We start from the raw sequence: 72,089 nt of genomic DNA on the forward strand, positions 1-72,089 counted from the left end.
TCGTTAGAACTGACTGATCTGCTATGTAATTACCGTTTAAAAGAAATAGTCTGTTGCGTTGAGAGTGCCCAGTAAGTCTACGTTGCTTCATAAGTGGTGGTCACGATGCAGGTGAAGATAAGGAACTCAGCTGCCTACTCAGCAAATTAACTCACGACGGAAAGAAAGGGCCACATAAAAGCAGACCAGCCTTTTTCGACCTCATTTGCCGTTTCTGGTGAAAGGGACACTGTGCGCTTGTCGTTAGAACTGACTGATCTGCTATGTAATAACCGTTTAAAAGAAATAGTCTGTTGCGTTGAGAGTGCCCAGTAAGTCTACGTTGCTTCATAAGTGGTGGTCACGTTGCAGGTGACGATAAGGAACTCAGCTGCCTACTCAGCAAATTAACTCATGACGGAAAGAAAGGGCCGCATAAAAGCAGACCAGTCTTTTTCGACCTCATTTGCCGTTTCTGGTGAAAGGGACACTGTGCACTTGTCGTTAGAACTGACTGATCTGCTATGTAATTACCGTTTAAAAGAAATAGTCTGTTGCGCTGAGAGTGCCCAGTAAGTCTACGTTGCTTCATAAGTGGTGGTCACGATGCAGGTGACAATAAGGAACTCAGCTGCCTACTCAGCAAATTAACTCAGGACGGAAAGAAAGGGCCACATAAAAGCAGACCAGCCTTTTTCGACCTCATTTGCCGTTTCTGGTGAAAGGGACACTGTGCGCTTGTCGTTAGAACTGACTGATCTGCTATGTAATTACCGTTTAAAAGAAATAGTCTGTTGCGTTGAAAGTGCCCAGTAAGTCTATGTTGCTTCATAAGTGGTGGTCACGATGCAGGTGAAGATAAGGAACTCAGCTGCCTACTCAGCAAATTAACACATAACGGAAAGAAAGGGTCACATAAAAGCAGACCAGCCTTTTTCGACCTCATTTGCCGTTTCTGGTGAAAGGGACACTGTGCGCTTGTCGTTAGAACTGACTGATCTGCTATGTAATTACCGTTTAAAAAAATAGTCTGTTGCGTTGAGAGTGCCCAGTAAGTCTACGTTGCTTCATAAGTGGTGGTCACGATGCAGGTGAAGATAAGGAACTCAGCTGCCTACTCAGCAAATTAACTCACGACGGAAAGAAAGGGCCACATAAAAGCAGACCAGCCTTTTTCGACCTCATTTGCCGTTTCTGGTGAAAGGGACACTGTGCGCTTGTCGTTAGAACTGACTGATCTGCTATGTAATTACCGTTTAAAAGAAATAGTCTGTTGCGTTGAGAGTGCCCAGTAAGTCTACGTTGCTTCATAAGTGGTGGTCACGATTCAGGTGACGATAAGGAACTCAGCTGCCTACTAAGCAAATTAACTCATGACGGAAAGAAAGGGCCACATAAAAGCAGACCAGCCTTTTTCGACCTCATTTGCCGTTTCTGGTGAAAGGGACACTGTGCGCTTGTCGTTAGAACTGACTGATCTGCTATGTAATTACCGGTTAAAACAAATAGTCTGTTGCGTTGAGAGTGCCCAGTAAGTCTACGTTGCTTCATAAGTGGTGGTCACGATGCAGGTGAAGATAAGGAACTCAGCTGCCTACTCAGCAAATTAACTCACGACGGAAAGAAAGGGCCACATAAAAGCAGACCAGCCTTTTTCGACCTCATTTGCCGTTTCTGCTGAAAGGGACACTGTGCGCTTGTCGTTAGAACTGACTGATCTGCTATGTAATTACCGTTTAAAAAAATAGTCTGATGCGTTGAGATTGCCCAGTAAGTCTACGTTGCTTCATAAGTGGTGGTCACGATGCAGGTGAAGATAAGGAACTCAGCTGCCTACTCAGCAAATTAACTCACGACGGAAAGAAAGGGCCACATAAAAGCAGACCAGCCTTTTTCGACCTCATTTGCCGTTTCTGGTGAAAGGGACACTGTGCGCTTGTCGTTAGAACTGTCTGATCTGCTATGTAATTACCGTTTAAAAGAAATAGTCTGTTGCGTTGAGAGTGCCCAGTAAGTCTACGTTGCTTCATAAGTGGTGGTCACGATGCAGGTGAAGATAAGGAACTCAGCTGACTACTCAGCAAATTAACTCACGACGGAAAGAAAGGGCCACATAAAAGCAGACCAGCCTTGTTCGACCTCATTTGCCGTTTCTGGTGAAACGGACACTGTGCGCTTGTCGTTAGAACTGACTGATCTGCTATGTAATTACCGTTTAAAAGAAATAGTCTGTTGCGTTGAAAGTGCCTAGTAAGTCTACGTTGCTTCATAAGTGGTGGTCACGATGCAGGTGAAGGTAAGGAACTCAGCTGCCTACTCAGCAAATTAACTCATGACGGAAAGAAAGGGCCACATAAAAGCAGACCAGCCTTTTTCGACCTCATTTGCCGTTTCTGGTGAAAGGGACACTGTGCGCTTGTCGTTAGAACTGTCTGATCAGCTATGTATTTACCGTTTAAAAGAAATAGTCTGTTGCGTTGAGAGTGCCCAGTAAGTCTACGTTGCTTCATAAGTGGTGGTCACGATGCAGGTGAAGATAAGGAACTCAGCTGCCTACTCAGCAAATTAACTCACGACGGAAAGAAAGGGCCACATAAAAGCAGACCAGCCTTTTTCGACCTCATTTGCCGTTTCTGGTGAAACGGACACTGTGCGCTTGTCGTTAGAACTGACTGATCTGGTATGTAATTACCGTTTAAAGAAATAGTCTGTTGCGTTGAGAGTGCCCAGTAAGTCTACGTTGCTTCATAAGTGGTGGTCACGATGCAGGTGACGAGAAGGAACTCAGCTGCCTACTCAGCAAATTAACTCATGACGGGAAGAAAGGGCCACATACAAGCAGACCAGCCTTTTTCGACCTCATTTGCCGTTTCTGGTGAAAGGGACACTGTGCGCTTGTCGTTAGAACTGACTGATCTGCTATGTAATTACCGTTTAAAAGAAATAGTCTGTTGCGTTGAAAGTGCCCAGTAAGTCTACGTTGCTTCATAAGTGGTGGTCACGATGCAGGTGAAGATAAGGAACTCAGCTGCCTACTCAGCAAATTAACTCACGACGGAAAGAAAGGGCCACATAAAAGCAGACTAGCCTTTTTCGACCTCATTTGCCGTTTCTGGTGAAAGGGACACTGTGCGCTTGTCGTTTGAACTGTCTGATCTGCTATGTATTTACCGTTTAAAAGAAATAGTCTGTTGCGTTGAGAGTGCCCAGTAAGTCTACGTTGCTTCATAAGTGGTGGTCACGATGCAGGTGAAGATAAGGAACTCAGCTGCCTACTCAGCAAATTAACTCACGACGGAAAGAAAGGGCCACATAAAAGCAGACCAGCCTTGTTCGACCTCATTTGCCGTTTCTGGTGAAAGGGACACTGTGCGCTTGTCGTTAGAACTGACTGATCTGCTATTTTTTTACCGTTTAAAAGAAATAGTCTGTTGCGTTGAGAGTGCCCAGTAAGTCTACGTTGCTTCATAAGTGGTGGTCACGATGCAGGTGAAGGTAAGGAACTCAGCTGCCTACTCAGCAAATTAACTCACGACGGAAAGAAAGGGCCACATAAAAGCAGACCAGCCTTTTTCGACCTCATTTGCCGTTTCTGGTGAAAGGGACACTGTGCGCTTGTCGTTAGAACTGTCTGATCTGCTATGTATTTACCGTTTAAAAGAAATAGTCTGTTGCGTTGAGAGTGCCTAGTAAGTCTACGTTGCTTCATAAGTGGTGGTCACGATGCAGGTGAAGATAAGGAACTCAGCTGCCTACTCAGCAAATTAACTCACGACGGAAAGAAAGGGCCACATAAAAGCAGACCAGCCTTTTTCGACCTCATTTGCCGTTTCTGGTGAAACGGACACTGTGCGCTTGTCGTTAGAACTGACTGATCTGCTATGTAATTACCGTTTAAAAGAAATAGTCTGTTGCGTTGAGAGTGCCCAGTAAGTCTACGTTGCTTCATAAGTGGTGGTCACGATGCAGGTGACGAGAAGGAACTCAGCTGCCTACTCAGCAAATTAACTCATGACGGGAAGAAAGGGCCACATACAAGCAGACCAGCCTTTTTCGACCTCATTTGCCGTTTCTGGTGAAAGGGACACTGTGCGCTTGTCGTTAGAACTGACTGATCTGCTATGTAATTACCGTTTAAAAGAAATAGTCTGTTGCGTTGAGAGTGCCCAGTAAGTCTACGTTGCTTCATAAGTGGTGGTCACGATGCAGGTGACGAGAAGGAACTCAGCTGCCTACTCAGCAAATTAACTCATGACGGGAAGAAAGGGCCACATACAAGCAGACCAGCCTTTTTCGACCTCATTTGCCGTTTCTGGTGAAAGGGACACTGTGCGCTTGTCGTTAGAACTGACTGATCTGCTATGTAATTACCGTTTAAAAGAAATAGTCTGTTGCGTTGAGAGTGCCCAGTAAGTCTACGTTGCTTCATAAGTGGTGGTCACGATGCAGGTGAAGATAAGGAACTCAGCTGCCTACTCAGCAAATTAACTCACGACGGAAAGAAAGGGCCACATAAAAGCAGACCAGCCTTTTTCGACCTCATTTGCCGTTTCTGGTGAAAGGGACACTGTGCGCTTGTCGTTAGAACTGACTGATCTGCTATGTAATTACCGTTTAAAAGAAATAGTCTGTTGCGTTGAGAGTGCCCAGTAAGTCTACGTTGCTTCATAAGTGGTGGTCACGATGCAGGTGACGAGAAGGAACTCAGCTGCCTACTCAGCAAATTAACTCATGACGGGAAGAAAGGGCCACATACAAGCAGACCAGCCTTTTTCGACCTCATTTGCCGTTTCTGGTGAAAGGGACACTGTGCGCTTGTCGTTAGAACTGACTGATCTGCTATGTCATTACCGTTTAAAAGAAATAGTCTGTTGCGTTGAAAGTGCCCAGTAAGTCTACGTTGCTTCATAAGTGGTGGTCACGATGCAGGTGAAGGTAAGGAACTCAGCTGCCTACTCAGCAAATTAACTCATGACGGAAAGAAAGGGCCACATAAAAGCAGACCAGCCTTTTTCGACCTCATTTGCCGTTTCTGGTGAAAGGGACACTGTGCGCTTGTCGTTAGAACTGTCTGATCTGCTATGTATTTACCGTTTAAAAGAAATAGTCTGTTGCGTTGAGAGTGCCCAGTAAGTCTACGTTGCTTCATAAGTGGTGGTCACGATGCAGGTGAAGATAAGGAACTCAGCTGCCTACTCAGCAAATTAACTCACGACGGAAAGAAAGGGCCACATAAAAGCAGACCAGCCTTGTTCGACCTCATTTGCCGTTTCTGGTGAAAGGGACACTGTGCGCTTGTCGTTAGAACTGACTGATCTGCTATGTAATTACCGTTTAAAAGAAATAGTCTGTTGCGTTGAGAGTGCCCAGTAAGTCTACGTTGCTTCATAAGTGGTGGTCACGATGCAGGTGACGAGAAGGAACTCAGCTGCCTACTCAGCAAATTAACTCATGACGGGAAGAAAGGGCCACATACAAGCAGACCAGCCTTTTTCGACCTCATTTGCCGTTTCTGGTGAAAGGGACACTGTGCGCTTGTCGTTAGAACTGACTGATCTGCTATGTAATTACCGTTTAAAAGAAATAGTCTGTTGCGTTGAAAGTGCCCAGTAAGTCTACGTTGCTTCATAAGTGGTGGTCACGATGCAGGTGAAGATAAGGAACTCAGCTGCCTACTCAGCAAATTAACTCACGACGGAAAGAAAGGGCCACATAAAAGCAGACCAGCCTTTTTCGACCTCATTTGCCGTTTCTGGTGAAAGGGACGCTGTGCGCTTGTCGTTAGAACTGACTGATCTGCTATGTAATTACCGTTTAAAAGAAATAGTCTGTTGCGTTGAGAGTGCCCAGTAAGTCTACGTTGCTCCATAAGTGGTGGTCACGATGCAGGTGACGATAAGGAACTCAGCTGCCTACTCAGCAAATTAACTCATAACGGAAAGAAAGGGCCGCATAAAAGCAGACCAGCCTTTTTCGACCTCATTTGCCGTTTCTGGTGAAAGGGACACTGTGCGCTTGTCGTTAGAACTGACTGATCTGCTATGTAATTACCGTTTAAAAGAAATAGTCTGTTGCGTTGAAAGTGCCCAGTAAGTCTACGTTGCTTCATAAGTGGTGGTCACGATGCAGGTGAAGATAAGGAACTCAGCTGCCTACTCAGCAAATTAACTCACGACGGAATGAAAGGGCCACATAAAAGCAGACCAGCCTTTTTCGACCTCATTTGCCGTTTCTGGTGAAAGGGACACTGTGCGCTTGTCGTTAGAACTGACTGATCTGCTATGTAATTACCGTTTAAAAGAAATAGTCTGTTGCGTTGAGAGTGCCCAGTAAGTCTACGTTGCTTCATAAGTGGTGGTCACGATTCAGGTGACGATAAGGAACTCAGCTGCCTACTCAGCAAATTAACTCATGACGGAAAGAAAGGGCCACATAAAAGCAGACCACCCTTTTTCGACCTCATTTGCCGTTTCTGGTGAAAGGGACACTGTGCGCTTGTCGTTAGAACTGACTGATCTGCTATGTAATTACCGGTTAAAACAAATAGTCTGTTGCGTTGAGAGTGCCCAGTAAGTCTACGTTGCTTCATAAGTGGTGGTCACGATGCAGGTGAAGATAAGGAACTCAGCTGCCTACTCAGCAAATTAACTCACGACGGAAAGAAAGGGCCACATAAAAGCAGACCAGCCTTTTTCGACCTCATTTGCCGTTTCTGCTGAAAGGGACACTGTGCGCTTGTCGTTAGAACTGACTGATCTGCTATGTAATTACCGTTTAAAAAAATAGTCTGTTGCGTTGAGAGTGCCCAGTAAGTCTACGTTGCTTCATAAGTGGTGGTCACGATGCAGGTGAAGATAAGGAACTCAGCTGCCTACTCAGCAAATTAACTCATGACGGAAAGAAAGGGCCACATAAAAGCAGACCAGCCTTATTCGACCTTATTTGCCGTTTCTGGTGAAAGGGACACTGTGCGCTTGTCGTTAGAACTGACTGATCTGCTATATAATTACCGTTTAAAAGAAATAGTCTGTTGCGTTGAAAGTGCCCAGTAAGTCTACGTTGCTTCATAAGTTGTGGTCACGATGCAGGTGAAGATAAGGAACTCAGCTGCCTACTCAGCAAATTAACTCACGACGGAAAGAAAGGGCCACATAAAAGCAGACCAGCCTTTTTCGACCTCATTTGCCGTTTCTGGTGAAAGGGACACTGTGCGCTTGTCGTTAGAACTGACTGATCTGCTATGTAATTACCGTTTAAAAGAAATAGTCTGTTGCGTTGAGAGTGCCCAGTAAGTCTACGTTGGTTCATAAGTGGTGGTCACGATGCAGGTGAAGATAAGGAACTCAGCTGCCTACTCAGCAAATTAACTCACGAAGGAAAGAAAGGGCCACATAAAAGGAGACCAGCCTTTTTCGACCTCATTTGCCGTTTCTGGTGAAACGGACACTGTGCGCTTGTCGTTAGAACTGACTGATCTGCTATGTAATTACCGTTTAAAAGAAATAGTCTGTTGCGTTGAAAGTGCCTAGTAAGTCTACGTTGCTTCATAAGTGGTGGTCACGATGCAGGTGAAGGTAAGGAACTCAGCTGCCTACTCAGCAAATTAACTCATGACGGAAAGAAAGGGCCACATAAAAGCAGACCAGCCTTTTTCGACCTCATTTGCCGTTTCTGGTGAAAGGGACACTGTGCGCTTGTCGTTAGAACTGACTGATCTGCTATGTAATTACCGTTTAAAAGAAATAGTCTGTTGCGTTGAGAGTGCCCAGTAAGTCTACGTTGCTTCACAAGTGGTGGTCACGATGCAGGTGACGATAAGGAACTCAGCTGCCTACTCAGCAAATTAACTCATGACGGAAAGAAAGGGCCACATAAAAGCAGACCAGCCTTTTTCGACCTTATTTGCCGTTTCTGGTGAAAGGGACACTGTGCGCTTGTCGTTAGAACTGTCTGATCTGCTATGTATTTACCGTTTAAAAGAAATACTCTGTTGCGTTGAAAGTGCCTAGTAAGTCTACTTTGCTTCATAAGTGGTGGTCACGATGCAGGTGAAGATAAGGAACTCAGCTGCCTACTCAGCAAATTAACTCATGACGGAAAGAAAGGGCCACATAAAAGCAGACCAGCCTTTTTCGACCTCATTTGCCGTTTCTGGTGAAAGGGACACTGTGCGCTTGTCGTTAGAACTGACTGATCTGCTATGTAATTACCGTTTAAAAAAATAGTCTGTTGCGTTGAGAGTGCCCAGTAAGTCTACGTTGCTTCATAAGTGGTGGTCACGATGCAGGTGAAGATAAGGAACTCAGCTGCCTACTCAGCAAATTAACTCATGACGGAAAGAAAGGGCCACATAAAAGCAGACCAGCCTTTTTCGACCTCATTTGCCGTTTCTGGTGAAAGGGACACTGTGCGCTTGTCGTTAGAACTGACTGATCTGCTATGTAATTACCGTTTAAAAGAAATAGTCTGTTGCGTTGAGAGTGCCCAGTAAGTCTACGTTGCTTCATAAGTGGTGGTCACGATGCAGGTGAAGATAAGGAACTCAGCTGCCTACTCAGCAAATTAACTCACGACGGAAAGAAAGGGCCACATAAAAGCAGACCAGCCTTTTTCGACCTCATTTGCCGTTTCTGGTGAAAGGGACGCTGTGCGCTTGTCGTTAGAACTGACTGATCTGCTATGTAATTACCGTTTAAAAGAAATAGTCTGTTGCGTTGAGAGTGCCCAGTAAGTCTACGTTGCTCCATAAGTGGTGGTCACGATGCAGGTGACGATAAGGAACTCAGCTGCCTACTCAGCAAATTAACTCATAACGGAAAGAAAGGGCCGCATAAAAGCAGACCAGCCTTTTTCGACCTCATTTGCCGTTTCTGGTGAAAGGGACACTGTGCGCTTGTCGTTAGAACTGACTGATCTGCTATGTAATTACCGTTTAAAAGAAATAGTCTGTTGCGTTGAGAGTGCCCAGTAAGTCTACGTTGCTTCATAAGTGGTGGTCACGATGCAGGTGAAGATAAGGAACTGAGCTGCCTACTCAGCAAATTAACTCACGACGGAAAGAAAGGGCCACATAAAAGCAGACCAGCCTTTTTCGACCCCATTTGCCGTTTCTGCTGAAAGGGACACTGTGCGCTTGTCGTTAGAACTGACTGATCTGCTATGTAATTACCGTTTAAAAAATTAGTCTGTTGCATTGAGAGTGCCCAGTAAGTCTACGTTGCTTCATAAGTGGTGGTCACGATGCAGGTGAAGATAAGGAACTCAGCTGCCTACTCAGCAAACTAACTCATGACGGAAAGAAAGGGCCACATAAATGCAGACCAGCCTTTTTGACCTTATTTGCCGTTTCTGGTGAAAGGGACACTGTGCGCTTGTCGTTAGAACTGACTGATCTGCTATGTTATTACCGTTTAAAAGAAATAGTCTGCTGCGTTGAAAGTGCCCAGTAAGTCTACGTTGCTTCATAAGTTGTGGTCACGATGCAGGTGAAGATAAGGAACTCAGCTGCCTACTCAGCAAATTAACTCACGACGGAAAGAAAGGGCCACATAAAAGCAGACCAGCCTTTTTCGACCTCATTTGCCGTTTCTGGTGAAAGGGACACTGTGCGCTTGTCGTTAGAACTGACTGATCTGCTATGTAATTACCGTCTAAAAGAAATAGTCTGTTGCGTTGAGAGTGCCCAGTAAGTCTACGTTGCTTCATAAGTGGTGGTCACGATGCAGGTGAAGATAAGGAACTCAGCTGCCTACTCAGCAAATTAACTCACGACGGAAAGAAAGGGCCACATAAAAGCAGACCAGCCTTGTTCGACCTCATTTGCCGTTTCTGGTGAAAGGGACACTGTGCGCTTGTCGTTAGAACTGACTGATCTGCTATGTAATTACCGTTTAAAAGAAATAGTCTGTTGCGTTGAAAGTGCCCAGTAAGTCTACGTTGCTTCATAAGTGGTGGTCACGATGCAGGTGAAGATAAGGAACTCAGCTGCCTACTCAGCAAATTAACTCATGACGGAAAGAAAGGGCCACATAAAAGCAGACCAGCCTTTTTCGACCTCATTTGCCGTTTCTGGTGAAAGGGACACTGTGCGCTCTTCGTTAGAACTGACTGATCTGCTATGTAATTACCGTTTAAAAGAAATAGTCTGTTGCGTTGAAAGTGCCCAGTAAGTCTACGTTGCTTCATAAGTGGTGGTCACGATGCAGGTGAAGATAAGGAACTCAGCTGCCTACTCAGCAAATTAACTCACGACGGAAAGAAAGGGCCACATAAAAGCAGACCAGCCTTTTTCGACCTCATTTGCCGTTTCTGGTGAAAGGGACACTGTGCGCTTGTCGTTAGAACTGACTGATCTGCTATGTAATTACCGTTTAAAAGAAATAGTCTGTTGCGTTGAGAGTGCCCAGTAAGTCTACGTTGCTTCATAAGTGGTGGTCACGATGCAGGTGACGATAAGGAACTCATCTGCCTACTCAGCAAATTAACTCATAACGGAAAGAAAGGGCCACGTAAAAGCAGACCAGCCTTTTTCGACCTCATTTGCCGTTTCTGGTGAAAGGGACACTGTGCGCTTGTCGTTAGAACTGACTGATCTGCTATGTAATTACCGTTTAAAAGAAATAGTCTGTTGCGTTGAAAGTGCCCAGTAAGTCTACGTTGCTTCATAAGTGGTGGTCACGATGCAGGTGGCGATAAGGAACTCAGCTGCCTACTCAGCAAATTAACTCACGACGGAAAGAAAGGGCCACATAAAAGCAGACCAGCCTTTTTCGACCTCATTTGCCGTTTCTGGTGAAAGGGACGCTGTGCGCTTGTCGTTAGATCTGACTGATCTGCTATGTAATTACCGTTTAAAAGAAATAGTCTGTTGCGTTGAGAGTGTCCAGTAAGTCTACGTTGCTTCATAAGTGGTGGTCACGATGCAGGTGACGATAAGGAACTCAGCTGCCTACTCAGCAAATTAACTCATAACGGAAAGAAAGGGCCGCATAAAAGCAGACCAGCCTTTTTCGACCTCATTTGCCGTTTCTGGTGAAAGGGACACTGTGCGCTTGTCGTTAGAACTGACTGATCTGCTATGTAATTACCGTTTAAAAGAAATAGTCTGTTGCGTTGAAAGTGCCCAGTAAGTCTATGTTGCTTCATAAGTGGTGGTCACGATGCAGGTGCCGATAAGGAACTCAGCTGCCTACTCAGCAAATTAACTCACGACGGAAAGAAAGGGCCACATAAAAGCAGACCAGCCTTTTTCGACCTCATTTGCCGTTTCTGGTGAAAGGGACACTGTGCGCTTGTCGTTAGAACTGACTGATCTGCTATGTAATTACCGTTTAAAAGAAATAGTCTGTTGCGTTGAAAGTGCCCAGTAAGTCTACGTTGCTTCATAAGTGGTGGTCACGATGCAGGTGAAGATAAGGAACTCAGCTGCCTACTCAGCAAATTAACCTATGACGGAAAGAAAGGGCCACATAAAAGCAGACCAGCCTTTTTCGACCTCATTTGCCGTTTCTGGTGAAAGGGACACTGTGCGCTCTTCGTTAGAACTGACTGATCTGCTATGTAATTACCGTTTAAAAGAAATAGTCTGTTGCGTTGAGAGTGCCCAGTAAGTCTACGTTGCTTCATAAGTGGTGGTCACGATGCAGGTGACGATAAGGAACTCAGCTGCCTACTCAGCAAATTAACTCATAACGGAAAGAAAGGGCCACATAAAAGCAGACCAGCCTTTTTTTACCTCATTTGCCGTTTCTGGTGAAAGGGACACTGTGCGCTTGTCGTTAGAACTGACTGATCTGCTATGTAATTACCGTTTAAAAGAAAAAGTCTGTTGCGTTGAGAGTGCCCAGTAAGTCTACGTTGCTTCATAAGTGGTGGCCACGATGCAGGTGACGATAAGGAACTCAGCTGCCTACTCAGCAAATTAACTCATGACGGAAAGAAAGGGCCACGTAAAACCAGACCAGCCTTTTTCGACCTCATTTGCCGTTTCTGGTGAAAGGGACACTGTGCGCTTGTCGTTAGAACTGACTGATCTGCTATGTAATTACCGTTTAAAAGAAATAGTCTGTTGCGTTGAGAGTGCCCAGTAAGTCTACGTTGCTTCATAAGTGGTGGTCACGATGCAGGTGAAGATAAGGAACTCAGCTGCCTACTCAGCAAATTAACTCATGACGGAAAGAAAGGGCCACATAAAAGCAGACCAGCCTTTTTCGACCTCATTTGCCGTTTCTGGTGAAAGGGACGCTGTGCGCTTGTCGTTAGAACTGACTGATCTGCTATGTAATTACCGTTTAAAAGAAATAGTCTGTTGCGTTGAGAGTGCCCAGTAAGTCTACGTTGCTTCATAAGTGGTGGTCACGATGCAGGTGAAGATAAGGAACTCAGCTGCCTACTCAGCAAATTAACCTATGACGGAAAGAAAGGGCCACATAAAAGCAGACCAGCCTTTTTCGACCTCATTTGCCGTTTCTGGTGAAAGGGACACTGTGCGCTCTTCGTTAGAACTGACTGATCTGCTATGTAATTACAGTTTAAATGAAATAGTCTGTTGCGTTGAAAGTGCCCAGTAAGTCTACGTTGCTTCATAAGTGGTGGTCACGATGCAGGTGAAGATAAGGAACTCAGCTGCCTACTCAGCAAATTAACTCACGACGGAAAGAAAGGGCCACATAAAAGCAGACCAGCCTTTTTCGACCTCATTTGCCGTTTCTGGTGAAAGGGACACTGTGCGCTTGTCGTTAGAACTGACTGATCTGCTATGTAATTACCGTTTAAAAGAAATAGTCTGTTGCGTTGAGAGTGCCCAGTAAGTCTACGTTGCTTCATAAGTGGTGGTCACGATGCAGGTGACGATAAGGAACTCAGCTGCCTACTCAGCAAATTATCTCATAACGGAAAGAAAGGGCCACATAAAAGCAGACCAGCCTTTTTCGACCTCATTTGCCGTTTCTGGTGAAAGGGACACTGTGCGCTTGTCGTTAGAACTGACTGATCTGCTATGTAATTACCGTTTAAAAGAAATAGTCTGTTGCGTTGAAAGTGCCCAGTAAGTCTACGTTGCTTCATAAGTGGTGGTCACGATGCAGGTGGCGATAAGGAACTCAGCTGCCTACTCAGCAAATTAACTCACGACGGAAAGAAAGGGCCACATAAAAGCAGACCAGCCTTTTTCGACCTCATTTGCCGTTTCTGGTGAAAGGGACGCTGTGCGCTTGTCGTTAGATCTGACTGATCTGCTATGTAATTACCGTTTAAAAGAAATAGTCTGTTGCGTTGAGAGTGTCCAGTAAGTCTACGTTGCTTCATAAGTGGTGGTCACGATGCAGGTGACGATAAGGAACTCAGCTGCCTACTCAGCAAATTAACTCATAACGGAAAGAAAGGGCCGCATAAAAGCAGACCAGCCTTTTTCGACCTCATTTGCCGTTTCTGGTGAAAGGGACACTGTGCGCTTGTCGTTAGAACTGACTGATCTGCTATGTAATTACCGTTTAAAAGAAATAGTCTGTTGCGTTGAAAGTGCCCAGTAAGTCTATGTTGCTTCATAAGTGGTGGTCACGATGCAGGTGAAGATAAGGAACTCAGCTGCCTACTCAGCAAATTAACTCACGATGGAAAGAAAGGGCCACATAAAAGCAGACCAGCCTTTTTCGACCTCATTTGCCGTTTCTGGTGAAAGGGACACTGTGCGCTTGTCGTTAGAACTGACTGATCTGCTATGTAATTACCGTTTAAAAGAAATAGTCTGTTGCGTTGAGAGTGCCCAGTAAGTCTACGTTGCTTCATAAGTGGTGGTCACGATGCAGGTGACGATAAGGAACTCAGCTGCCTACTCAGCAAATTAACTCACGACGGAAAGAAAGGGCCACATAAAAGCAGACCAGCCTTTTTCGACCTCATTTGCCGTTTCTGGTGAAAGGGACACTGTGCGCTTGTCGTTAGAACTGACTGATCTGCTATGTAATTACCGTTTAAAAGAAATAGTCTGTTGCGTTGAGAGTGCCCAGTAAGTCTACGTTGCTTCATAAGTGGTGGTCACGATGCAGGTGACGATAAGGAACTCAGCTGCCTACTCAGCAAATTAACTCACGACGGAAAGAAAGGGCCACATAAAAGCAGACCAGCCTTTTTCGACCTCATTTGCCGTTTCTGGTGAAAGGGACGCTGTGCGCTTGTCGTTAGATCTGACTGATCTGCTATGTAATTACCGTTTAAAAGAAATAGTCTGTTGCGTTGAGAGTGTCCAGTAAGTCTACGTTGCTTCATAAGTGGTGGTCACGATGCAGGTGACGATAAGGAACTCAGCTGCCTACTCAGCAAATTAACTCATAACGGAAAGAAAGGGCCGCATAAAAGCAGACCAGCCTTTTTCGACCTCATTTGCCGTTTCTGGTGAAAGGGACACTGTGCGCTTGTCGTTAGAACTGACTGATCTGCTATGTAATTACCGTTTAAAAGAAATAGTCTGTTGCGTTGAAAGTGCCCAGTAAGTCTACGTTGCTTCATAAGTGGTGGTCACGATGCAGGTGACGATAAGGAACTCAGCTGCCTACTCAGCAAATTAACTCATAACGGAAAGAAAGGGCCACATAAAAGCAGACCAGCCTTTTTTTACCTCATTTGCCGTTTCTGGTGAAAGGGACACTGTGCGCTTGTCGTTAGAACTGACTGATCTGCTATGTAATTACCGTTTAAAAGAAAAAGTCTGTTGCGTTGAGAGTGCCCAGTAAGTCTACGTTGCTTCATAAGTGGTGGTCACGATGCAGGTGACGATAAGGAACTCAGCTGCCTACTCAGCAAATTAACTCATAACGGAAAGAAAGGGCCACATAAAAGCAGACCAGCCTTTTTTTACCTCATTTGCCGTTTCTGGTGAAAGGGACACTGTGCGCTTGTCGTTAGAACTGACTGATCTGCTATGTAATTACCGTTTAAAAGAAAAAGTCTGTTGCGTTGAGAGTGCCCAGTAAGTCTACGTTGCTTCATAAGTGGTGGCCACGATGCAGGTGACGATAAGGAACTCAGTGCCTACTCAGCAAATTAACTCATGACGGAAAGAAAGGGCCACGTAAAAGCAGACCAGCCTTTTTCGACCTCATTTGCCGTTTCTGGTGAAAGGGACACTGTGCGCTTGTCGTTAGAACTGACTGATCTGCTATGTAATTACCGTTTAAAAGAAATAGTCTGTTGCGTTGAGAGTGCCCAGTAAGTCTACGTTGCTTCATAAGTGGTGGTCACGATGCAGGTGAAGATAAGGAACTCAGCTGCCTACTCAGCAAATTAACTCATGACGGAAAGAAAGGGCCACATAAAAGCAGACCAGCCTTTTTCGACCTCATTTGCCGTTTCTGGTGAAAGGGACGCTGTGCGCTTGTCGTTAGAACTGACTGATCTGCTATGTAATTACCGTTTAAAAGAAATAGTCTGTTGCGTTGAGAGTGCCCAGTAAGTCTACGTTGCTTCATAAGTGGTGGTCACGATGCAGGTGAAGATAAGGAACTCAGCTGCCTACTCAGCAAATTAACCTATGACGGAAAGAAAGGGCCACATAAAAGCAGACCAGCCTTTTTCGACCTCATTTGCCGTTTCTGGTGAAAGGGACACTGTGCGCTTGTCGTTAGAACTGACTGATCTGCTATGTAATTACCGGTTAAAAGGAATAGTCTGTTGCGTTGAGAGTGCCCAGTAAGTCTACGTTGCTTCATAAGTGGTGGTCACGATGCAGGTGACGATAAGGAACTCAGCTGCCTCCTCAGCAAATTAACTCACGACGGAAAGAAAGGGCCACATAAAAGCAGACCAGCCTTTTTCGACCTCATTTGCCGTTTCTGGTGAAAGGGACACTGTGCGCTTGTCGTTAGAACTGACTGATCTGCTATGTAATTACCGTTTAAAAGAAATAGCCTGTTGCGTTGAAAGTGCCCAGTAAGTCTACGTTGCTTCATAAGTGGTGGTCACGATGCAGGTGAAGATAAGGAACTCAGCTCCCTACTCAGCAAATTAACTCACGACGGAAAGAAAGGGCCACATAAAAGCAGACCAGCCTTTTTCGACCTCATTTGCCGTTTCTGGTGAAAGGGACACTGTGCGCTTGTCGTTAGAACTGACTGATCTGCTATGTAATTACCGTTTAAAAGAAATAGTCTGTTGCGTTGAGAGTGCCCAGTAAGTCTACGTTGCTTCATAAGTGGTGGTCACGATGCAGGTGACGATAAGGAACTCAGCTGCCTACTCAGCAAATTAACTCACGACGGAAAGAAAGGGCCACATAAAAGGAGACCAGCCTTTTTCGACCTCATTTGCCGTTTCTGGTGAAAGGGACACTGTGCGCTTGTCGTTAGAACTGACTGATCTGCTATGTAATTACCGTTTAAAAGAAATAGTCTGTTGCGTTGAGAGTGCCCAGTAAGTCTACGTTGCTTCATAAGTGGTGGTCACGATGCAGGTGACGATAAGGAACTCAGCAAATTAACTCATGACGGAAAGAAAGGGCCACATAAAAGCAGACCAGCACTAGCAAATATGGCATTCCTGGTCAATAGATGTCTGCTAGTGTCAGAAATCGGCCTCAAGTTAGTGAAGAAATTTCTCAGAATGTACGTTTTGGTCATAGCATTGTATGGTAGCGAAACATAGATTGTGGGAAAACCAGAGCAGAAGAGAATCGAAGCATTTGGGATGTGGTACTAGAGAAGAATGTTGAAATTTAGGTGGAGGATAAGGTAAGGAATGAGGAGATTCTTTGCAGATTCGACGAGGAAAGGATTGTATTGAAATCACTGACAAGAAGAAGGGGCAGGACGATAGAACATCTGTTAAGACATCATGGAATAAGCTCCGTGACACAAGAGGCAGCTGTAGACGGTAAAACCTGTAGAAGAAGAGAGAGATGGGAATAAATCCAGCAGATACTTGAGGACATAGGTTGCATGTGCTACTGTGAGAATGAAAGGTTGGCACAGGAAAGGAATTTGAGACGAGTCGCATCAAACCAGTCAGATGACTGAGGAGTAAACAAACGTTTCGTTCATGGATGAGGCGTCATTCAGCCACATGTGTGGGACCAACGCTCACAGTTGTCATAACTGGGCGGACGAGAACACCCACGCCACACACGAACAAGCTCATCAAGAACAGATTACCATAAATTTATGGGCTGATGTGGTATACAATTACTTGATTGGCCCATACGTGTTTCGTCCTTGACTCACTGCAAGGTTCCTTCGAGACGTGCTGCCGTAATTAATGTCGGAGGTGCCATCTGCAGTCAACGTATGAGGTGCCTGAGACATGGAGCATTAACATACTTCAGTCTTGATGAAGATGGGACAGATGTTTGGGGATTGCTGGATTGGTTAAGGTGGTCCTGTAATTTGGCTACCTTGGTCGCCTGACCACAACCCGCTGGACTTTTTGTTGTTGGATCATCAGAAGAATGTGGTGCGTGAAACTAGTGCTGTCAGCGGAGGATGTAGTTGCAAGGACACATGCAGCGTGTGGAGATGTTCGCACCATGCGTGATATCTTTGAGAGAGTGCGCAGTTACCTGTTCGCAGAAGCCATGCATTCTGCAATACTGAAGGCAGGAATTTTGGGCTCATAATTTTACTGAATTTCTTATGACAGTAGAATAAATCGTGATGATCACTGCTTGAAACGTGTTCCCTGTCCCTGTCCCAGTGACTACTCTCATGTCTCTCCTCCTATGTGGCCGAGCGGTTCTAGGCGCTGCAGCCCGGAACCGCGCTGCTGCTACGGTCGCAGGTTCGAATTCTGCCTCGGGCATGGATGTGTGTGCTATCCTTAGGTTAGTTAGGATTAAGTAGTTCTAAGTCCAGGGGACTGATGACCTCAGATGTTAAGCCCCAAAGTGCTCAGAGCCATTTTTTGAACCTCTGAAAGACCTTCCACATCTCCATAATGAGACTGTAAATGTGACAAAACACTTGTATGTGAAAGAATATTTGATTATGAAACTAAATAAGTAACGATACGCGGGAATCTGAATGCGACAGTCTGTGAAATTTTCTATGTCCGTATGCCGACAGTTTGTACCACATAGTAGAAGTAATGCCATGGACTAGGGCCTCCCGTAGGCTAAACCGTTCGCCTGGTGCAAGTCTTTTGAGTTGACGCCACTTCGGCGACTTGTGTGTCGATGGGAATGAAATGATGACGATAAGGACAGCGCGTCACCCAGTCTCTGAGCAGAGAAAATTCCGACCCAGCCGGGAATAGAACCCGGGCCGTTAGGTATGACATTCCGTCGCGCTGACCACTCAGCTACCAGTGGCGGACTGTACCACATAAAAATCATATTACGTCTTTAGCTTGACAAATAATTAAATGATTATGAAAATTCTTTTGTTTGTGATCCATTTTGGAGGTAAATATGACTTATGAAACGAAGTCATATTCAGTGCGGCTGCATTGTCATTTAAATGCTGTGTGTTCGCTGTTCCCCCTCCTCCTCCTCACACGCTGTGTAGCGTGGAGGATGTGTGGGTGAGTTGTGGGGGGGGGGGGGGGGGTTGTGAAGCCAGGAGAGAGAGGTATGACAAGCGAGCTACAGCCCAGCTCGTGTGCCAAATTCTGGCCATCTCTGAACTAGAACATTATCATAAACTGCGAAAAGTGACGGTGTTAATCGCTTTCCTGTGCGATTCTAGAAACCACCTTTACATACGACGATTTCGTACCATTATGAGCAATGTGTTGATTCTGTCTCCAAGCATGTAGCGTAGCTACCTCACACTATGCTGCAATTTTTTTTTCAAATGTTAATATGAAGATCATTTTGCTATCGATGCCAGGACCTATGCATAGCATACAAAATAACTCCTACATTGTAGTTTTTGTACACGAAGTATCAATATTAGCACCCCAGTATTGAGAATTAATTAGGACTACTTGAAGGAATAACAGCACCATAACCTTATGACATTACGACTAGACTTTAGGTTCAATTCGCTGCCGAATAAACACCTTCCGTACCTCATGTTTTAAAGCCAACCTGTTACAGACTGAATATCCCGGCTCGACTGAAAAAGAGCACAGGTCACTGCTCTTAACACAAAAAATAAGATGCAAAGAATATTATAATCACCACTGACACCAGTACGTTGCACGATTCTGGAGCTTATCTTGAGCTCAAATATTAAGACGTCTCTGGAGAAAATTAAGTTTCCCTCAAGAATCTGCATGCATTTCGGGAAAAACCACTCGCATTTGAAACAGCGATCTTTATATTTATACATGACGCCTTACGATAAATGGAGGTAGCTCGTCAATTGGTTTCCGTGTTCCTAGAAAGGCGTTCGATATACACTGAAGCACCAAAGAAATTGGTATAGACACGTGCAAGCTTCCGGGCTCTGTCAATTGCAACCATAAGTTTAATAAAATGGCAAAGGTAATGTTAATCAGATCACTGGGAGGAGTTGTGGACTATTTAGTTTAACATTACCTTTGCCATTTTATTAAACTTATGGTTGCAATTGACAGAGCCCGGAAGCTTGCACATGTCTATACCAATTTCTTTGGTGCTTCAGTGTATATCAATCGATTTATTCTTTCTTAACACTACATGACAAACGATGGCTAAAGAAACCCCACACAAACATTTTATCTGTAAATCGCTTTCAATAATATGCGGTCTATAGTTAACAAAGTGATCAGCTGGGAATCAACGCATCCCACTAACCAGAACTAATCGTTTTATCTGACTTCAAAAATGTTAATCTGTGGTATGGCCCAAAAACTGCGCTAGTATCAAGCATCTATACTCTACTATTGCGCAAAGAAACATATGGTTCCAAAGAACAGGGTGTTGAGAAGCACATATTGAAGCCCTACGCCGTAGAACAGCGAATACTTGACCCTTCTGCAGTTGAGGGCGGCACAGCACGACTTGCTCGCCGAGTGCGGTCGCGGACAGAGGCAATCTGTTATTAACAGCGCGCGCCCGGAAATACGGCTGATATGGAATGCAGATACTTCCCTACGAGCCTCTGAAACGCCGGTGGATTCCAGTGTCCAGATGGACCCATTTCATGGTGTGACAAACCAATATGACTCTGTGACACGGCTATGCATGACGGAGTATGACAAACGTTTAGACGGCCAAGTAAAAACAAATAAGTACGCCCATGAATTACTCGTTGTGTGCGTGATGCAAGAATCAGTACCTCTGACGGTTCAGGTGGTGACTGGCACAGGCTCTAAGTGGCACTCTAGCTAGGTGAAGACCTGCCGTTCTTTACCAGTGAAGCGCTGGTACAAGACTGATCTTCTCTTTCTCTACAGCTTTCCTCCGCAGCTCGGTAGCATAGCATATTTGCATGGTTAGACTACACCTTCCGCCCCCTGCTCTGCGTACACAGATTTGACCATCCAGTGACTTTAAAAATTAATTAGGAGAAAAATAAAAGAGGTTCAGCTTCACTCCCTCTTTTCCACGCATTTGCCCCATGTCTTTGCTATTAGCATTACTTAGATGGAACCACAGCCCTCTATAAAAAAAAAAAGTAGTTATCTTCCGTGTTCCATTTATTTCGAACTTTCTAAACAACGGCCATAAACTCGCTAAAAGCCTCGTGTCTCCACAAATATGTTTTCTGGCAGAGTCTGGACGCCTGGGCGCCACTACCGTGTCCTACAGAATTCACAAAACCTATCAGTCTCATCCACTTTCTGCCTAACATACTCTGCTTTATTGCCGGCCATCAAGTCATACTATGCATCGATCAAACCTGCAGCTACTCCTTGGCCCTAGTCAGCCTACCTGGTAGCGGCCGCCGACCGACCGGCGCCACCCAATATGTTTGAACAATGAGACCGGGAGACTTGGCTGTCAGCAAACGTTCTCACCCAGGTCCGGCAGAAAAAAGCTCCTCTCAGCTGTCATGCGCTTTTACTGCTGTCAATTAACTCGGCACCCTCTTCTTTCAGACACAGGTAAAGCATACGGCTATGCCTTCACTAGAGCACATAAGCAAGGGCGTTACCTGCTGTCAACCATTTCATCATATGAATGAAGTCAGATCGTATCAAATGTAGCAACTAAGTAATAGAGATCACCTTCCTTATTAACATTAAGCAGCATGACACCGTGTCAAAAGAGAGAGTGCCCTGCAATCTCTCTCATGCGTATTCAAATTCAGAGATACATAAGAGGCAAATACGGCACTGCGGTCGGCAACAACTAATAAGGCGACGAGTATCTGGTACAGTTGTCAGATCGGTTACTGCTGTAACAACGGCAGGTTACAACATTTAAGTGAGTCTGAACGTGGTGTTATGGTCGGCGCAGCATCTCCAAGGTAACAATGAAGTGAGGATTTTCCTGTACGACTATTTCACGAGATACCGTGAATATCAGCAAACTGATGAAACATAAAATCTCCTACACTGCTGTTGCCGGAAAAAGATCCTGCAAGAACAGGACCGACGACGGCTGAAGAGAATCATTCAATGTAACATAAGAGCAACCCTTTCGCAAACTGCTGCAGATTTCAGTGCTGGGCCATCAACAAGTGTCAGTGGGCGAACCGTTCAACGAGACACCCTCGATATGGACTTTGAGAGTCGAAGGCCCACACGTGTACCGTTGATAACTGCACGGCTCCGTCAGCACCGACATTGGACTGTTGATGACTGGAAAATGTTGTCTGATCGAACGAGTCTCGTTTCACATTGTATCGAGCGGACTTGTACGGCTATAGAGACAACCTCATGAATCCATGGACCCTGCATGTCAGCAGGGGACTTTTCAAGCTGGTGGAGGCTCTGTAATGGTGTGGTACATGTGCAGCTGGAGTGAGATGGGACCCCTGATACGTCGAGAAACAATCCTGACAGTTGACACGAAAGTAAGGATCCTCCCTGATCACCTGCATCCATTCATGCCTATTGTGCATTCCAACGGACATGGTCAATTCCAGATGGACAATGTGATACCCTACACACCGGTTAAAATGAATCAGTTTAATTCGGATTTAATTAAATTCAGCACAACATGTATATAAAGACAGATAAACTGACAGCATGGCAATTTGAGTTCGCAGCGGTTAGTAGTAACTACACACAATTTAGATCGTAACATTATCATTCTTTATCAATCTACTTATTGTTTCATTTTAATTTTATATAATTTTGCTCATAGTTTGAATTCTATTAAATACACGTTAATTACAATTACAGCAATAAAAAGGGAGACAAAATCTGATGAAATGATTTACCGTTAGTAATTGTAAAATAAATAACGTGGAAGGCAAGAGCATAAACAGTTTTTGTGTCGACAGCTCAGACTGTGAATAATTGACACCCAAACTATGGTACCTAGAAATTAGTATAATGTGTTTTTTTTTTAATCAGAAGTTAAGCGCGCAGCTAATGGCGCGCACAAATTCCATTTAATTTACGTTAAGTTGTATACTTTTGCAGCTGATTATATGGGACACCTATGTGACGTTATTGGATGTATCTTTAATAGGTGGGAGGCGCTGAGAGTTGGAGAAGGAGTTAGTTTTTGGAAGGGATGGCCGAGGCTATAAGCAGCGGCCATCACACTTCTTTGCTCAAGAGCCAGTACCGACAATGTGGGTCGACACCTCAGGCCACATGTGTTCCGATCTTATTGTTAATTCGCAACTTACATATATCAGTACGTTATGACGCCCCCAACTGGCAGCTTCATTTAGTGCACGGTAAGTTGGCCTCTGACCTCCAAGTACAGATGGCTAAACGTCGGCATTATTCGGAACACGCGGCGTCGAATTTCACTGTTCCAGATTTCTGTCACCCTCGGTGACCCAAAAGTTCTTAAACTCTAATTTCCTGAAGAAGTATTGTTGTGTTCTCGGTGTGAGTGGATGATTAACTAATTAATGACACTAACTGTACTCATATATTGACGGAAAAAATCGCGAAACCAAAAAATAATTAGTTTAGGATAATGAAATTTCGGGAATGAATTCGTCTAGGTAACATATTTCAGTAACTAACGATGCAAGATCAGAAGTTAATGTACGCGTGTCATAATCCATTCCAGATACGAAATGCTAGTACGTTAACAACCGGTGTAACCGCCCAGAATGTTGAATGCAAGCATGAAAACTCTCACGCGTCCCGTTGTACATGTGCCGAATATCAGTTTGTGGGATGGGGTTCAACGTCTGTTGCACTTGGTCCATGAATACAGGGACGGTTAATTCTGGTTGTGGATGAGACTGGAGATGTCCCACACGTGCTCGATTGGAGACAGATTAGCGAGCAGCCCAACGCAACATGGTGACACCCTGTAGAACATGTTGGGTTACAAGGGCGGTATGTGTACCAGCGCTATCCTGTTGGAAAACACTCCCGGAATGCTGTTCATGAATGGTCGAATCACCAGACTGACGTACAATTTTGCTCTCAGGGTGTGTGGGAGGAACAGCACAGTGCTCCTACTACGCTGTTTGAAACTATTTCGCGTTCTGTGTGAGGTCTTACGAATTTTGTACAATTTCCGACTTAGTTTCTGGCACCGTCGTAGACTTATTTGAGCTTGGTTAGGACTATGTTAATTATTGAGTGTGCCACAGCATTTAGTGGAAACGCCATTTGAATTCCATGTCTATCGACCTACAGGACAGTTAAGCGTTGTGTCGATTTGAGTAACGATACTTTACCGTAATTTGTAGCTGTGAACACTGGTGTTGTTACAGCTAGTTCATTAACTCATTAAATTTGTGGCGTATTATTATCCACCACTGGGGACTCGAGTCATATCACTTATGGGTGCATCGCGGGATTAGCCGAGCGGTCTGAGGCGCTGCAGTCATGGACTGTGCGGCCGGTCCCGGCGGAGGTTCGAGTCCTCCCTCGGGGATGGGTGTGTGTGTTTGTCCTTGGAATAATTTAGGTTAACTAGTGTGTAAGCTTAGGGATTGATGGCAACGGCCTTGCCGCAGTGGATACACAGGTTCCCGTGAGATCACCGAAGTTAAGCGCTGTCGTTCTTGGTCGGCACTTGGATTGGTGACCATCCAGCCGCCATGCGCTGTTGCCGTTTTTCGGGGTGCACTCAGCCTCCTGATGCCAATTCAGGAGCTACTCGACCGAATAGTAGCGGCTCCGGTCAAAGAAAACCATCATAACGACCGGGAGAGCGGTGTGCTGACCACACGCCCCTCCTATCCACATTCTCAACTGAGGATGATACGGCGGTCGGATGGTCCCGATGGGCCACGTGTGGCCTGAAGACGGAGTGCTTTTAGGGACTAATGACCTTAGCAGTTAAGTCCCATAAGATTTCACACACATTTGAACATTTTGAACTTGTTGTTGTTGTTGTTGTTGTTGTGGTCTTCAGTCCAGAGACTGGTTTGATGCAGCTCTCCGTGCTACTCTATCCTGTGCAAGCTGCTTCACCTCCCAGTACGTACTGCAGACTACATCCTTCTGAATCTACTTAGTGTATTCATCTCTTGGTCTCCCTCTACGATTTTTACCCTCCACCCTGTCCTCCAATACTAAATTGGTGATCCCTTGATGCCTCTGAATATGTCCTACCAACCGATCCCTTCTTCTAGTCAAGTTGTGCCACAAACGCCTATTCTCCCCAATCCTATTCAGTACCTCTTCATTAGTCATGTGATCTACCCATCTAACCTTAAGCATTCTTCTGTAGCACCGCATTTCGAAAGCTTCTATTCTCTTCTTGTCCAAACTATTTATCGTCCACGTGTCACTTTCACACATGGCTACACTCCATAAAAATTCTCCCAGAAACGACTTCCTGACACTTAAATCTGTACTCGATGTTAACAAATTTCTCTTCTTCAGAAACGCTTTCCTTGCCATTGCCATTGCCATTGTGTAGTAAGATCATCCGAAGACCAGTATCAGTTGCAAAGCGATTTAGAAAAGATTGATGTATGGTGTGGCAGGTGGCAGTTGACGCTAAATAACGAAAAGTGTGAGGTGATCCACATGAGTTCCAAAAGAAATCCGTTGGAATTCGATTACTCGATAAAAAGCACAATTCTCAAGGCTGTCAATTCAACTAACGCTCTATTTGCGACTGAAAAGGAACGAAAATGACTAGGGGTGGTACCACATTCCGCCCGCCACTCACCGTACGCTGGTTTGCGGAGTATGTCGGTAGGTAATAGATGTAGATTACAGCATTAAAGATGAACTTCTTGAGCATGCCAGGCATCACAAGTATTCAGTGGTAATAGAAAGCAACAGACAGCTACGGAATTTACTTACGCATTTCTAGGGTTGCAACACTCCGATATAGCCCATTCGAAAACCTAGAAGAAAATATCGAGGAACATAAATATTGATATTTGGCTTAAAGAAAACAGTAGTTACCGCGAAACACTTTCCGATAGACTTGGAGAAATTTCGAAGGATGCTATGTGCCGATTGCGTCTCAACTGTCGTATATCTCGCATAGGAGTGGCGACAGTAAAATGAGCGATTAGATCACACAGAAAGACATACATAAGGGACTATCAAAACAGAACGAGACAGAGGGAAGAAAATGTTTATTATTTCAAAAGTAACTGTTACAATTCTTAAAACGGCGGGCGTTGAATAAGTAATGCAACACTTTTATCTTGGCCAATTTCGGTTGAACAAACGCAGAATTTGTTGTGAGACATAGCGGAAGATTTCCGTTTCAGCTCCTTTATTTTTATGGATTTCCGACAGGTGGCGGAGCTATACATAGACTTCAAAATGGTGCCTGTAAAGTAGGTGTGTTCCAAGAACAGAGCTGTCATGGAGTTTGTTTCGCCAGAAAATCAGAGCATCACAGTTGTTAATAGGCACTTGAGGAATGTCTACGGAGACCTGGCAGTCAACAGATGCACGACGAGTCGTTGGGCGAGGCGTTGTCATCATGGTAAGCAATTCCCGCACATTTGTACGATGAGCAGAGCGCTGGCCTGCCGCACACCGCTGTGGCTCCTGCAATGTTCGAACGTGTGGACAGTCTCATTCGAGGTGATTGCAAATACCTCACTGCACAGCCGGAGGTCTCTGCTTTTAGAGCTGGCACATTCGTCTACCAGTTGGGGTACCCAAAGGTGTGTGTCTGATAGGTTCCTCGCCGCCTAACGGAAGTCCCATTATTTTTGTAATCGTATGTCTATGGCCCCCCGTCGAGCAGGCCGTTCGTCGGGTGCCGGTCTTTCAATGTGACGCCACTTCGGCGACCTGCAGTCGATGAGGATGATAGGATGATGATGAGGACAGCACAACTCCCAGTCCCTGGCATGAAAATTCCCCAAACCAGCCGGGAATCGAACCCGGGCCCAGACGATTGACAATCCGTCACGCTGACCATTCAGCTACCGGGGGCGGACAACGGAAGTCCATAAAGACCAGCGAAGAACTATATGTGCGGAATTTCTCGCACATTACGAGGCCGATCGTGATAATTGTTGGTTGAACGTCGTCACAGGCGATGAAACATGGGTTCATCTCCTCGAATCGAAAACAAAACGGGAATCGAAGGAGTGTCACCACTCCATCTCCCCTCTGAAGAAAACTCTCAAAGCCGCACCCTGAGCCGGTAAAGTCATGGCGACGGTCTTTCGTGATTCCGAAGCGGTTGTTCTGCTTGAAACTCTCGCTCCTGGTGCAGTGATTAAGTCTAAAGTGTACTCTGTTACCATCAGGAAATAGCGTGTTCATCGACACAGAAATGCAAACGAACTTCTCCTTCTCCATGACAACGCAACTTCTGACACAACTCTGGGCACCCGAGAGGAGCTCACAAAACTTGATTGGACTGCTCTTCTTCATCCATCCAACAACACGGATCTCCCACTCTCCGACTTCCACCTATTTGGCCTAATGAAATATGCACTTTGAGGGAAGCATTCCGTGAATAATCGAGGAGACGGGGGTTATTGATGCAGCAAGACGTTGTCTCTGACATCCACAAGTAGAGTGATACCATGCGGCCAAACAGGATCTCCCAGTTAGTTGCCGTAAGGCCGTGTAGGTAAACGGAAATTACGCTGAAAAAAGAAATTGGTCGATACAGTTCCCCACAGTCGTTTAATGAACATAGTAGGAGCATACGGACTATCAGACCAATTGTGTGATTGGATTGAAAAGTACCTAGATAACAGATCGCAGCATGTCACTCTCAATTGAGAGAAGTGTTCCGAAGTAAGAGTGATTTCAGGTGTGCCGCAGGGAAGTGTCGTAGGACCGTTGCTATTCACAATATACATAAATGACCTTGTGGATAACATCAGAAGTTCACTGAGGCTTTTTGCGGATGATGCTGTAGTATATCGTGAGGTTGTAACAATGGAAAATTGTACTGAAATGCAGGAGGATCTGCAACGATTGACGCATTGTGCAGGGAATGGCAATTGAATCTCAATGTAGACAAGTGTAATGTGCTGCGAATACATAGAAAGAAAGATCTTTTATCATTTAACTACAATATAGCAGGTCAGCAACTGGAAGCAGTAAATTCTAGAAATTATCTGGTAGTAGGCATTAGGAGTGATTTAAAATAGAATGATCATATAAAGCTGATCGTCGGTAAAGCAGATGCCAGACTGAGATTCGTTGGAAGAATCCTAAGGAAACGCAATCCGAAAACAAAGGAAGTAGGTAACAGTACATTTGTTCGCCCACTGCTTGAATACTGCTCACCAGTGTGGGATCCGTACCAGATAGGGATGATAGAAGAGGTAGGAAAGCTCCAACGGAGATCAGCGCACTTCCTTACAGTATCATTTAGTAATCGCGAAAGCGTTACGGAGATGACAGATAAACTCCAGTGGAAGACTCAGCAGAAGAGACGCTCAGTAGCTCGGTACGGGCTTTTGTTGAATTTTCGAGAACATAACTTCACCGAGGAGTCAAGCATTATATTGCTCCCTCCTACATATATGTATATGAGACCATGAGGATAAAATCAGAGAGATTAGGGCCCACACAGAGGCATACCGACAATCTTTCTTTCCACGAACAATACGAGACTGGAATAGAAGGGAGAAGCGATGGAGGTACTCAAAGTACCCTCCGCCACACACCGTCAGGTGGCTTGCGGAGTATGTATGTAGATGTACACGTAGAGTGGGCAATAATATGGCGTACTGGAATCCTGAATAAAACAAAACTGCTTTCAGAAGAAAAGAACGTGTTGCATCAGTTACTGAAACGTTTCTCCCACTTTTGTTCAAATGTGACAGAAGGCGGCCAGTGCCTTCATGGAAAAATGTTTCCAGTTGACTACGGAATCATAATTGTACACAGGTATGCACATCTTTATCCGAAGCATATCAACAGCCGCGAATGTCTTTCTACAGGGCTAAAAGAAATTGGAAATCGCATGGGAAGAGATCGGGACTGTATGGATGATATGGAAGCGCTTCCCTTCTAAACGTCCACGGCGTTGTCCAAATACCGTTAGCAACGTGTGGGCAGGTTTTACACTGCAAAAGAATCATATCGTTCGCCTACATTCATGTGTGTTTGCCGCTCGAGATTAGCTGAGCGGTCTAAGGCGCGGCAGTCATTTACTGTCAGGCTGGTCCCGGCGGAGGTTCGAGCCCTCCCTCGGGCATGGGTGTGTGTGTTTGTCCTTAGGATAATTTAGGTTAAGTAGTGTGTAAGCTTAGGGACTGATGACCTTAGCAGTTAGGTCCCATAAGATTTCACATACACTCCTGGAAATGGAAAAAAAACACATTGACACCGGTGTGTCAGACCCACCATACTTGCTCCGGACACTGCGAGAGGGCTGTACAAGCTATGATCTCACGCACTGCACAGCGGACACACCAGGAACCGCGGTGTTGGCCGTCGAATGGCGCTAGCTGCGCAGCATTTGTGCACCGCCGCCGTCACTGTCAGCCAGTTTGCCGTGGCATACGGAGCTCCATCGCAGTCTTTAACACTGGTAGCATGCCGCGACAGCGGGGACGTGAACCGTATGTGCAGTTGACGGACTTTGAGCGAGGGCGTATAGTGGGCATGCGGGAGGCCGGGTGGACGTACCGCCGAATTGTTCAACACGTGGGGCGTGAGGTCTCCACAGTACATCGATGTTGTCGCCAGTGGTCGGCGGAAGGTGCACGTGCCCGTCGACCTGGGACCGGACCGCAGCGACGCACGGATGCACGCCAAGACCGTAGGATCCTACGCAGTGCCGTAGGGGACCGCACCGCCACTTCCCAGCAAATTAGGGACACTGTTGCTCCTGGGGTATCGGCGAGGACCATTCGCAACCGTCTCCATGAAGCTGGGCTACGGTCCCGCACACCGTTAGGCCGTCTTCCGCTCACGCCCCAACATCGTGCAGCCCGCCTCCAGTGGTGTCGCGACAGGCGTGAATGGAGGGACGAATGGAGACGTGTCGTCTTCAGCGATGAGAGTCGCTTCTGCCTTGGTGCCAATGACGGTCGTATGCGTGTTTGGCGCCGTGCAGGTGAGCGCCACAATCAGGACTGCATACGACCGAGGCACACAGGGCCGACACCCGGCATCATGGTGTGGGGAGCGATCTCCTACACTGGCCGTACACCACTGGTGATCGTCGAGGGGACACTGAATAGTGCACGGTACATCCAAACCGTCATCGAACCCATCGTTCTACCATTCCTAGACCGGCAAGGGAACTTGCTGTTCCAACAGGACAATGCACGTCCGCATGTATCCCGTGCCACCCAACGTGCTCTAGAAGGTGTAAGTCAACTACCCTGGCCAGCAAGATCTCCGGATCTGTCCCCCATTGAGCATGTTTGGGACTGGATGAAGCGTCGTCTCACGCGGTCTGCACGTCCAGCACGAACGCTGGTCCAACTGAGGCGCCAGGTGGAAATGGCATGGCAAGCCGTTCCACAGGACTACATCCAGCATCTCTACGATCGTCTCCATGGGAGAATAGCAGCCTGCATTGCTGCGAAAGGTGGATATACACTGTACTAGTGCCGACATTGTGCATGCTCTGTTGCCTGTGTCTATGTGCCTGTGGTTCTGTCAGTGTGATCATGTGATGTATCTGACCCCAGGAATGTGTCAATAAAGTTTCCCCTTCCTGGGACAATGAATTCACGATGTTCTTATTTCAGTTTCCAGGAGTGTACATTTGAACATTTTGAACATGGGTGTTTCGACTTTATGACATCCTTCAATGTTTGCAAAGTGTCCACGTACCACTGCGCGTTAAAGTCGGATTCGTGTTCCGTCAGTGAGCAGCGGCCTGACGTCGTCGTCATTCCGTTGCCCGTCCACATGTGCAGACATTTCGCTGGGAAGCCCACACACATCCTCCATGCTCTCCCACTCTCTCGACAACGACGTCCACATTTTTGAACCTCAAAGAGAGACATTCCTGGACCTCGATTTGCTTCGGAGGAAGAGGAGCACGCCTGGGTTAAATCATGATTCCGTAGCAACTGCTAAGATTTTGCCATGAATGCACTAACCATCTTGTCTCACACTGCGATAAATGTATTTACACTTATGGCGTACACTTTTGAAATAACAAACAGTGTATATACTTTTTTCCCGCATGCCTTGTTTGCATAGATAGTCATTTCTCAATCCCCCAATATGCGAATTGAATACAGCAGAGTATCAGTAACATTGGCACGATTCACGCTCCGATACGTTCTGTAGGGTGGCTTGATGAATACGAAAGTAGAAATTGCAGATAATGTTTTATATATTATATGTAGCTTACCGACCGCTGCTTCGCTCAGATAGACTGTATGGTCTGCAAAGGTCTTACTTTTGTTTTTATTTAACCGAATTTTTATATGTTGTTCATAAATTTGCGACATCCTCTGAAGTTTTCATGCTACTTGAAGCCGTAGAAGCACTGTCTTTGCCGAATGTACTTCTGACCAAAGGCAGTACTGGTAGCAGCAGACGGTGGTCTCTATTAATGCTGCCTTTTGAGTTCCTGTTGTGACTTCTCCATAAAAACTTTCATCCCATAACACGTATATCTCTATGTCTAAACAAGAAGTGAAATTACAATTTTCATAGAGCTAGCTTTCAAAATGCTTTCATAATGAAATAATTTTTTAAAGCTTTTTATCCAGTATCTATCACTCCCTAAGGGGGCTGACTTCCCAAGAACAGTGAAATACTTACTTTTTAATTTCTAACGAAGAAGTCAAAAACAAATTTCTAGAGATGTAGCTTTAAAAATGTTGTAGTTGTTCTTTAATAATGATTTACTACAAAAAAAATTTCACTCACTATTTCATCCACACAGGTTCTAAATTTGCTAAAATTTAGAACAATGCTTTTTTTTCTGACCGTGAAACCTAATACCAATTGTCGTCATTGTAGCTTTGATAACCGACAAATTTTCAAAACAACTTTTACTCTCCTACTTCATCCGCTTAGGGATGAAAATTCGAACAATCCGTTACTGAACGATGTCTATAGTATAAGATGAACGCTCTGCCCTAATTTCAACTTTCTATCCTTAGCGGATTTGGCTGGATCAATCATCAGAACATTTACTTCTAAGCGTTTAGAGATATCGACTGAAGCAGCCTAATATATATATTGCTGTGAAACGCTGAGGTCACAGCTCTCTTTTTTTCACATTTTTCGTGTACTGCTCTCGAGCTTTTAAGAATACTCTCGACCGTTACAGAATGTATTCGAATATTCGACAATATCCTCGAATGTTCCAGAATACGACATGGAGACGACAAACATCGCAGTGATCCACACTCCAGGCAAAATGGTCGTAAACGATGAATTGTTCAATTCAGCAAGGCAGAGGAACAACTCATCGAGAAAGCGTATCCGCTTACAAAGCGAAACTACGTAGGCAAAGAATGATTGCATGAGCAAACAGTTGTGTCAGCAAGAAACGTATGTCAACAAACAAAGCTAATCAAAAAATATGATACCAGGGGTAAAAAAAAAATATTTAAATAGGTTAGTATAAAGACGAATCAAAATGAACGCGTACACTTCGCAATGGAATTCTTAAGCACGGTCAGTTTTTCCGGCATTCGGTCACAAGGAAGCTTCTTAGCAACATCATAGAATTGAAAATATTAACCGGAAAAGAATACATGGAAATCAGTAGTTACACCATGACTTTCACTCATTTCTTCTTACTGTCCAGTGGTATTCGAAACCCTCAGTTACCGCTAATCGTAGCGTAAAATACCACACCCAATTAAAGAACAAGGGGAAAAATTCCTATGAAACATTAAATTTAAACCATTCGTGTTTCTCGCACAGACAACCATACGTAGCGGTTGAATACCCACAAAATTCATTCGTCTTTGCACCTGAAAGCGAAACACTAAAATAGTTTTGTGGGAATATACTTTAAATACCTTAGATGCCATAAAAGTAAGATGATTAGTAGCAGATTTCTTCCACTTAAGGAATCAAACTGGACGAGATAGACTAAGCGAAGCTGGTCGTTTTCAGCTGGAGAAAATAATCATTCACTGCTTAAGACACGTTACAAAAGCACCCTATCAGATAAGTGTCAGGACCGTGCTCAGAACCGTAAGGTTACTCGCAGCTGAAAATAATTTGACTCTCATATAAAGCACAAGTTGAACGTGCGTGCATGGAACTTGAAATACAATTTACTCTTTAGCCATTTTTGCAAATGTTACTGAGCTTGAATCGAGGTGTGCAGTGAACAAATAACAGTAGATTAAAGTCAGATATAATTTCGGCAAATTATTAGTTCTCTCGGGAAACAGCGTATAATGTTTACAACCTATTTTGACCGAGATTGTAAGCCGACAGCCTATTGTAACTGTGAGGCACTGTACTGAATCACAAACACGCGGACGTACAGGCATCGGCTACGATCAAGCCACATTGGTGACAGCTGAAATCAGCTTAAAAGGAACACGTAGAGGGCCAGTTTCACACTATGCTCCATGGATAAGGTTGTCTCTGGACTTCCGCCAGCCTCTAAGGTGACCGCATGACCAAGAAAACCCTTGCCTTGGACAGCACAATGGCTGCTCTTTTCCCGTGATCGCTTTTCCCGTCCAGCGCAAAATTACAGCTTAGTCCCATATCAATAAATAGTGAACCATATTTGTCACTGAAGAGCCAGTAGGCTCATTAGAAGCGGTAAAGATGGAAGATTACGCGTGTAAACACGCGCCTTCGATATCCGCATTAGTTTATAAGTTATTTTAAGTTAAATGTTATACGTAATTCCTGATTGCAACAAACGATGTGTCTACAGATACATCTCGCAGAACTGTATCGGGCTGTGATGGTAGATGAACTGAAATTATTCGCATTTTTAAATGAGAGGCCGAAAAGTGGATTACGCAAATTAAAAACAGCTTTTCTTACTAAATAAATAGAGACAGATTTAAAGCAGTGGCTTTAGTGTAAACTTTAGGTATATAGGATATTATTTAATTCATAATTTGAATTTTTCGTTAATATTTAATCATAAATTAAAATTTACTCATAAATAGAAATAAACTATGGTAGATGAAAGAAAACTAATAATAGCAAATTATTTCTTGGAAAATTTCCGTTTTATTTGATGTATGACATGTGTATAAAAGGTTAAAATTAAGAACATCAGCAGTTTTCGTTTTAATAGTTTAACTGACTTCAGTCGTGCTTGACCGAGGTTTCCTGGGTGAACAGCGGCAATTTGGAGGGGAGTCTAGGCTGACAGCCTCCAACGGCTTCCGAACGTGTTACTGTGTTTTAGCAGAAATTTTTATCTGATGAGCGGTGAGGTTGCAGCTAGTTCCTACTATGGGACACAGATATTTTTCGGCATCTGATGAACTTGTTACTTTTCGGGTTGCGAGCGATGCAAGCCGCATTTATAAGGTTCGCGCATAGTCATTGTGGAATTCGTAGTTTGCTATGCTGTGGAACTTTAATTAATCGTGGTTTATTCAACCGCCTCCAAGATCTTAAGCTCGGTCAGGCACTGAAATTAATTTATTGTGAACTGTGACTTTCAATTTTTTATGTTGTTATTGGAAATAAATACGAAACTTTAAAAAATGCTTGACTGCGTACGTGATTTCTGCATAGGAAGCCGTGCCTGCATTTACAATAAATACTTTTGAAGAACAGTGGCTACATTGCGACGAATGTGAGTTGGCACCCATAGACGAAACGTAGACTAACCTGTAAGTCCAACCATATTTAGGGGGACCTTTAAGGTTTTTGAGCTGTGCAGGGTGTGGGTAAATCTTATCTTGCAGTAGCACATGGGGGCTCCCAGCTGATACAGAACGTGTGAACAGCCTAGAACTTTGATTTTCAGGGAACTGATGAGAGAGGTTGTATTTTCTTTCGTCGTCTATACCACATGCACATTCCCATACAACCGTACGGTCGCAAGATGTTCTTAGGCCCGCTAATCTCTGTACTACAGCCACTTCACATAGCAATACGAACATATGCCTTCCATTGCCAGTTTATATTTCACATTCACGAGCTGTCACACACAGGTATACATCAGAGTAGCCTGGCTTGAATGAGTGATTAAAAATTTTAATCATAGGATAAAGCGTTTACTCTTTTTGCGCAGTGCAAAAACTAATATTTGTGTAACATGTGAAGCAAGTAGCCAATTTTTGCAGTACATTAGAATGTTGTGGAGATCCGACAAGTTACGTGTGCAGGTTTTTAAGCAAACAAAATTTTAGTGTAGTTTATTCTATCATCTGCAAAAATTCTGAGGTTGCCATTGGTACTGACTACCAGACCATTAATACATAATAGCAGAGTAAGGGCTACAACGAACTCACTGAGCCAGCCATTGAGTTACTTATACCCATGACCCTCCACCCAAGATCGGATCAACCAGTCTTAGTACCAAAAACTTATCAGAAGTGACACATATTGTTTTACACCCGACATGATAGTACATTAATTAATAAGGTCGGGTTGACAATAATTTGAATAGAACTTGTCAACCTCGTTACCGTCACCTTTCGAAATACCAAATCTAGAGAAAGGTTCAAAAATGAATTATCAGAACCTTTTGAGATTTATACTGGCCTTCGACAAGGCGATGGAATGTCTCCATTATTGTTCAATTGCGTGCTGGAGAAAATTATGCGTGAATGGAACAAGATTTGCCCACCACCTGTTAAGACTGGAAGAAAGATACGACTTCACTGCATTGCATTTGCAGATGATTTGGCGCTGTTAGCAAACAATACTGATGAAACAAGGGTTCAGATAGAACAACTAGAACGATTAGCGGGAAAGGTTGCAAATTTCGTTTGAGTAAACAGATATTATGCCCAGCTTCCCAGTTGAAACATCCAATAACATACTTCATAATGATCAAAAAATTAAATTGGTAAAAAAGTTTAAATATCTTGGTGAGATTATTACCTGGAATGCTAATGAAAGAGCTTCAGTAGGCAGTAGAACATAAAACTACAGCGAGCGCAGAGAACCACATGGCCAACCTACAAAAAGCGATGTCTCTCAATAAATGCTAAGTTTTGACATTACTCCTCCGTCGTTAAACCGGAAACAACATATGCAAGTGAAACACTATTCAAACTAAATACTCAAGCAACAACTGACAAATTGCAGAAAGCTGATAGAAGAATACTCCGAACAATTATAGTAAAAAACATCAAGTTAATGGGCAGTGGAGACTTTTGCCTAATTCAGTAGTGTATAAAGAAAGTGAATCCATTATTGATACAATGAGGAAAAGAAGGATTGCATTTTTCGGCCTCATATCTCGCCCACCAAATACTAGAATCCTGAAGCAACTTTTTGACCACTTCTGGAACAGTAAAACCAAAAACATGTGGCTTAAAGAAGTACAAAGTGATTTGGATGAACTGAGCATCACCACACACCAAATTCAACGCAGAGAAGAAAAACTGCTTCTGAAGATCAAATACATATGGCTGACATTCAAACCATCAGAAAGGAAGAACTCTGTCATATCTGCAGGAGAACGAGCAGCCAGATCACAGCGAATGAAGAAATTTAGGAAAACGAAGAACTTGCTGACTGCTAAGACCTAAACTTAATCATCGGAGACTCTGTTGTATTATGTTTGATTTTAGTACTCCAATGTGGGCGTAAAATAAGTAAATAAATAAATATATATATTGGAATAGTTTTATAAAGTCAAGAAGTATTGTCACCATCCGACGGCCTTGATCCCTGGCTTTCTGAATGACATGTGGGCAAATCGTATGTTGTATAACAATGACAGCATGAGTTTCTAATTGGACTGAAGTGTGATATATCGTTCGGTTTAGGCTGGAAGCTTATTCAATGTACAGAGAAACGCATTACAGCAGAGGAAATTGTTGTCTCTCACTGAGGGCTGGTTCTGTCTCCATGCAACTAACTTTTGTAAGATTTTGAATGAACCGTATTCATTGCGTTATAAAATTACTACAGTATTATCTAGATGCGTGATTCGAAAAATGTTGACCTCATGCTTATATTGAAATACACTCCTGGAAATTGAAATAAGAACACCGTGAATTCATTGTCCCAGGAAGGGGAAACTTTATTGACACATTCCTGGGGTCAGATACATCACATGATCACACTGACAGAACCACAGGCACATAGACACAGGCAACAGAGCATGCACAATGTCGGCACTAGTACAGTGTATATCCACCTTTGGCAGCAATGCAGGCTGCTATTCTCCCATGGAGACGATCGTAGAGATGCTGGATGTAGTCCTGTGGAACGGCTTGCCATGCCATTTCCACCTGGCGCCTCAGTTGGACCAGCGTTTGTGCTGGACGTGCAGACCGCGTGAGACGACGCTTCATCCAGTCCCAAACATGCTCAATGGGGGACAGATCCGGAGATCTTGCTGGCCAGGGTAGTTGACTTACACCTTCTAGAGCACGTTGGGTGGCACGGGATACATGCGGACGTGCATTGTCCTGTTGGAACAGCAAGTTCCCTTGCCTGTCTAGGAATGGTAGAACGATGGGTTCGATGACGGTTTGGATGTACCGTGCACTATTCAGTGTCCCCTCGACGATCACCAGTGGTGTACGGCCAGTGTAGGAGATCGCTCCCCACACCATGGTGCCGGGTGTTGGCCCTGTGTGCCTCGGTCGTATGCAGTCCTGATTGTGGCGCTCACCTGCACGGCGCCAAACACGCATACGACCATCATTGGCACCAAGGCAGAAGCGACTCTCATCGCTGAAGACGACACGTCTCCATTCGTCCCTCCATTCACGCCTGTCGCGACACCACTGGAGGCGGGCTGCACGATGTTGGGGCGTGAGCGGAAGACGGCCTAACGGTGTGCGGGACCGTAGCCCAGCTTCATGGAGACGGTTGCGAATGGTCCTCGCCGATACCCCAGGAGCAACAGTGTCCCTAATTTGCTGGGAAGTGGCGGTGCGGTCCCCTACGGCACTGCGTAGGATCCTACGGTCTTGGCGTGCATCCGTGCGTCGCTGCGGTCCGGTCCCAGGTGGACGGGCACGTGCACCTTCCGCCGACCACTGGCGACAACATCGATGTACTGTGGAGACCTCACGCCCCACGTGTTGAGCAATTCGGCGGTACGTCCACCCGGCCTCCTGCATGCCCACTATACGCCCTCGCTCAAAGTCCGTCAACTGCACATACGGTTCACGTCCACGCTGTCGCGGCATGCTACCAGTGTTAAAGACTGCGATGGAGCTCCGTATGCCACGGCAAACTGGCTGACAGTGACGGCGGCGGTGCACAAATGCTGCGCAGCTAGCGCCATTCGACGGCCAACACCGCGGTTCCTGGTGTGTCCGCTGTGCCGTGAATATGATCATTGCTTGTACAGCCCTCTCGCAGCGTCCGGAGCAAGTATGGTGGGTCTGACACACCGGTGTCAATGTGTTCTTTTTTCCATTTCCAGGAGTGTAGATATTTCTACAAGTGTCTACAACTAGGTGGTACAGTGGTAATGAATGACACCAGGCTTGATCCGATGGGCTTGAGAGTCACACTCCAATATATCGAAATATGAGACTGCAAATAAAAGACGGGTCTAAAAACAAACATCAGCAACGTTAGTCATAAATTGTAAGAAGGAATCCAAAACACTAAATGGTGAATGATTTTTTGACTGTGGGTAAAGAAATTTGAAAGTGAGTGGTAAGAAAAGCAGCAGGAAATTTGAACCAACAGTATGTTGTAGTCGGAAGTATGTCAGGTCACATGTCACCCACTTCGAAATGCGTGAAAATTAGGTTGGATAACCAAAGAGTTTTTAGTCACAGACAGTTGATCAGATATGCGTGCTCGTTATCTATACCTGATAAGAGAAAGAAATTCACAAAAATTATATCCTAGTGTACTTACTGAAATTTCTACATTCTGCACTGCATCAATATATATTGTTCAAAACGAGACGAATATCTTCGTGCGACTGGTACTTGGCAGTTATCTGTATAACAAAAAGGCAAGAAGGGAAGGCAGCCGAAGTGGCGGCAGAACTGAACGTAAGGGATAAGTAGGTTTTTCTTGTACTCTGCTGCATTTCGAAATGGATGTTGACGTGGCCATAACCCCTACCCCCTTCCCTCCCTCTCACTGTGATGAAAAGAATTTTCACTAACAGCAATAGCAGCACTCCGGACTACGCAGCTGGAGGAAAAAAAATTCAATTTAGATCCGCCCAGAGACCAACGAAACTCTACTGAGAAAAGGCCAAAGAGTAGGAAGCCGTAATACGGCTGACGCAATTAAAAGTTTAAATTACAAACTTCCCTATCGAGGATGCATCTGAGACCGGAGCGGGGGAATGCCCTGAATTTGGGTTTTAGTCGAGACAGAAGACACAGAGATAAAAGTGTACCGAGGCTAGGTGTGCGGGGGCAGCGTAATCAAGTTCTGGCGCCATTGGGAGGTACCACAGTGCCACGGAAAACGGGAAACGGCCCTTATGAGAGGCACCTAAACTAGGCTGGCCGTAGCATTACGTTAAGCTGCTTGCCTCATTTCATGCCCACTCGCACACCTAAACTCCGTCATTCCTTTTTTCATTTGGTTTTAATTTTATCGCTGAGTTTTTAACACGAATCATTTTGTCCATATTTTTGAAGCTCACAGCTGTGTCGTTGGACACGCTAAGCAGTGCCCTGGTGCTGCTAACAAGCTGTAAGAAATTGACAGGTGCCTGTTTGTTGGTTCTTTCATTCCCCCCAACACCTAAGGTATCTTTTCCAGGGACTTTAATATTTATTTTCCAACGCTCTCTCAGATACTGAGATAAAGAGCTCCAATAAATATCGATTCAGATAATATCGCTAACTTTTCGCTCTACCACTGAATGGTATGTTGTCTTCAGTGGGCTGGCGGACCATCAGCCAGTACCGTGCTTTGGCGGTTGAAAATGCCCAATCCTTCCTGGTTCGAAGGAGGTCAGCTATTACATTTGTTGAACAGTGCGCTGAAATGTCAAAATGTGTATTGATCTGTTTGTGAGGAGGCGTTCAGTTCTGACGAGGTTATTTTTGTTTGACAGAGTGCCATGATTTCGTTATTTTGCATGATATTTATTTATTTATTGCCTAATTATAGACTTGTTACCTGATGTTTTAAAACAGGCCGTATGTCTTACAGTTTTCGTTTTTTGTCTTTTTGCAGTTTTCTTTTCCTTTGTACAGCATTTGATGATTTCTTGGTTACATCGCCAGCATCTTATGCTTATTTACTGTCACATCTCGGCTTCCTCCCCCTGTTCGTCCTAATAGTCACTGTTTTCGGTGTCACTGTGGGTATCGCTGTCCACCCTCTGGAGATTGTTGTTACGCTGCACACAGCCATGTCTGTTATGTCGTGCCCGCATGTACTCTTCATGTGTTGTTTTTGAAATACTGTTTGTCAATACATTTAATTGTGCCCACTGTTCTTCGTCTCTTATTGCTGTGTACAAATCTATGTCTGTATCTGTGTAGCCAAAGTGTAGTGTATGTCTATTGTTCGCGTATTGCTCCCAGAAAAAGACCTGGGGAACCTTCTTCCCCGCATGTGCATGTAGGTGTCTGCCTCAGACTCACACAGTTAAGTGCGTGGGATAAGATCCGTGTCAGGTTAAGAAATGTACCATACCGCGGCTGGGATCTATATGTTTCATTCTCAACCGCTCCCTTATGTCAGGGAGGATGTCGTGCAATCTACGTCACTTCTCACTTACATCTCACTCACCTTGCTATGTATCCAAACGCCAGCTTTAAAGGTGACGTATCGTCTCTATCGGCACACGAGTTATTGTGTGTGTCTTATCTAGTCTCCCCATCTTTAATCAGAACCTAGCAGCTCGGTATTTGGTATCTATGTGGCATATTCCAGCATCACACACAGTGCATCCGCAGGGGTGTTGCCGAAGGCTCCAGTTAGCCTAAGTAGGAAACTTCTCTGTCGTCGTCTCACCGATGCCTTGTTGGTGACCAGGTTCAGTCTGCTGTGCCCACATGCTAACTGCGAAGCTCAGTACTGATACGAAGAGCGCACAGTGATATGTTCGTATGGCTGGTAGAGGTAATCTGTACTGTTTTGAATTTAGCCTCATCAGTTAGTGTAGAATTTTTCTGCTTTGTCTATTGTTTGCCTTATGTGTTCGTGGAAAGTCAATTTTTCATCTATGTTGTTTTGTTTTCAGCTATCCTGAGTTTATTGTCGTGACACCACAGTGTAATTGTTTGTAGTATTCCACTGGCTTTCTCTTCTAACTGGACTCTCTTGTTTGCAGTGACTACAACTAACAGGTAACCTTCGTAGGCGAAATTCCGTCTTACCTGTCATCTCCATCCAGAAGTTGTAGGAGGGATTCGTTTGTTCTGTCCCAGAAGATGGGGCCGGAGATCGACCCCTCATGCCGCCTTTGGTAATTCTTTCAATTACTTTGCGGCTGTCCATCTGCCATTCGACTACTCGGTCTTTGCAGTAGTCTAGGAAACTGTTGTACAGTGACTGCGGTACCTCCAGATGTCTTAACCTCTGAAAAAGTGCGGGCCATCAGAGATTATCGAATGCACCGGCAATGTCAGTCATTATTGCCACTGCGTATTTCTGTGTTATAGTAATAACTATGTGTTGGGCCTGTTTGATGTCAGCATCTATTGATCTGCCAGTTCTGAAGCTGAACTGGTGTTGGCTCATGTCCCAGAGAGCTCTGTGTGTTTGCTGGCGCTTACGCAATAGCTTCTCCTGAATCCAGTAGCTTCTGAATCTTTGCTAGAGTGTTTATTCGGCATATTGGTCTGTAAGTCTTTGGATCTGAAGGATCTCTGTCCGCTGATTTCTTAATAATGACTGCTTTGGAGGTTTTCCATACTACAGTTACCCTGCCCAGCTGTATGACATCGTTCAGTAGCGTTGTCATTAACGGGGTGTTCTGCGGGGCTAGTTTCTTTCAGTGTTTCCGAGTGGATACCATCTGGAGCTCTGAGATTACTAACGCAACCTCTTCTTGCGCAAAAGGACAGGTGACAGATGCAGTGTTGTATGGGGTGTGTAGGTTGTCTCTTAGTGTCGTACGATATTGTGTGTCTGTATCGATAACGTTGTCAGGGAGTAGTTTATACACCAGAAACTCCGCTATATTCCTCCATCCCCTCGTCATCGTGCGGTAATCGTGCTTTAGCGTTCCAGGAACTCTGCCAGTATTTTTTATGGTTCCTTCCGTATATTTTGTTCTTTTTGTGTTGTTACAAATAGTTCCCATTGTTGTCTCGCGTGTTCTATAGAGTCTCTCTGTATAAGTCTTGTGCGTGCCTATATGTTTCAAGTCTTATGCTTCTGTCCCTATCTGCTGTTGCCCTTTGATATAATTTTCCTTTGAGTCTGCCATCTTGTTTGAGTCTCGTGAGTTCGTTGGTCCACGGTACTGGTGAGCGTTTTGTGTTCTTTGCTGACGGTACTGATGTGTTCTGTGCATGTTATATTACCTGTTTTAACTTGCGAGCTCTACAATCGATACCTCTATTGATGTTTTCTGGATCGTGTTGTTGGATAATTTCCGTTGATTTGTTCCAGTCTGCTTTGTGCAACAATAAGTCTCTGGTGTGTGATTTGGTCATTGTGTTCTGAGTGTGAGTTAGTGTGTATGTTATGACATTATGATCACTACTGGTTATGTTATCGTGTACAGTCCAGTTTGTTACGTATGCCATTGCTGCATTATTTGCTAGCGTAAAGTCGATATTACTGCTCGTATCATCGAACCCTGCATATGTTGGTATAGGTCCTTCCGTGTTCATTACATTTAATTGTGTTTCTTGTATTAAGGTCGGTTATTATGCGCCCTCTGTCATCTGTTCTGTCTGAGTACCAGAGGGTCGACCAGGAATTAATGTCAGCATCTATCACAAATTTTTTGCATCTGGCATACATTACTAGGTCTCTGATGTAGTTTGCGTACGGCTGTATTTGATGGCTGTATTGGGCGTACATGGATGCAATAACCCATATGACATTTCCATTAGTTATCTCTAAGGTAACTAAGTGTTAATTGCGTGACTGTGTTACCTTAATAATGTTTTAAGTTCTATATAAAATTACTATTGCAGCCTTACTGTCATTGCTGCCTGTTATTGTGGTAGCACGTTTTGGTAGACATACCAGTAGCCCATTTCTATTACAAGGTGCTTGTAAGCACATGATGTCTGCCTGCAAGTCTTGTGATATTTTAGGGATTTCCGCGCTGACTGTCGTACTATTTTTTGTATTATGTTGTAAGATATTCATTTTTTGTCTATGTGTTCTGGTTGTTTTACGTGTACAGAACATTTATTGCCTGTCTGTGAGTAATCGAAATATTTCCGTCTGTGTGTTCTTACTTGATTATATAATCTCCCTTTGGATCGCACAATCTAAGGAGCAACCTCCGCGCTGTCCGCAGTATCTCCTTTTTTCTCTAGCCTACTTAAAAGTAAGTTAAATTCTAATTAGGTGTAATAAGGCGTAGCTGACTTGGTGTTAGTCCTGGTTTCTGTTGCGGTTTCTGAGGTGGTACTAGGCTGATTGTGGCTCGGTGTCGGCCGCTGATTGGGACACATTTTAAGACCTCTTTGGGATGTCACACGGTTACATTCAATTTTGTCACACGCTTCTTCAACGCTTTTTGCCTTCACACGTTTTTCACTGAAGTTGGTGGTGCTTGCTGGTGTGGTGTCGGCGATGGTGGTGATTTGTGTGGGACTGACTGAATGTGTTGCGTTGTATTTGTTGAGGTTTGGAGTGGAGGTTGTTTCTAGACGCACTTTGACATAACTGCAAATGTCGCATGTGTCTCCCTCAGATTTGTCCTCATCTAATTTGCCTACTTTGGTAAGTCTGGGGCCGGTAGTTCTGAGTTTTGTATTGGCTTGTTGCCTGATTGTTTCGGTGTGCATTGACTCAGGGTCTACGTATCTGTCTGTTCCTTGTTCCATTTCCCCGGGCTGAATAATGCCTCCCGAGACTAATTTGACTGGTTTGATGTACTGTTCACATTTACGTGTGTCGTAGGGATAAACATGTGATGATGATTCTGGTTTGTGTTCATCTTGTGTATGTGTGATGTGATGTACTTCAGTGAATGGGCATGTCGATTTTGTTTGTACATTTTCTTGTCCACAGTATACGTAAGCTCATCTTCCAACTCATCTATCCTCTGTGTTAATGTTATTTGGAAGTTTATCCAGTGGTGTAATTGTCTTTTAATTTGCTTTGTGTAGTGTAACGACGCAAGTTTGTATAAATGACTTTTCTTTTGACATATGACCATGAGCAGACTTCGTCACCTACGTCAGTTACAACACACTTCAAAATTATTTAAATTCATTTTAAAATTTGTCTCTGAATGGTTCTTGAACGAAACTGTAAAACATCGTCATTTGAGTCGTATGTCGTATGCGCAGAATTACGTCACTCAGTACAATTGGTTTGCGTAAACTTTTCAATTTAGATGTCGTTTGTTTCTTCTCAGAAATTATATTAATGCAAGTGATCTGCTTTAATAAATATTAGAACCACATTGAATAAACTTTCGAGATTGAAACTCGCGATGAACGTTGTCAAAAATTAATAATCTTGTCAAATAAATTACTTAACATAATTCTTCATAAATGAATTCTCGGAACACGTATTTAAACTTTAGTAGCATCCACTAGTTTATTATCTTCCTACATATAGACGTGAACATGAGCCTTGACAAGATAGAACTGAACATTTACAACATGATTAAACTTTCTATGACATCATTGTTGTAGAAACATTACAAATTCTTAATTTTCAATTTTTAGAAGCACGACGCAACAACTCGGTTTCAGGATCTTCTGTTGCTCTTTGGCTGTCGACCCGCGACGTATAGTGGCCAGCAATTTTCTCTCTGGTCCCGGCAGTGAAGATGCTGTCTCCGCTCGTTGCGCCGCCCTCTCCGTACATGAAACATAAAAAATAAATACAAACTTTAGGCAATTCACAACCATTACAAATATTACAAAAAATACATAAACAAAACTAACTTAAACTTATATTCACCTGCAAACTGGGCTGACACTGGTGGATGGGTGACGCTTCAGTGTCACGTCCCACTACATTTGCCACCTCATAGTGGATGGAGCCACCAATTCTCATGTCAACTATATATTCTATCGTATTAATGCAGCTATCCTGTAACGTCGTTGAGTGTGTTAGGGGCGGGATGGATTCATTATCGTCGTAATTCTCCGGCAGAAGATTCATTTATCTTCTCCAGGATATTGCTTTTTGGTAGCTTCTCTCTAATGTTGACGGTGATTTGTATTTTTGTGTTTTGGGTGATTGGCTTTGGGTTGGTTCAAATGGTTCAAATGGCTCTGAGCACTATGGGACTTAACATCTATGGTCATCAGTCCCCTAGAACTTAGAACTACTTAAACCTAACTAACCTAAGGACATCACACAACACCCAGTCATCACGATGCAGAGAAAATCCCTGACCCCGCCGGGAATCTAACCCGGCAGCCCGGGCGTGGGAAGCGAGAACGCTACCGCACGACCACGAGCTGCGGACGATTGGCTTTGGGCGTTCGTGTTTCTTGTGTATGCTGATTTTAGCTGCCGTAGTCTATACTGTCCAGGAGCCGGCCATGCAACTGTTTACATAAGTCTGACAATCGCCTCCTTTTGTTTTATTGCAGACGCGGCCTCTGTATTTGCAGGGTATGCAGACGCAAACCGCGGACGTGCACTCACTGCGCTTGTGTACTTGGTTGCCGCACTTGGCACACGTAACGTTGGCCTTTGTGCGGGTTTTAGTCGTGTGTCCTTGGTCACAACATTAAATCACTGGTTTACTACCGTATAGTCTTTCACAGAGAGTGATTCGAAGTCTATGTAGACTGTCTTCGTGTTACGACTTTGTATAGGTGTGCGCTGATCTCCAGTCTCTGATGACTGAAAGCGGTTCCTTAGTTCCTGTTTTAAACCTTCTTTTGGCTTCTCTGTCGAAGTCTTCTTTAGTGGTGTCACCGCTCAGATTCTGCTCGTAAAGGCTTTCTAGAAAATCCATCGTCGGTAAGTGTATCTGGCACGTGATATACTGCCACGAGTGGCTAACGTTTTCGCGGTCTTCCACAGACAATGGTGTGCAATTCTTTAGTCTTTTTTATTATTTTTCGACAGTCCTCCTGTGTTTTCGTTTCTACTTTAACTGCAGTCTGGGTGGTTCCGATTGACTTGATACGTATATTCTCTTTCCTGGGATCTATGTTCTTGGTGATTGTCTGTCGAACAGCTTTGGCGTCTTGATTTGCTGTCGATTTGATATGTAGGGTTGTAGCCTGTTTTATTTTAGCCTGTTCTATTCTTCGAGCCTCTTTGGTTTTTGACTCTACTGTTAAGGCGGCAGCATATGTCAGTGTCTGTGCTTGTGTTTGCACTTGTGTGACTTTATTAGTTATTTCTCTAATTTGTTGTTGCAAGTCTTTATTCTTTGCACTGAGTTCCCTGTTTGCGTCCTCTAATTTCTCAGCCTTCTCTTGTAAAGTTTGTATTTGTAAGTCTTTGACTGTATTCCATGCTCTCCGTAGTTCAAGTTTTAGTCACCTATTTTCATTGTTTGGGCAGAAGGAATTTAGCTTCAAGGCTAGTTATTTGGAAAGCTGAGGGAAACACTTTGTCTCTAATGACGGTTAACAGAGCAGATGAAACATGCTTAGCTCTTAACTCTACTCCTGTTTCGCTCAGTATTTTGTCTATGGCTGCTATCTTTTGAGTGGGGGGCATAGGCACAAGTTGTTCCTCCGTGCGTTCCTTTCCAGGTGTAACGTTGATGGCTCGAGCTAGCGTCTTACCCCATGCTTTCCTTCTTCTTCCGTTGGCTTCTGGTGTGGTGGTGTCGCTGCTTCGTCAGCTGAAATCCATGGCCGAGCGTAGTTTTTTTTTCTTTATTGTCATTTTCAAACCTCATACAGGTAGGCCAGCAGCGGTATACTGCGCCGCTCTTCGGCCACAGAGATGACTAATGATACAAAAGGAGGCAATCGTATAACAGACATGATGGATATACAAACGTAGACATAGAAAATTAAAAAACACAGAGCCGATCACGGGCGCAGTGTCCAAAATAAAAACGTTCAGAAACGTGGACACGCACAGAAATGACGGACACGAGACACGCGAACGATGGAGCACAAACGATGAAACACTGGAACCCGAACACGACGGTACACACAAACACTAGGCGATGATCTCCGGCGCACGGAAATTCACTATACGTCTACAAGTCAGTGGACCTGCCAAAAATGGGAAAAGGTGGGGGAGGAGGAAGAAAGGAGGGTGCAGATGCCAGTGGCAGAGGAGATGGGAGGGGGAGGAAAGAAGGTAGGGCTAAGGGAATCCCTGGGGGAGGAGGGAGGGAGGAAGGGAGGAGAGAGAGAAGGGAAAAAGGGTGCCCTGGGGAAAAACACAGGGTGTGGTAGAGGAGGATCAAAGGAGGGGTGGATGGAGGGGATGAGGGCATCATCAGGGAAAGGGAGTTGGTGGAACCCGCCTTGGGCGAGGGTATGGAGAGTGGAGAGATGGAGAGCAGGTGGGATGTGGGAATGCAGATGCGGCAGCGGACGGGGGTCAGAGAGGATGGGAGAGACAAGCGGGTGAGGGGGATCAAGTTTGCGGGAGGTGTAGAGCATCCATATCAGTCGAGGAAAAGGAGGAGGTGCGGGAATGGGATGAGGTATATAGGATCCATGTGGGGGATGGGAGGCGGATGCGATAGGCGAGGCGGAGCTGATGGTGTTCTAGGATTTGAAGGGCATTGTACAAGGTAGGAGGGGTGGAGATTCAGGTGGGATGAGCGTAGCAGAGGGTAGGGTGGATAAGGGATTTATAGGTGTGGAGGATGGTGGAGGGGTCCAGACCCCATGTGCGGCCAGAAAGGAGCTTGAGGAAACGGAGTCGGGAGCGTGCCTTGGCTTGAATAGTCCCGAGATGGAGGTGGTGGGTCCAAGAGAGGCGACGGTCAAGGTTGACGCCAAGATACTTGAGGGTGGGAGTGAGGGTGATTTTTTTTCTTTCTTGGTCATCAGTCTACTGACTGGTTTGATGCGGCCCGCCACGAATTCCTTTCCTGTGCTAACCTCTTCATCTCAGAGTAGCACTTGCAACCTACGTCCTCAATTATTTGCTTGAAGTATTCCAATCTGTCTTCCTCTACAGTTTTTGCCCTCTACAGCTCCCTCTAGTACCATGGAAGTCATTCCCTCATGTCTTAGCAGATGTCCTATCATCCTGTCCCTTCTCCTTATCAGTGTTTTCCACATATTCCTCTCCTCTCCGATTCTGCGTAGAACCTCCTCATTCCTTACCTTATCAGTCCACCTAATTTTCAACATTCGTCTATAGCACCACATCTCAAATGCTTCGATTCTCTTCTGTTCCGGTTTCCCCACAGTCCATGTTTCACTACCATACAATGCTGTACTCCAGACGTACATCCTTAGAAATTTGTTCCTCAAATTAAGGCCGGTATTTGATAGTAGTAGACTTCTCTTGGCCAGAAATGCCTTTTTTGCCATAGCGAGTCTGCTTTTGATGTCCTCTTTGCTCCGTCCGTCATTGGTTATTTTACTGCCTAAGTAAATTCATTGACTTCATGACCATCAATCCTGATGTTAAGTTTCTCGCTGTTCTCATTTCTACTACTTCTCATATCCTTCGTCTTTCTCCGATTTATCTCAAACCATACTGTGTGCTCATTAGACTGTTCATTCCGTTCAGCAGATCATTTAATTCTTCTTCACTTTCACTCAGGATAGCAATGTCATCAGCGAATCGTATCATTGTTATTCTTTCACCTTGTATTTTAATTCCACTCCTGAACCTTTCTTTTATTTCCATCATTGCTTCCTCGATGTACAGATTGAAGAGTAGGGGCGAAAGGCTACCGCCTTGTCTTACACCCTTCTTAATACGAGCACTTCGTTCCTGATCGTCCACTCTTATTATTCCCTCTTGGTTGTTGTACATATTGTATATCACCCGTCTCTCCCTATAGCTTACCCCTACTTTTTTCAGAATCTCGAACAGCTTGCACCATTTTATATTGTCGAACGCTTTTTCCAGGTCGACAAATCCTATGAAAGTGTCTTGATTTTTCTTTAGCCTTGCTTCCATTATTAGCCGTAACGTCAGAATTGCCTCTCTCATCCCTTTACTTTTCCTAAAGCCAAACTGATCGTCACCTAGCGCATTCTCAATTTTCTTTTCCATTCTTCTGTATATTATTCTTGTAAGCAGTTTCGATGCATGAGCTGTTAAGCTGATTGTGCGATAATTCTCGCACTTGTCAGCTCTTGCCGTCTTCGGAATTGTGTGGATGATGCTTTTCTGAAAGTCAGATGGTATATCGCCAGACTCATATAATCTACACACCAACGTGAATAGTCGTTTTGTTGCCACTTCCCCCAATGATTTTAGAAATTCTGATGGAATGTTATCTATCCCTTCTGCCTTACTAGACCGTAAGTCTTCCAAAGCTCTTTCAAATTCCGATTCTAATACTGGATCCCCTATCTCTTCTAAATCGACTCCTGTTTCTTCTTCTATCACATCAGACAAATCTTCACCCTCACAGAGGCCTTCAATGTATTCTTTCCACCTATCTGCTCTCTCCTCTGCATTTAACAGTGGAATTCCCGTTGCACTCTTAATGTTACCACCGTTGCTTTTAATGTCACCAAAGGTTGTTTTGACTTTCCTGTATGCTGAGTCTGTCCTTCCGACAGTCATGTCTTTTTCGATGTCTTCACATTTTTCCTGCAGCCATTTCTTCTTAGCTTCCCTGCACTTCCTATTTATTTCATTCCTCAGCGACTTGTACCTCTGTATTCCTGATTTTCCCGGAACATGTTTGTGCTTCCTCCTTTCATCAATCAACTGAAGTATTTCATCTGTTACCCATGGTTTCTTCGCAGCTACCTTCTTTGTACCTATGTTTTCCTTCCCAACTTCTGTGATAGCCCTTTTTAGAGATGTCCATTCCTCTTCAACTGTACTGCCTACTGCGCTATTCCTTATTGCTGTATCTATAGCGTTAGAGGACTTCAAACGTATCTCGTCATTCCTTAGTACTTCCGTATCTCACTTCTTTGCGTATTGATTCTTCCTGACTAATGTCTTGAACTTCAGCCTACTCTTCATCACTACCATATTGTGATCTGAGTCTATATCTGCTCCTGGGTGCGCCTTACAATCCAGTATCTGATTTCGGAATCTCTGTCTGACCATGATGCAATCTAATTGAGATCTTCCCGTATCTCCCGGCCTTTTCCAAGTATACCTCCTCCTCTTGTGATTCTTGAACAGGGTATTCGCTATTACTAGCTGAAACTTGTTACAGAACTCAATTAGTCTTTCTCCTCTTTCATTCCTTGTCCCAAGCCCATATTCTCCTGTAACCCTTTCTTCTACTCCTTCCCCTACAACTGCATTCCAGTCGCCCATGACTATTAGATTTTCGTCCCCCTTTACATACTGCGTTACCCTTTCAATATCCTCATACACTTTCTCTATCTGTTCATCTTCAGCTTGCGACGTCGGCATGTATACCTGAACTATCGTTGTCGGTGTTGGTCTGATATCGATTCTGATTAGAACAACCCGGTCACTGAGCTGTTCACAGTAACACACCCTCTGCCCTACCTTCCTATTCATAACGAATCCTACACCCGTTATACCATTTTCTGCTGCTGTTGATATTACCTGATACTCATCTGACCAGAAATCCTTGTCTTCCTTCCACTTCACTTCACTGACCCCTAGTATATCTAGATTGAGCCTTTGCATTTCCCTTTTCAGATTTTATAGTTTCCCTACCACGTTCAAGCTTCTGACATTCCACGCCCCGACTCGTAGAACGTTATCCTTTCGTTGATTATTCAACCTTTTTCTCGTGGTAACCTCCCCCTTGGCAGTCCCCTCCCAGAGATCCGAATGGGGGACTATTCCGGAATCTTTTGCCAATGGAGAGATCATCATGACACTTCTTCAATTACAGGCCACATGTCCTGTGGATACACGTTACGTGTCTTTAATGCAGTGGTTTCCATTGCCTTCTGCATCCTCATGTCGTTGATCATTGCTGATGCTTCCGCCTTTAGGGGCAATTTCCCACCCCTAGGACAAGAGAGTGCCCTTAACCTCTATCCGCTCCTCCGCCCTCTTTGACAAGGCCGTTGGCAGAATGAGGCTGACTTCTTATGCGGGAAGTCTTCGGCCGCCAATGCTGATTATTTATCACAATTTAGGAAGTGGCGGGGATCGAACCCGGGACCGAAGACGTTTTGATTATGAATCAAAGACACTACCCCTAGACAACGGGTGAGGGTGATAGGATGGCAATAAATGGTGATATAGAAGACGAGGAGATGGAAGGAAGGAGTGGTCTTACCTACAATGATCGCCTGGGTCTTGGAACGATTGACCGTGAGCTACTACTGGTTACACCAAGTGGTGAACCCGTCAAGATGGGATTGGAGAAGGGGTTGGGAGCGTTGGTGGTTGGGGGCGAGGGCAAGGAAGGTGGTGTAATAGGCGTACAGGAGAAGGTGGACCGGGGGTGAAGGCGGCGGCATGTCCGCCATATACAAAAGGTATAGAAGAGGGGAGAGGACGGAACCTTGGGGCTCGCCAGCGGAGGGGAAGAAGGTGTAGGAATCCGTGTTATGGATGGCGACATAGGAAGGACGTTGGGAAAGAAAGGACCCGATCAGACGGACGTAGTTGATAGGAAGGGCGAAGGTTTGGAGCTTGAAGGGGAGACCGAAATGCCATACAAGGTCGTAAGCGCGTTCAAGGTCGAGGGAGAGGAAGATGCCGGAGCGATGAAAGTTGAGCTGTTCCGAGAGGAGATGAATGAGGTGAAGTGAAGGTGAAGGTCATCGGTAGAGAAGGATGGCCGAAAGCCACACTAGGTAACGGGAAGGAGGTGGTGCTGGCAGAGATGCTGGTGGATGCGTCGGGTAAGAATGGATACCAGGACCTTGCTGAAGTCCGAGGTAAGACTGATGGGACGGTAGGAGGAGACAGCAAACGGCGGTTTATCGGGTTTGAGGAACATCAGGATCCGGGAGGTTTTCCACAGGTGGGGGTAGAAGCCGGTGGACAAGACCACATTATATAGCCCGGCCAGGGTGGAGAGGAAGGAGGCGGGAGCTTCACGCAGATGGCGATAGGTAACAAGATCGTGACCGGGAGCGGTCTTGCGTTTCGTGCGGATCATAACGATGATATCCTGAGTTGTGATGGGAGCATGGAATTCGTCGTGTGTGATGTTGTCCAAGTACTGAAAGCCAGGAGCTAGTGGAGGGAAAGAGGTGTCAGTTCGATCGCGGACACCAGGGAAGAGGGAGTAGTCGAAGTGGGGATCGTCAGGGAGGGTGGAAATATCGGAGAGGTAGGAGGCAAAGTGATTGGCCTTATTGAGGTTGTCAGGGAAGGGGTGGTCATCAGGAAGGAGAGGGTAGTAGCGGGTGGGGGGTTAGATCCGGTAAGGCGCCGAGCGTAGGCAGGCGGTTGTTTATCAACAGCAGGCAGCACAGCTGGTGGCCGCTAATGCTGACTTCGACGGCGGGGCGCGGGACAGGTGATGGCCGCTGCCGACGTCTCGGATTCAGCTGCGACTAGTGAGGTGAGCAGCACGCGGCGAGGAGTGCTGGCAAACGAGAAGCGACGCGGCTGACTGGCGAAACCGACACCCCAGTGACCGGCCGACACGCGCTCGGCCATCGGGAGGCGACGGCCTCTCCGTTGACGCGTTGCACGCGACGAACGCCATAGAAATACTTTAATCACTATTTTTTTTAAATTTAGAGTACCTAATGAATACACGAGAATGAACAACGTAAGGTAACACTCCCGCTACCCCAGAATTAAATATCACTGTCCACAATCTAATTTTTACCGAGAAAAACTGCATCTGAATGCGGAGCCACATCACACTGCAACCGACTCGGCGGTCATGCTGATGCTTACAGTTAGGACATCGTCATCGACAGGTGTCGGCACTTTCTCGTTGCGCGTAAACAAACGGCTGGCGACTGTGGTGTACTGAAAGCGCGATCTGCCTTCCGTATCCACTTCGACCGGTGGTTGAACAAGATATGCAAAATTTTCGGTAAGATCATACCTTCATACCTTCAATCTGTATATTGAGCAAGCAGTAAAGGAAACAAAAGAAAAATTCGGAGTAGGTATTAAAATTCATGGAGAAGAAGTAAAAACTTTGAGGTTCGCCGATGACATTGTAATTCTGTCAGAGACAGCAAAGGACTTGGAAGAGCAGTTGAACGGAATGGACAGTGTCTTGAAAGGAGGATATAAGATGAACATCAACAAAAGCAAAACGAGGATAATGGAATGTAGTCTAATTAAATCGGGTGACGCTGAGGGGATTAGATTAGGAAGTGAGACACTTAAAGTAGTAAAGGAGTTTTGCTATTTAGGGCGTAAAATAACTGATGATGGTCGAAGTAGAGAGGATATAAAATGTAGACTGGCAATGGCAAGGAAATCGTTTCTGAAGAAGAGAAATTTGTTAACATCGAGTATAATTTAAGTGTCAGGAAGTCGTTTCTGAAAGTATTTGTATGGAGTGTAGCCATGTATGGAAGTGAAACATGGACGATAAATAGTTTGGACAAGAAGAGAATAGAAGCTTTCGAAATGTGGTGCTACAGAAGAATGCTGAAGATAAGGTGGGTAGATCACGTAACTAATGAGGAGGTATTGAATAGGATTGGGGAGAAGAGAAGTTTGTGGCACAACTTGACTAGAAGAAGGGATCGGTTGATAGGACATGTTCTGAGGCATCAAGGGATCACAAATTTAGCATTGGAGGGCAGCGTGGAGGGTAAAAATCGTAGAGGGAGACCAAGAGATGAATACACTAAGCAGATTCAGAAGGATGTAGGTTGCAGTAGGTACTGGGAGATGAAGAAGCTTGCACAGGATAGAGTAGCATGGAGAGCTGCATCAAACCAGTCTCAGGACTGAAGACCACAACAACAACAACATACCTTACTTACAGTCATGGCTGAAACATGTTCTACGGTTTGAGTTTCCGCCTATTCACATTCGGTGGAGTATGGTTCAAATGGCTCTGAGCACTATGGGACTTAACTTCTGAAGTCATCAGTCCCCTACACTTAGAACTACTTAAACCTAACTAACCTAAGGACATCACACACACCATGCCCGAGGCAGAATTCGAACCTGCGACCGTAGCGGTCAGGCGGTTCCAGACTGTAGCGCCTAGAACCGCTTGGCCACACCGGACGGCTCGGTGGAGTAAACCCGAAGATTTAACGCGTTATTAAGTACCTGGAGACTGGATAGATCACCATTTTAACTTCGTTTCAGCCTATCGTATTTTAAATTCTTCCAAGTTAAAGAAACAAAAAGTGCAAGGTACGCATTGTGTGGATGACACTGCATTACTTTTGCTAAGACAGAAACTATATTTTATAATCGGTAATTTCAGCAGGATTCTAATCACGTGATTGTAATTTGTGTCCATGCTGTTAAGAAATAACGGGTTTATGATCAACAACACGCGCTGCATAGTGATTTACCATAAAAGGAAATAATTCCTTTTATTCATGTTTTACTTAAATGTTCTTTAACTGGATTGCCACCGTCTCGTTGTCGTGGTCTTAGGCAAACTGCTGGCCGAGGTGAAAGTAATTGTGATGATTGAGTTTGCACAAAATGGACTATAGCTCAAGGCTAACTATAAAATTAAGTACAATCTATATTATCAGGAAATGAATTAGATGTTGCTACTGTATCGCTGCTCGCTTGCATGTTACATGTGGTAACATATAGTCTCTGAATTATTTTAATTTCACATGTGAGGAGTATTGGAGCAGTATTAAATGGTTTTTCAGACAGTGAACTATGGCATTTATTCTGAATTGATGAGTACACGACTGGGGAAGCTAAATCATTCCACAGAAGATCACACAATAAGCAAGAAGTCAACACATGTTGGGACAAGTTCTTGCTTCCGTGGAGCTTTTTTCTTACATACTCCATTTTATTTTGAGATATGCAGGTCCTCTTCATCCTGCTGTGCTAATTTACATGAAACTGTGCACCTTGCGGCGCCTATCGAGATGTTGTCAGAGAGGATTTAATTGTAAGCCGGACACATGGAAATTCTAGACAACAGAAAATAACTTCCCCTGTAAGATGAATGCAAACAGTCCCAGAGTTCTCCACGTCGATTGACGATTATGAAGGTAGTGGTATATTTCGACCTACTGCCTGTACAAGAGCAGACGTGTGTGCATCGTTAAAATTAATTATTTAGAGTATTGGGGCTGCGTCCTCGCAGCTGTGTTTACTGACAGCAAACCGAACAGCAGCTATGTCGCAGATTGTTTCAGAGTGCATTAATCACCATGGTAATAAATGGCCAACATGTAACCAATCAACGCTGTCGAGAATTTGATCATTGCTCCATGACGAATGGACTACTCTGCTAGTAACTGAAATCAGCATTATGCGCGCTGTCATATATCTGCGAGAATTTTATTTCCTGCAACATATGGTCGTATATCATCTCCATGATTGAATGAGAGGTGACACTACAAAACACATACACACACAACGCACGAAGACGATAGTTTCATCAGAACGTCTGGCTACTTATGCTGATACCAGGGAATACCCCTGACAGAAATAGCTACACTGATCAGAGTGACGCTTAATGAGATCTCTTCAGAATGACTTCACCTAGTTCTTGTATTATGTCGAAAATTATTATTTGTATATCATTATATGGCTTCTCCCCGCAGTTTGATGGCGTCTGTCTGATGTCTTCGTTCGAAGTTAAGATATCATCCCATTGCTGTTCTGAAGTACAAGGAACCACATTTATAACCTGCTCCAAGATCGTGCATCACCTAATTATGTAGTTCACAATATTTCATAGCTGCTACATACCCTATTTCACTATGGCAGAACAGCAGAATAAGCTTCATGTAAGGTGCTGACAGAATGTGGTCGCCCATGATATAAGATACAAGGTCCTTGCTAACAGACAATAGATTTTCAGCAGGAGATGGTACGCAAAGGGTCAAGTGCTATTTTTAAGTTGACGAGATACTGAAGGGCCATTGTACTATCAACAGGCTGTAATCATGAAATGGCCATAAATTTTGCGGAAGACTGCTGAATCGGAACCATTTAACAGCGTTCTTTATTGATTCACGTCTGGTGTTGAAGGAGACTGGCTGTAACTACTCCTTCCTATAAATCTGAATATCTCTAAATGCACCATCGGTGTAGGGGTATGGAGGAAAAATTAAAAATCTTGATTGTTCCTTGTATAATCGTCCTCACTCAGTAACGAAATTTTTCGGTACAGCTTTGATGCTACGCCCTTCCCTACCCCCCGCACCCCCCCCCCGGCCACCCTCCCGCAATGGGCGCTTTTTCTCAAGCATTAAATCCCCTACTACAAGATCCTTAACACCTGTATGTTCAATATTCTCGCAGTGATTTTTAATTAGGCTTAAATATCTACCATTTTCCATGTTAGACTGAGTTTCCATTGTTACCCGTTTCATTTTCCGTTTCTCTCGAACATTTAGCGAATCTCTTTGTTTTCCTAGCTAACAGGTTAAGTGTAATGGCCGGCCACTTATTCTTCAGTTGTTCTAGTTGTCCGTACTATCGGTATAAAATTACTATGTAATTGCTGCTGTCAAACGACCTAGTACAGTGCATAACCAGTAGATAAAATGTAAATAGTAACAAATGAATAAATAAGCAGCCAGAAGAAACTGAAAAGTTTTCATAGAAACATAATGGTTGCCTCTGTCATCATATAAACATATTCTTCTTAATATAATGTGAAGAGGTAGGCCAATGATCTACTTCGCTTGATCGAGACGTCTCGGCGAATATTTGTACTTCAGAAATGAAGGAAAAAATGATGTCACAACATTGCTGTGAGTTAACCCACTAATGATACTGATGATAAATAAACATGTGACCCTTCAAAGGCGGTACAATGACCGTTTTCATTATTATATCTACACCTTAACATTTAGTAAGCCTATTTCACAGAGTTCATATCTGAGTAACTTATTTCCTGTCAAATGTGAATTGTCATGGAAGTGTCAGATTCTTTGCTTCTAATCAGTATATCGGTATTTAAATAACTGCATGAATTTATTAAGATACATGTAAATAAAAACATATTTGCCTTTTATGTACTTCTTTATTTATTTTATGTATTTTTGTTTGCTTATTGCCATTAATTTTCGGACTGCTGCGTAGATACCACAGACAGAACGCTCTTCTTCTATTATGACATTTTGAATTGATTATTTCTGTCCAACAAGATACTATGCTAAGTTAATGTGTTGGTAAATTATAGCTACATCCTTGTGTGTTAGCATATTATACAGTATTTTAGAATCACGATATAAGGTAAACCTATGTTTATATCTCGTAACATAAGATCTGTTGTAGTTGTTTAGCGGTCGTGGTAGCCAGTGTTTAGTGATGGGAGTGAAATGTTTCATTTGTTCAAATCATTCAGACCAAGTATCTCACTTATCTTACATTTCCCCAGAGTGAAAGTTTAGCAAGGATGAGGTTTTCTTGACTATGTTTTGTTTGTGCTTTTTCTTGCCGGCTTTGATGGAATAAACTAATTTGTCGTTTAAAAGTTAATACGCAGTTTTACCTGATCTAACATAGGAGTAGGTACCTGCTTGATACGGTTAACTATTCAGGCACTTTAACAGCATCCAGGCCTGCTTGGTGCTATTGATCGTTTCGGTTTCTGTCATCGGCATAAACCATTGTTATTTCTCAACCTGATGTGTGGAAGTGAAAGAAGCCTGTGATGTTTGAAGTACGAGTGAGAGCTACATTTTCAGCCATGTAGCATCCCGGCAAAGATCATTACTTAAGACAAGCCTACTACAGTGAATGAGATTCCAGGACAAAGAAGTGTCTGGAGACGCTCCGTACAGCGGCTGGATATCAACCGTACTGTCACACGCCACACGGACAGACAAGCTGGACTGATGGTTGACAGCTGCGGAACACTTACAGCACAGCGGTACGTCGTCTATATTCTACGCCCCATTTTGTTGCCCTTCATGGTGAGCCGTCCTGGGCTTACTTTTCAGAACAATAATCTCCTCCTGCACACCTGAAGAGTTTCTGCTACCTCTCTTAGTGCCTGCAAACGCTACCTCGACCAGCAACGTCGCTGGATATCCCCTCGATTGAGAATGTTTGGAGCCTTATGGGTAGGGCCCTCCAACCATCTCGGAATTTTGACTATCTAACGCACCAGGTAGACAAATTTGGCACCATAACCCTGCGGAGGACTTTCATCAACTCTGTGAATCAGTGCCAATCCCAATAACTCCGTGCATAAGGACCAGAATTGGACAAATGCGTTATTGACATCCTCAGTTCGTGAATCTCTTTCTCTTGAATAAAAAATGGTTTAGATGGCTCTAAGCACTATGGGACTTAACATCTGAGGTCATCAGTCCCCTCGAACTAATTAAACATAACTAACCTTAGGATGTCACACACATCCATGCCCGAGGCTGGATTCGAACCACCGACCGTAGCAGCCGCGTGGTTCCGGACTGAAGAGCCTAGAACTGCTCGACCGCAATGGCCGACCTCTCTTGAATAAATCATCCAATTTGTCTGATATTGTAATCATTTGTTTGTCTGTACATTTTTTTGTCTTAGGTTTGTCTTACAGTGTATATCTAAACCTTTCTCCCCACATTATGCGCAGTGTTGAATTTAAATGCCTATTTCGTTTTAAGTGGTAGTGCTTTCTTATGGTTGCCTTCAGTGAATTCTTGGCTGCTACTATATTTCTGTGAAGGCGGCTGTCGGAAACATGGAATTTATTTAAGTGTGGACTATTTTAAGCCGGCCGAAGTGGCCGTGCGGTTAAAGGCGCTGCAGTCTGGAACCGCAGGACCGCTACGGTCGCAGGTTCGAATCCTGCCTCGGGCATGGATGTTTGTGATGTCCGTAGGTTAGTTAGGTTTAACTAGTTCTAAGTTCTAGGGGACTAATAACCTCAGCAGTTGAGTCCCATAGTGCTCAGAGCCATTTGAACCATTTGACTATTTTAATGGTAACCTTTTTCATTGTTTGTTGTAACCACAGTCCACTTCCTTGGTTTCCTAATCATTATTCAACCTCTGGGAAGCAGAGACGATTTCGATATCCTTACGTGGTTAAGACTGAGACCTGAAATCTTAATTAATTTCTCAAAGACAAGACGCAAGGTAGAGGCACTCCCTTCCGCCATTGAAACTCGCTGACTTTGAATCCAGCACAGCTATAATCGCTTACATAGAAATCTCACTCATAAATTTCGGTCGTCCTCATTAGAGTGGCGTTCAGTCCCTCGCCGCAGCGTACCAACTTGCCACTTGCCACAGACCTACCTACGCACTCGCTCCTGGTATTAGGCCATTATGTGATTTGCCTCACAAAGTCTGAGCCCTCCAGACTAAGCAACGAAGCATGTGACACCTCACACAAACTTGCAATGATGTGCCAGGACACGTGGTGCTGATCTGTTCCGTACTGCGCACGGGAAGGCTTTGGTCGATAACATGGCCACATTTCATCTCCTAAGCTCCCCGTCGTAACTAGCGTAAGACTTATAAATGTGTACCCGAGCGGATTTCGGACGTTATGTATCACACGTGTATTGGACGGCGTCACACTGTCCACAGAAGACTTCAGGTTCAGCGGCGGTCCGACCTCACGGGTGGCGCTGACACCGTTAACACGTGTTACCCTAGCGCTACGCGCTAACGTAATGCACGGCTGTTCACAGGGAGAGAGCCAAAGCCGCTCGCGACACGGGCAAGGACACGATGTACGCGCACCGTTAACTGCAGCACTTACAACGAGCCTCCACAGCGCCCAGCCACCCTGTCACTTTGACCGTACAGCCGCGCGGGTCAGAACTCCCAGTTCCCTGTTGTCGATCGGTCAGAATAATGTGTCCGTGTTACTGCAGCAAGAGCTGCAGCTCAATGCACCGACGCACTGCTTCGGGTATTTCACTGCGACGAGCTTCAGACCTTGCTTTCGAATAGAAAATGATAAAACGGTCGCCCCTAAACGTGACACACTCAGTTCAATATTTCGTCTCCGTTTCAGTTACTGAGTAACACAGAAATCATAGAAGCCCTTCCTGAAGTGCGCAGTGCAGACCTTTTTATTCGCCAATTATGAGGGCTAGCTGTCAGTAGTCACTATGGCGCGGTTCACCCTCCATTATTGCAGAACCTCAGAGTAATATTTAGAATATTAAACGGAGGTCAAATTTCAGGATTAACGAATAAGAAAAATGTATTTACATTCGGTAATGTTCACGATTATATGACTGTACTCTATGGGTGATTTATGAATGAATGAAATGCAAAAACTGTACTACATTGAAGTGACAAGTCATGAACCTTCTTTTACCCGGCGTAGAGCAGCAACTTGATGTGGCATGGACTAAACATGTTGTTGGAAGTTCGCTGCCGAAATATTGAGCCATGATGCCTGTATAGCCGTCCATAGTTGCGAAAGTGTTACCGGTGCAGGATTATGTGCACGGACTGATAAAATGTTTGTTGGAATAAAGAATTCCCCAACTATTGTTGAAATGAAATGTCCGTTGCGTCTAGTTCCAAATACTACACCGCATTCACAGTCTGTTAATTCACGTCGTGCAGCCTTCATCACGTCGGAAACCATTTCACTTGAATCATCAGAATGCAAGTGATAGCTCCGCCAATGCACTGCCCTTTTACACCTTGTGTACGTGATATGACCACCATCTGTGTACGTGCATCTCATGACTTTTGTCATCTCAGTGTATTACGGGGAGTAGTAGCGTTCGTAAGGCGGTTGTTTTTGGTTTGTAATGTTTGGGGTGGGAAATAGATAGCCGGTAACACTGCCGTGATATGTGGAGCACGGAACAATGGTAGGATCATAGCTGGTAGCAGGTTGAGATTGCTGTAAGGAGGTTGGGAGCAGGAAGCAACAGCTTGCTTAATGCCTCTCAGTCTCCAAGATCCGGGCAATCACGGAGGGAAGGATTGCTGATAGTTCACCACCGGCAACGGAGGGTGAAGCTTTGACAATGCCAGGCACTCGTGCTGGCGAAACGCCAGTAAACATGAACGTCGGCCGAAGAACCCGAGACAGAAGCCAATAGGCAGTTTGTAATTTGTGAGCTCCTATGTTAGGGGCATTATGGGGCCCATTAGGGACATGGCTGCCAAGGAGGGGAAGAAAGCCAGTGTGCACTCTGTGTGTATACTGGATACTGTCATTAGAGACGAGGAATTGGTCCTTCCGGATGCCATGAACAGCACAGGGTGCAGACAGCAGCTGGTGGTGGCTCACGTCGGTACCAACGACGTTTGTCGCTTTGGATCTGAAGAGAGTCTCTCTGGTTCTAAGCGGCTACCAGAAGTGGTAAAGGCTTCCAGTCACGCTTGTGAGGTGAAAGCAGAGGTCTCCATTGGCAGCATAGCCGGAAGGACCGACTGCAGACCTGTGGTACAGAGCCGAGTGGAGGGTCTGAATCAGACGCTCAGACGATTCTGTGACCGTGTAGGCTACAGGTTCCTCGACTTGCGCCACATGGTGGTTGGGTTTCGAGTCCCGCTGAATAGGTAAGGAGTCCATTACGCGCAGGAGGTGGCTACACGGGTAGCAGGAGGTGTGTGGCGTGGACTGGTTTTTTTTTTTTTTTTTTAAGGTTAGAGAGTCTCGGCAAAATACAAAAATGGCTTCGGTCTCAAAGGGTGCTGGTCGAACACAGGAGGAAAGTAGGTACAGGAAACATCTATATAAGAGTTGTAAATTGTCGTAGCTGTGTTGGTAACGTACCAGAGCTCATAGCGCTAACAGAAAGCGTAAAACGTACACGTAAACTCCGTCCACAGGCTCTGGCGAACCCAGCGGTACCGACCGGGCGTCGTGTCATCCACAACCCACAGGCGTCAGTGGATGCGGATATGGAGGGGTATGTGGTCAGCTCACCGCTCTCCCAGCCGTATGTCAATTTCCGAGACCGGAGCCGCAACTTCTCAATCAAGTAGCACCTCTGTTTGCCTCACAATGACTGCACCCCGCTTGCCAACAGCGCTCGGCAGACCGGATGGTCACCCATCCAACTGCTAGCCCAGCCCGACAGCGCTTAATTTCGGTGATCTGACGGGAACCGGTGTTACCACTGCTACAAGGACGCTGGCCCGCTGATAGAAAGCACTGATGCTCAAAACGTTATATCCACTGAAAGCTGGCTAAAACTGGAGATACGTTCAGCCGAAATATTTGCGAATTACTTGCCGGTGTTCAGAAAGGGTAGGTTAAACACATTTGGCGGTGGCGTGTGTGTGTTGCTGTTAGATGCAGTTTATCTTGTATCAAAATTGAAGCAGATAGTTCCTGTAAGTTAGTGTGGGCAAGGGTCAGTCTTGGCAATTGGAATAAACTAATAGTTGGATCCTTTCACCGACCTCCCAACAGATTATACAATTGCTGGAAGGTTCAAAGAAAACTTGAGTTTAATTTCGAACACGTTTCCGACTCATACAATTACAGATGGTGGTGTCTTTACTTTACCCTCTGTATGTTGGCTAAGATACATTTTTAAATCCGGAGGTACGCATAAAACACGATCCGAAATTGTGCTAAACCCATTGTCTGAAAATTATTTACAGCAGTTAGTTCATGAGACCAAGCGAATAGCAAACGGTTATGAAAACACACTTGACCTCTGGCCAATAAATAGTTGTGAGCTAATAGCGAGCATCAAAACAGATACAGAGATTAGTGAACACAGGGTTGTTGTAGCGAGATTGAATGCAGTAACCCCAAAATCCTTCAAAAATTAACTAAAAATATACATATTCAAAAAGCAGATAAAAATCACTTGAAACCTTCCTGAGAGACGATCTCCACTCCTTCCAAATTAACAATATAAGTGTAGAACAGATGTTGCCTGAATTCGGTGAAATAGTATCTACAGCAGCTGACTTACACCAAACAAATCAACAAACGACGGAGCTGGTCCCCCTTGGTACACAAAAGTGGCAGAGCACTGTTGCAGGAACAACGAAAGAAGCGTACCAAATTTAAACAACGTAAAATCTCCAAGATTGGCGATTTCTTACCGACGCTTGAAATTTAGAGCGGACTTCAAAGCGAGATGCTTATAATATGTAGGATGACGAAACTTAGTCTCGAAACCTGGTAGAAAATCCAAAGAGTTTCTGGTCGTATGTAAAGTATGCTAGTGGCAAGACACAACAGATGCCTTCTCTGCGCTATAGCAATGGAAATACTACGACCACAGTGCTGCTAAAGCAGATTTACTTAACACAGCTTTCCGAAATTCCTTCATCAAAGAAGACGAAGTAAATGTCCATAATTCGAATCAAGAACAGCTTCCACCAAAAGGAGTAACCCGTTAAATTACAGAGCTATATAATTAACGTAAATATACAACAGGATTTCGGAACATATATTGTTCGAATATTATGAATTAACTCGAGGAGAACGGTCTATTGACACACACTCAACACGGATTTAGAAAACAGCGTTCTTCTGAAACACAAGTAGCTCTTTACTCACACGAAGTGTTGAGTGCTATTGACTTGGGACTTCAAGTAGATTCCGTATTTCTAGATTTCCAGGACGCTTTTGACACTCTACCACACAAGCGGCTTGTAGTGAAATAGCGTACTTGTGGAATATTATACCAGTTATGTGACAGGATTCGTTATTTCCTGTCAGAGCTGTCACAGTTCTTAGAAACAGACGAAAAGTCATCGAGTAAAACGGAAGTGATTTCTGGCGTTCCCCGAGGTAGATTTATATGCCTTCCGCTATTCCGTATCTAGGTGAACAATTTGGGAGACAATCTGAGCAGCCGTCTTAGGTTGTTTTGCAAACTATGCTCCCGATTATCGTCTGGTAAAGGAAAATCAAAAGAGATAGCAAAAAAAAAAAATCTCGAAAAGATATGTGCATAGTGCAGAAGTTGGCAATTGACCCTAAATAATGAAAGTGTGAGGTCATCCACATGAGTGCTGAAAGGAATCCGTGAAACGTCGTTTACACGATAAATCAGTGAAATCCTTAGGTCGTAAATGCAACTAAATACCTAGGAATTACTTTTACAAACAACTGAAATTGGAAAGAACACAGAAAATGCACTTAGAAGATGCAGCAGATCTACTGAAGAGGATGCTTACACTTAGCTGGTCCGTCCTCTTTTGGAGTACTGTTGCGTGGTTTGGGATCCTTACCAGATAGGATTAACGGAGTACATCGAGTAAGTTCAAAGAAGGGAAGCACGTTTTGTGTTATCCCGAAATAGGGGAGACTGTGTCAAGGACATGATACAGGATTGCGGATGGACATAGTTAAAACAAAGGCGCTTTTCGTTGCGACGAAACCTTCTCATGAAATTTCGGTCACGAGCTTTCGCTTCCGTTTGTGAAATTATTTTGTTGACGCCTAGATTCGTACGTAGAAATAATCGTCATAATCATATGAGGGAAGTCCGAGCTCTCGTGGAAAGATGTAAGTGTTCGTTTTTTCCGCGCGCTGTTCGAGATTGGAATAAGAGGAAATTGTTGTGAAGGTTCGATGAAACTTTTGCCAGGAATATAAGTGTGATTTGCAGATTTTCCATGAAGATGGAGATGTAAGGTCCTCTGGAACAGGACGTCGAGAATGAAAGAGTACAGGACGTACGAGTTGGTAAATAATAAAGTTGCGGCAGCAGTTCAAGTTGGCTGGAGCGAACGACAGTGCTGATCATTATTTGTCGTCATAGCATATTAGGAGGTGTTTTCGGAATTTGAAGATTGTTGTTGTTGTTGTCTTCAGTCGTGAGACTGGTTTGATGCAGCTCTCCATGCTACTCTATCCTGTGCAAGCTTCTTCATCTCCCAGTACCTACTGCAACCTACATCCTTCTGAATCTGCTTAGTGTATTGATCTCTTGGTCTCCCTCTACGATTTTTACCCTACAAGCTGCCCTCCAATACTAAATTGGTGATCCCTTTATGCCTCAGAACATGTCCTACTAACCGATCCCTTCTTCTAGTCAAGTTGTGCCACAAACTTCTCTTCTCCCCAATCCTATTCAGTACTTCCTCATTAGTTATGTGATCTACCCATCTAATCCTCTGCATTCTCCAGTAGCGCCACATTTGGAAAGCTTCAATTTCTTCTTGTCCAAACTATTTATCGTCCATGTTTCACTTTCATTCATGGCTACACTCCATACAAATACTATCAAAAACGACTTCCTGACCCTTAAATCTATACTCGATGTTAACAAATTTCTCTTTTTCGGAAACGATTTCCTTGCCATTTCTAGTCTACATTTTATATCCTCTCTACTTCAACCATCGTCAGTTATTTTCCTACCCAAACAGCAAAACTCCTATACTACTTTAAGTGTCTCATTTCCTAATCTAATTCCCTCAGCATCACCCGACTTAATTAGACTACATTCCATTAACCTCGTTTTGCTTTTGTTGATGTTCATCTTATGTCCTTCTTTGAAGACACTGTCCATTCCGTTCAACTACTCTTCCAAGTCCTTTGCTGTCTCTGACAGAATTACAATGTCATCGGCGAACCTCAAAGTTTTTATTTCTTCTCCATGGATTTTAATACCTACTCCGAATTTTTCTTTTGTTACCTTCACTGCTTGCTCAATATACAGATTGAATAACATTGGGGAGAGGCCACAACCCTATCTCACTCCCTTCCCAACCACTGCTTCCCTTTCATGTCCCTCGACCCTTATAACTGCCATCTGGTTTCTGTACAAATTGTGAATAACCTTTCGCTCCCTGTATTTTACTCCTGCCACCTTCAGAATTTGAAAGAGAGTATTCCAGTCAACACTGTCAAAAGCTTTCTCTAAGTCTACAAATGCTAGAAACGTAGGTTTGCCTTTCCTTAATCTAGCTTCTAAGATAAGTCGTAGGATCAGTATTGCTTCACGTGTTCCGATATTTCTACGGAATCCAAACTGATTTTCCCCGAGGTCGTCTGTAAAGAATTCGCATTAGTACTTTGCAGCTGTGACTTATTAAACTGATAGTTCGGTAATTTTCACATCTGTCAACACCTGCTTTCCTTGGTATTGGAATTATTATATTATTCTTGAAGTCTGAGGGTATTTCGCCTGTCTCTTACATCTCGCTCACCCGATGGTAGAGTTTTGTCAGGACTGTCTCTCCGAAGGCTGTCAGTAGTTCTAATGGAATGTTGTCTACTCCTGGGTCTTTCAGTGCTCTGTCAAACTCTTCACGCAGTATCATACCTCCCTTTTCATCTTCATATACATCCGCTTCCATTTCCATAATATTGTCCTCAAGTACATCGCCCTTGTATAGACCCTCTATATACTCCATCCACCTTTCTGCTTTCCCTTCTTTGCTTAGAACTGGGTTCCCATCTGAGCTCTTGATATTCATACAAGTGGTTCTCTTTTCTCCAAAGGTCTCTATAATTTTCCTGTAGGCAGTATCTATCTTACCCCTAGTGAGATAAGCCTCTACAGCCTTACATTTGTTCTCTAGCCATCCCTGATTAGCCATTTTGCACTTCCTATCGATCTCATTTTTGAGACGTTTGTATTCCTTTTCGCCTGCTTCATTTACCGCATTTTTATATTTTCTCCTTTCATTAGTTAAATTCAACATTTCTTCTGTTACCCAAGGATTTCTACTAGCCCTCGTCTTTTCACTTACTTTGCTACCTTCACTACTTCATCCCTCAGAGCTACCCATTCTTCTTCTACTGTATTTCTTTCTCCCATTCCTATCAATAGTTCCCTTATGCTCTCCCTGAAACTCTGTACAACCTTTGGTTTAGTCCGCTTATCCAGGTCCTATCTCCTTAAATTCTCCCCCTTTTGTAGTTTCTTCAGTTTTAATCTACAGTTCATAACGAATGGATTGTGGTCAGAGTCGACATCTGCCCCTGGAAATGCCCTACAATTTAAAACTTTGTTCCTAAATCTCTGTTTTACCATTGTATAATCTATCTGAAACCTGTCAGTATCTCCAGGCTTCTTCCATGTATAAAACCCTCTTTCATGATTCTTAAACCAAGTGTTAGCTATGATTAAGGTTTGCTCTGTGCAAAATTCTGCAGGCGGCTTCCTCTTTCATTTCTTATTGGCTATGGCTCTGAGCACTATGGGACTTAACATCTTAGGTCATCAGTCCCCTAGCACTTAGAACTACTTAAACCTAACTAACCTAAGGACATCACACACATCCATGCCCGAGGCAGGATTCGAACCTGCGACCGTAGCAGTCTCACGGTTCCGGACTGCAGCGCCTAGAACCGCAAGACCACCGCGGCCGGCCCTCATTTCTTATTCCCAATCCATATTCACCTACTACGTTTCCTTCTCTCCCTTTTTTATACTGCCGAATTCCAGTCACCCATGACTATTAAATTTTCGTCTCCCTTCACTATCTGAATATTTTTTTATTTCATCATATATTTGAAGAGTAATAGGAATTAAATTATCTGGTAAATGATACTTGTAGGCTGAAGATGTGATTGCGGAATGCTAGGAGGTGAATAGGAATTTCAAAGACGTATTGGGACTGGTAAAATCTGGGGCTACCGTAAATTCTACGTACCTTGTCAAGAGACTTTCTGTTGAGTTGTAAGTAACATAGGTACCCAAGTTAGTTTGCCGTCAATGGTTAGTTCCGGGTACGTTAGTGTTAATAATGAAACGGTTGAAATGGCAGACGATCTGTGATTCATATCTGCCTAATTACAGTTATGAATGACTACCTCTCCACAATGTGCATCCAGTAAGGAACAGTCACAATATGTATCTTGTTACATTAAATATGCTTACCAGTTAAACGTGTTATTGTAAAGAAAGAACGTAATAAATGGGCCTCATTTTTTTCTGTTTACGCCAATACGACATCGTATGCCAGAGACGTCTATTGCGCAAACTCGAATTATATTAAATGATCTGTTGGGTGAGTGTAGGAGTAAATCTTGTTGAGCTACTTTATTCATTTTGCATACATGTGTAATACTATGGGCGCTTCTGTGTAATGCATAATTTCAGAGTGTGCGCATGTTCTATAATGCTTTGTGTGCGTGTATTCGTCATTCTCGGACCATATGCGACTGTAATACTTCTCGCACTCAAAAAGATTTTAGTGTCACTTAAATATATGTACCGATGTACGTTACATATATAATGCACGCGAATTTACTTAAATTATTTTGCCACAATATTTCATTTTTGTCTGTCAGTATAATCTCAGTGCTTCTCTGTGACATTCAGAACGTTTGGGAAGCCCTATTATTTCATCTAGAGCACCAGTTCAGTTCATCTATCGACTGGCTCCAGTAACAGGGTTAGAAAAATTTTAGATAAAGATAACGACGCCCACGCCCACGTTTTTTTATCAACTTTGAGAACAAGTCAAACTATGATCGACTCACGTCCGGGTCGTACGGAGGAGACAGCACCACTTCCAATCCGTATTCGGGCAGGTTTTGGGCTACTACATCGCCGACATCTGACAAGCATTGTCGTAGAGAAAGAGTGTCCCTGCGTCGAGCAACTAAGGTGGGGTTTTGTGCATTTCTCTGCGCAGGTTTTGCATGAAGTTACGATAATATACTGCTGTGACCCTTTCCCAAATGGAACTCCATTTGTCATTATGATTCCTTGGCGATCACAAAGAAATTCATCATTTAACTGTTGTAAGTAGGCAGTTTAGGTTTTTATATTGGTAACGCCACGTAGCGCTCTGTACGAAAATCACTGGCTGTGCTGCGTGCAGTCTGTGGCTGGTTTGCATTGTTGTTGGCTATTGTAGTGTTGGACAGTTGGCTGTTAACAGCGCGTAGCGTTGCGCAGTTGGAGGTGAGCCGCCAGCAGTGGTGGATGTGGGGAAGTGAGATGGCGGATTTTTGAGAGCGGATGATCCGGACGCGTGTCCGTCAGATACAGTACAATTGTAAGAATGGATGTCATGAACTGCTATATATATTATGTCTGTAGAACACTAGTAAGGTAAATACATTGTTTGTTCTCTATCAAAATCTTTCATTTGCTAACTATGACTATCAGTAGTTAGTGCCTTCAGTAGTTTGAATCTTTTATTTAGCTAGCAGTATTGGCGCTCGCTGTATTGCAGTAGTTTGAGTAACGAAGATTTTTGTCAGGTAAGTGATTTGTGAAACGTATAGGTTAATTTAGTCAGGGCCATTCTCTTGTAGGGATTATTGAAAGTCAGATTGCGTTGCGCTAAAAAATATTGTGTGTCAGTTTAAGCACAGTCATGTACAATTTTTCTAAGGGGACGTTTCACTGTATTTCAACCCCAGTTCAAAGTCTCAAGTCAACGTTTCATCAATAGTGACAATTCGACACAAGAACCCTTGACCTCCACAGCTGAAGCGTTATTTGAGCAAGGCTGCAAATGTACAGACGTTACTCCTTCTCTTCAGCAGTTAAACAGTGTGGGACAAATCTTTCTGTTCTTCAAATAATTTGTCAAGATACTAAATACTGATTTTGGGAAATTGCCGTGCCTCCAGAGGGTTATTCACAGGTCGAGCTTCTTCAAAAGCATTTGCCACAAGTTTCATGTTTCATTCATGTGTTGACGTTTTCGGCCTTCCGGGTCTTGGATTATTGTCTATGCTCATACGAGCACCCCGAAAGCGATTAACCCAACGTGAAGTTGTCCTACGATCAACCACAATCTTCACCTAACGCACTGTGGATTTTTGTCGGACCCTTGCCCTGTTAGGGTTCGATCCTGACATTCGCCCTCTGGCCTTCAACGGTCAAAGTATGAGAGACCCCTGCACGGTCCATTTCTACCTATCGCCAATTTTAAATTAGAGTACAAATCCAGAAAATTAAGACACGCGCTTCTTCCTCAAGCTTCCAGCTACATCTGAAGTGCTGTTTGATACTTTTCCGGCCTAATAACTGCTTCACTGGTTTACGGGAGCCACTCAGAAGCAGCACAATGTTTCAAAGGGACAGCTGCCCGTCATCTTCAGGTGCTTACTGACGTGTTGCTGGGACGCTAGACAAGGGGTGGGCCTGTTACGTCATAGAAGAGGAATCATACAGCAGGGTGACATCCAATGCCCTCTGCCGGATAAACGGACAACGGTCTTCCCAAGCGCGACGCACGAAAAGCGCCGCCGCAAATCGCGGCCCAGCACGCGTGAGTGGGCCCAGTGTTGGGCGCCCAATGTAAGTGTGAAGACCCCGATTTCCTGTCTGTGTCGACTCAGATTCGTTCATCTGCGGCAGACGATGCCCTAGTAACGCCAATGCTGGTTCCCATGTCTTGCTGAACCAAAATCCCGAGCCCCTATTAATCAGGTCGTTACTTACAGGAATTTTGACTGCTCCTGTTATGATGGATTGACATTGAGTGAAAGTGGACGAAAGGATCTTTGTCTCTCCGTAGTTCATGTTATGTCCCGTGTCAAGATACTGTTCAGCAAGAGCAGATTTTTCTGGCCGAACCAGTCTGGTGTGACGACTATGTTCAGCGCATCTAACCTTTGTGCATCACGTCTGGCCAATATACGATTTCCCACACTGGCGTGGCACTGTGTATTTCCCTGGCCTCCTTAGATCTACGTTGTCTTTAACGAAACCCAGCATCGCTTGCACTCGCGCTGGAGGACAGGAGATTTGATGTTTCTTGAACAACCTGTCAGTCTTAAAAGGACACGTCACCACATATGGTACAAAAACCATCCTCGAGGAGTCCCCCGTTTCTTCTGGCTGTTGTTGAGCTTTACTGGGTGCAGGTCGAAATGCTTTACGAATCTGGTTATCAGATTACCCGTTTTGTACAGAGCGAAGATGGCTAATCTCTGCTGATAAGCACCCTGCATCTGAGATAACTCTAGGCCTATGAACGGCAGTCATTAATACGCCACTGCGCTGAGATGGGTCATGGTAGCTCGTAGATATAGGTCACTGTGAGTTGATTTACGAAACACACTGTGACCCAAGAACCCGTCTTCTTTCTGCGAACCGAGATACCTAAGAACGTGAAGTCTCCAATTTTTTTCACTTTCATCGTGAAGCAAATGCTCGAATTCTTATGTCGTTGTAGCCCTATTCCTTGGGGCCTGCGCTTTTCTAGCGAGCAAGAGTATATTTTTGCGAGCCACTGCAGCAATACGTCACTAAGCACCTGAAGATAACGAGCAGTTGCATCGTTCAAATGTTTTGCAACTCTCACATTATCCGATGCGACACCCATGAACCAATGAAGCAGTTATTACCCGGGAAATGTCTCAATGAGCACGGACACTCGGACAAGCAGATTCGTAACACATTTCAACCTGCACATACTAAAGCTCAAGAACAGCCAGATAAAACAGAGAACTCCACGAGGATGGTTTTTCTGCTATATGTTAGTGACGACCGCTTTGAGATTGGCTGGCTGTTGAAGAAACATTTAGTAAAAGTGTCTTCTGTCCTTCAGCGCGAGTTCAAAAAATGTTGGGTTCTGTTGAGACGACCTAGGTCTAAGGAGATCAGGGATATGTAAAATCCATTGCCAGTGTGAGAAATCATACATTGGCCAAACGCGTGGCACTGTTAAGGATGGCTGCGCTGAACATACAGGTCACATCAGATTGGGTCAGCCAGAAAAGTCTGCTGATGCTGAACACTGTCTCGACACGGGACATAACATAAACGGCGATCCTTTCGTCTGCCTCTACGTACTGGGACTCCATCATTAACGAAGCAGTCGAAATTCGTATGAGTACCCACCTGACTAATAGGGTAAAGGTGTGAGGGTACTGGTGTGTAGTATCTGTAAGTGGTTGTTCTTTGGAGGGCGACAATGCCCAGTCGCGCACAGAGTCGCAAGTAGAGGCAGTTGTTGAGAGGCTGTGGAAGGTATAGGCTGCGTGAGCCAAAGGCGGTTGCGTAGCGAAGGATTTATCTCTCTGTTTAATAGTAGTGGCACACAGTTTGAATAATAGTGTGTTTATGTTTGTGCAGTGTGATAAAGGAAATAAATTAAATCTTACCAGTTCTTAATGCGTCTCCATCAGTTAGTACCACACCATTACATTTAACAATTTACGAAGTCTCGATATACACGGTCAACTAAATCAAGAGGAATGTAACATAATAATCACTAATTAACCCATATAATCTCCAAGGAGACGGGAGCTTATAACGGGATATCAGCTCTTCAAGGCTTGGGAACAAGCATTGGCGTAACAAAGGTATCGTTGTCCGCAGGCGAATCCGAGTCAACGCAGGCGGACAATCGGAGTGCGCACACTTAACTGAGCGTGTAAAGAAACTGGTTCTCTACTTGTGAAAAAAGCCCCTTTCAAATAATAAAACATGACCTATACAAGTAATCTGACTACCCCTGTTAGTCATGGGCGAAAAAAAATTTGACACAGTCTTTGTCAGAACGTGCAGAATCTTATGTGGGGCCAATAAGATGTCAATTTTAATCTAAATATGATATGCCTACGTTTACGTAATAAAAAAATTAATTAGGTAATTCAGTACAATT

This window comes from Schistocerca nitens, chromosome 6 (assembly GCF_023898315.1).
Source record: "Schistocerca nitens isolate TAMUIC-IGC-003100 chromosome 6, iqSchNite1.1, whole genome shotgun sequence".
In the NCBI taxonomy this organism is placed as follows: domain Eukaryota; kingdom Metazoa; phylum Arthropoda; class Insecta; order Orthoptera; family Acrididae; genus Schistocerca; species Schistocerca nitens.